Source organism: Artemia franciscana, chromosome 8, assembly GCF_032884065.1.
Source record: "Artemia franciscana chromosome 8, ASM3288406v1, whole genome shotgun sequence".
In the NCBI taxonomy this organism is placed as follows: domain Eukaryota; kingdom Metazoa; phylum Arthropoda; class Branchiopoda; order Anostraca; family Artemiidae; genus Artemia; species Artemia franciscana.
In genome coordinates this window covers 18,127,211-18,199,299 of record NC_088870.1, presented here as the reverse complement: position 1 = coordinate 18,199,299, position 72,089 = coordinate 18,127,211, and the positions used below count along the sequence as shown (strand labels likewise).

Below are 72,089 nucleotides of genomic sequence, written 5' to 3'. Positions count from 1 at the left end.
AGAAAACGAAGTTGGAAATGAATTTCGTCACAGAAACAACAAACAAGTGATAATGAACAATATCTTTAAATCGTTTTGCGAAAAAAAAAATCTTGGCACGAAAAAAAATTGACCTAGTTCTCAATGAAAACTTAACATGTATAACCCAAAACAAAAAAGAAGACAATCAAATTGTAAGGTTATTACTAGTTGAATGAGCTACTCTAAGGATAGAATTAAAAAATAAACCTAACAAATTTTGTCACCGGAATTCTAGTGCTATTGACAGGTAAATTGGTAGACTTTGGTGGGAAGAGTGTCTGGAAAGCATACATTGAGAGCCACTGGAGATTCGCAGTTACTGGACAAAAAAAAGCACAATGAAAGTTTTTCACCTCAATGCTTTTGTGGTTTGAATTCTTATTCTACAGTTTTAGCTTTATGCCAGTCCAGAATATTTTAAAGGGTTTTCTTTGCCGTCCAACCGTTTGCTACAATGTTAGCTAACAGGTATTTATTTTGACGGCGGAAACACAATTGTTAACTAACAGAAATAATTCTCAAACAAGTATCCGATTTGTTAAAGATATTCTCTAACAATGTTAGCTAACAGTTTTTAGTTGCACGGCAGAAACACTATTTTTGGGAAAATTGTTAGCTAACAGTTCCTCATTTGGACGATGGAAAAAAAACCTTAAGTTTGGCTTTCAAATCAAAACCTATGGAAACACATTATTTTACAATAGGCTCTAGTTTTAACGGCCAAAGAAGTTATCACATGACAAAGTACTATCCCTTAGGACGAAAGGTATAACCATTAATGAAATTTTTTAAATAAAGTTGAATTTTGTCACCGGATTCCTAGTGCTATTGACAGGTAAATTGGTGGGCTTGGGGGGAAAAGTGCTTTGAAAGCATATATTCAGAGACTGGAGATTCACAGTTACTGCACAAAGAAAAACACAATGAAACTTTTTATTAATCACTCATACTATGGATGCCGAAACTACAGCTCATGGGTATTGATTCGCCTCTGGATGATAGACGTTCAACTTGAAAGGAGCAACCGGATGAATTAACTCTTGAATCTTGTAGCCTTTCATGAAAAATATTTCAAACGCAATTTCAAATACTCCTCGTAAATTACTATTTCTGTTCGTATTTCAAAAATCCCCTAGAATATATATACAGACTAAAAATATCGTTTTTCACTGCGGAATGCACGGTTTAGCCAATAGGTACGCACAAGAAAAGAGGTGAAGAATACAGTAAAAGACTTCACAGTCCCTACCAGCGATGCTGATCTCCATTTCATGGCGCATTAGTCAGGAAGGGCAACGGAAGGTTGGGGACCAGTTCGTTATCCGTCCCTCTTGCTTTCCAATATTAAAAACATGTCACAAAATATCAACTATCTGGGTTTCTGGTTAAAAATATACTAGTTCTTAGCCGTTCTAATACACTCTCAATTTGATCTCTTTCGAAATAATTTTTTCTAACTTAAAGCAAGATTTTTTCTATGTAAGGTGCGTAATATAATTCTACATCCATCCACGAACTGATAAAAGAGTTTTTTTGCACTTTAATATGGATATAACAGGAACCAAACTCTACTGCCGTCACTGACAGTAAGGAGTCATTTAGTAGCCCTAAAAAAATACAAAATTAGATTAGTTTTCTTTTATTAAAACCTAGATGTCAATTAAGGTTCTGGTTTATTCAGACCAATGACCAAACCGGAAACTCCACAAACCAAGTAGATTATTTGTTTTTAAACTATTTTTTTTCTGGATTTATAAAAAGGTTTGGACTAGGTTGATATAAATGAGATAAAACATATATACAACTAAAGTTTATATGTGTGTCTACAGTGCCCATTTAGCAAAATTGATTCTTTTCATCTTCGACCCGATCTACAGCACAATTAAAAAAATTGAGATAAAAAAACAAACATAACTATTATTTTCATCAAATTTCTATAATTCTGCTGGGTAACATTAAGCAGCACTAGAAACGAACTAGAGCTTCTCTTGTCACTCTTTGCGTCCATCCGGGAGTCAACAGACATGGGAGGACATCAGGCCTGAACTTACCAATAGGCCCGGGCCTAAGCACGCGCAATACCAGGAGGTGCAGTAAATTATCGCTGAGTGAATTTTGTTTTAACAAAAGCTTGACTAATGGGTAATTTATCGTGTTACTGTCAGGTGTACTCTGTCGCCACGCTGCCTATTCACAGAAAAGTGATGTTAGAACAAAATAAGAATTTCGTGGCCACTTATAAACTGTCAAATTTCTTCTAATAATGGCAGCTGAGAGTTCAGTATCACCTCTCCATTTCATTACTTTTGGCTCATCAGTTGCGTTCTATTCAGTGCTTCCATTATCCCCAAATTTTCGGAGAATTCACAAAATCTCACAAAAACGGAGCGGCAAAAACGCTTGAGCCTAGGAGCGTCAGAACTTGGAATCGGGTCCTAGAGGGCGTAAAACATCATTATCACCCGATATTCGCGTCGGATAATATAGACCAAAAATTAGATCTTCAAACTTTGAGTTTTCTATCCTTGTTTAATACGGCTTACTGAATAAAAGAAAATGCATTAATCTGTCAAATGGAGCAGTATTACGATGAGCTTACCCCTGTTTCTCTGATATAGAGCATATCATGAGGGTCCTCTGCCTGATGCTGATAGCGAGGTTGTCCTTTTGTTTCACAATGTCTCTCAGTGAGCGAAAATAATGACGGAAAAAATAATCCAAGAGGAGCAATAATGCATTCGTCGGCCAACTAAAAAAGAAAAACTTCGTTATTTTTCATCATCCTAATGTCCAGGGTTGCCATTTGGACACTATTATAGTCAATATTTCCTTTTTTTAACTTTCAATTTTAGTTCCAGACACGTTTAAACTTATATATTTTAATTTTAATATTAGTTAAAGGCAGGTTTCAATAATGATCTAAGCATTCGTATTGGGGCAAGCGCCATTATTTTCCTCCTCTTAATGTCCAGGAGAGCCTCCTGGACAAATCAGCTTCAATCTGTTTATTTTAATGTTAGCTTAAGGGAGATTTTAGATCTTAGCATTTCTCTTGCCATCAGCAGGATTTCTAAATATCCAATCTCCTCTTCTAAATGCCATCTCCTCTTCTGAATATCCAAAGTTGCCACTTGGACACTACTGCAGCCTGCATCTCTTTTTTTAATTTTAATTTTAACTCTGTACGCATTCAAGTTTAGATATGTTTGTTTGTATTTAAGGCAGGGTTCAAGGAGGATCTAAGCACTCCAACTGGGACGAGCAGGATCAAACCAGTTGATTACATAACTTATCTTGGTCACCCCATGGGCCCATAACAAAGCTCACCCAGCAACTCCTATTGGTACACATCGTGCGTCAAGTCAGTCTATCTGATACAACCTTTGTCACGAATAAGCTACATTTCAACTAATGTTTTCTTTCAGAACTTTTAAACTTCCAACCTACTAAAGGATACTATACAAAGATAGGACCTTCATTAAAGACATTGAAATCAATTCACGACCAATCTTATTAACCGATCAATAATCCCAGAGCGAAGCTTGGTCTTCTGGCATACAAACTGTTACCGTAATTTTTCTGGTGTACTCCGTAGCAGTTAATGTGAAGCAATTAAGAATTCAAGACTCGCTCCACAGCTATCAAACGGGAATATATTTGTCTAAAAGCTTGGAATCGACAGATTCATTGACAAACAAATTGCGTTTTGAAACTCCTCCTACTTACGATCAAGGCTTTCAACCTTTAGTGGTCTCTACTTTCAATCAGCAGATGATTTACGAAAAAATCGAGAAGGCTGGGAGGGGGAGACGAATCTTCACAAATTGTGATAATTCTAGATCGTTTCTTCTCACTAGAAAGCGGTAAAATGCCAAATTTCTCCCCAAAAATATAGTCCCGTCCCTCGACAGAAATATAGTCGCATCACTCAACAGAGTGAGTGTCGTAGTTATCGAGGCATTAGTCTGGTTTCTATAGGTAGCAATCACTTAGTAATATGATATTTTTTTAGACTGATTGATGCTGTAGACAAAGTTTTAAGAGAAGAACAGTGCGGTTTTAGGAAAGGTAGAGGATGTGTCGACCGAATTTTCACTCTTAGGTGAATAATTGAGAAGTGCCTTAGTTGTCAAACACCTTTGGTTCTCAGTTTTACATATTATGAGCAAGTGTTCGATTTTGTTGACAGAAGAGCTTTAGCAAAGGTCTTATACGGTATACCAGACAAATACATTAAAGTGATTACTATGTACGACAATAATATAGCTACGGTTAAGGTACGAAATGAAGTTAGCAGCTGATCAGGAGTTAAGCAGGGTTGTGTTCTATCCCCCTTTATATGGATCATTTTGATGGACTTTGTCTTAAGGAGCACAAGAAAGGCAATGGGAGGCGACGGAATCAAATGGGGTGGAAAAACTCTCCTGGACTTAGATTATGCTGATGATTAAAGCATCATCGATGAAAGTGTGACCAAAGTGAATGAACTTTTACAGGTTTTGCGACTTCAGGGTGCTAGAATAGGTTTTAAAATTAATGTTAAGAAGACTAAGTTACTAAGGCTAGGAATAAGCAAGGATAAAAAGGCAACGCAGGGTAACAAAAAATTGATCAGGTAGGCAGATTCACTTACCTTGGTAGTATTATTAGTAAATACGGTGGGAGCTGTGAAGATATTAAAATTAGAATAGCCAAGGCTCAGGGTGTTTTTTTCACAGTTAAAAAAAAGTTTGGAAGAATAGCAAGATAAGTCTGCAAACCAAGATTACAATATTGGAAGGTAGAGTTATGACAGTGACCAAATATGGCTCTGAAGCATGGGCGCTCCGAAAAGCGGATGAAGATTTACTAGGTGTCTTCCAGAGAAATTGCCTACGGATTGTTCTGGGTACCCGGCTGACTGACAGTATTTCAAACAGTAGGCTTTACGTAAAATGTTGTTCAATCCCGCTTTAATGAAATGTTTTTCAATCCCGCGTCTATAATGAAAGAAAGGTTGAGAGGGCTAGGGCACGTTCTGCGGATGAAGGATGACAGATTGCCGAAAATTACATTTTTGGCCAACAGTCTAGGGCTAAACAGAAAGCAGTTCGTCCTCGTCTGGGTTGGGAGGATGTCATAAGGGAAGAATTAAAGGAAATGGGAACTGCCAGGGACGGTGCAAAGAGGGAGGCGTATCTAAAATCCATCAGTTAAATGGAATTATTCGCAGATCTAAGGATCCATATGTCTGGTTTTTAGGTATTTTTAGGTATTTTTTGAAATACTTTTCCCGGAATCAGTTTTGAAAGGTCATTTTCACTACTTAATCCAATCTTCTGTTTCTTGTAGTCAAATAATATGGGCTTCAAGTTTTCCTTCCCTTTTAAAACCACTTTCTAAGGTTTAAAATAAACCTCATTCAGGAAATTAATCACTCAGGAGTTGTTACTTCACTTAATTTTGAATCACTATATACTCTTCAAGGGTATGTTTTCCTTTTTCTTAGTTTCATGGTGACCTCCCTCAGGTCCTTAAGTCTTAATCCTTAAGTCTCAGATCAAAGTAATTACCATCTCCGTAACAAAAATCACATTAGAATTCTTTTCGCTCCCTCTGTTGGGTAGAATTTTAATCCTGTGTAGGCGAGCTGTACGGAATGCCTGAATCAGCTCAAATGTGCCATTGGTTTAGCTTATTCCAAAAATTGTTAAAAACTTTGGCTTCAGATATTTTTTTTTTGTAGGATTGATTGGAGTCTACTTAATCTTCTTTTTCTTTTACTGACTGATGTTAAAGTCTATAGAACTTATTTTTTTTTCTCTCTCTCTTGAGTTCAGTGCATAAATGACTCTTATGTTTCCCTCTTCTTTACTAGCCTAGGAGCCATTTTGGGGATTTGTACCATAAATTGATGATACATTTAATTAATTATGAATAAATCTTACCGAACCCACATGTTGATTCATTCAAAAGAAGATTAAAGAGGTAATGAATATACAGATGGAACTAGGTAAAGGACTACTGCCATACCTAGAATTTTAGGTGTTCAATTCCATGCATAATACTACAACCCCTGACGCCCGTCCAACCCCTAGGGAAGAGAGAGAGGCAAAAAATTACCGATACATTTTTTTGTCAAAACTAGGCTACAATTTTGTTCGAAGGGGAGGGGTCCTTCAGATGAATCTCAGAGACGAGCTCATATCACTGTTTTCTTCAATATGTTCATAGATAAATAAAATAAGTTATTTGGTACCTTAAACCTGTATCGTCGACACATAGATTCTGGACGGTCAACCGTAACTGATACGTCTCTTATGCCACTAATATCCTGTAAAAATAAGGCCCCTAATTAAAATTTTGTAAAAACTGATATCAATAGCATAAGACATTGCTGATTATAACTGGGCATAGTAATGTAAATCACTGACTCCCCAAACAGTCCCTGACGGCACTCCTGATACCTCTCCCCGCCTCTCCAAATGTGCTGGCAATATTTTTCAGCAATAAGAGGGAAGCCATTATCCCACAGCACCAATATTCAGGTATAATCCAAGCAAAGATGTCTTTTTCTGATTTTTTAGGCTTGTAGTTTCAGATGGGTAACTTAGAACCTGATGAATTTTATATATTAGGCATCACCGTAGAAAACCAATTCTTCTAATGTATGAATTTTTATAAAAACTCCTAATTTAGGAGTTTTGGTGATTATTAAGCCAAGTCGTTCCTTTTACTTCCAGCAAGAAACATTTCTTTCCGAAAGCATAGAGTACCTTGCCCTATTATTATAAGCCAAAAGTTCAGAATTCAGTTCCTTGAAGGTTCAAAATTTCTTTAAAATGTATTTGCGAAGCGAAACCCACTTAAAAGTTATTTTTACATAAAAATAAATGTTTAGCTAGCTTTAAAGTATGCATTAAATCTAGATAGCCGAAGTTGCAATAAGAAAATTTCAATATTATGCTCCGGGGATTAGGTATTCTTAGACGAGGTATTTTAGATTAAGTTTTGTTTAATTTTTTTTTAAGATCTAATATCTATTTAGTCGCGGCTGAATCCAGGGAGGAGATGGGGGTACCAGGTCTGAGTCCCCCAAGTATTTCTTGGATTCGCAAATCCGTCGTAAAATAACGGTAAAACGAAAAAATAGTATCTCACAAAAATTTTTCTTACGACCTCTAAATAAAACTCAAAATTGCAGGATAAAAAAAAAAAAAAAAAAAAAAAAAAAAAAAAAAAAAAAAAAACCTTATTTGAGACCGTTAGACAAAGTCTTTACATAACTTTACAAAACATCTTAGGACAGAAGTGGCAGTGCCCCTATGTTTTAAAACAGAACCTTTTGTATTTTCCTTTAAAAATAAAAAAAATCCCCCCCACTCATGCCTATTTGTAATGGCGTGAGTATTTTCTGAATTTGTGCATACTTTAAATTAGAAGATTTTGTGTCAAACACACTGTACAATGCGCTCCTTACACAAAGAGTTTGAATTCCTTAATGGAGTTAGGAATTTTATTGACAAAGAGTTTATGGCCACCCATAGGGAGAAAATTTTCGCCCAAAATCTTAAGAACCTAGTCATTTTTCAAGCAAAAGTTTTAATTTTAAACTGGTGCCTATCTGTCTGTCAGCTTAAATGGAGCTCCATATGAAAGCAATAACATGGCTCGAAGAAACGACAACGTTTTTGAACAACTTTCGAATAGTCTTCTTGACTACAAAAGTCATCTTCATCTTAGGCAGTTTACCCCGAACTGTTTGAAACTCCATGATTGAAAAAAGACACATACAGAACAATCATTGCAGGTTTTTTTTTTAATTCAATTTAGTTGTGAAAGTCAACTGTTTTATTGTCAGTATAAAAATCGGTACTAGTGACTTAGTGTCCTACAATGTTCAACCGACTTCCGGCTTCATATATTAAGACGTCAATCCCTATCAGCAGAAGCATATAATAGAAACACATCAAACAAATTATAAATTTCATTGCAAAATTTAATTGTGTAGGTTTATTAAAGCGATACAAAATAAATAAATAAGATAATTAAGTAAAAACAATTAAAAAATAAATATAAAATAAAAGAAAATAAAAAAAATAAATCAAAATTGGAATAAACTGCAAAATTGACAATTTGCATATTCTTAGTATTCCTTTTAAAGTTTTGATATTTTCAAGAAACAAGTACACTGCTACGACCACCACCTTCAAACATCATAATTCCTGAGACGTCATAAAACAAAAATCCTTAATAGTCTCAAAATAACCTACGTGTTTTAGGCGAAGACAGGAATTACACCCTGTTACTAGACCTTATTTTGCCATTCAATTTCTGGAAAACATAAACTCCACCAAACAGCAAAAAGTGTGCAGATTAAACAAGATTAAAGGAAGTTAGGAACGAAAAAAAATATTTCAGGAGGCGATGCTGGACATAAGTTTATCAGTTATTACTTACCATATTCAAATGACAGTAATCTTCTTTGAGTTGAGTTAGAATCATGGCATCAACCGGATCACTGGGTTTGCAAGGTTTGACTGGAAACGCTGCCCGTCGTAAGAGCCAGAAAAACGCCTGGGTTATATCACTTCCTCCATATTCCATTTTCATCTAAGAATAAAAATGTTAAGTTAAAAAATAACGTTAAGTTTGGTTAAAACAAGGCATCGATAATATCAAACCCAAATATACGATATTTGTATTATCGCAGATAGCAGTAATACAACCATTTCCATCACTATAGTTGCTTAGATCTTAGTTCCTTTGGGTCGTCTGTCGCAAATACGGCATTGACAAAGCTTCGGTATACATCCCACACGGTTGCTTCGGCTAGGATATACTCCCACTGGGGCTGGAGTGATGAATACGCACATTGGAGGTCACTGTCGTAAGTGCGCCTGAGCGTAGGTCTCGGTCTCCCTCTCCATCAACGCTCACGTGGCTGCTAATACTGCATTTTGGTTTTGGATTCTTGATTCCATAATCTGCAGGACGTGTCAATGATAACTCCTGTCAATACCACAGTTTGTTTTACTTGTAATTATACCAAAAACATTGTTTTACATTTCAAGCAATCTTATTTAATACTAATGGAGTAAATGGAAATCAGCAATCTTATTATTTCTTGTTATTAGCCTTTTCATATAGACCAAAAACCAATCATTGCTAACAATTAAAACAAAAAACGATTTATTAAAACCTTTATTTACTTTTAAGCATAGAATCTAGAATGACGACAGTATTTCTGTATTAGCCCCTTACTCATTGATCCAAAATTTATTCAAAATTTTCCTTGATCATCTTGATTACCTTATTTTACATTCCAAAACAAAATATACAGTTCTGGATCTGTTTGGCTCCGTTGTCTAATGACAGCTAGTTGTCTAACAAAAACAAATATTGGTTTGCCACTGATTATATAGCCCAATGACACGCCTCCTAACTTAAGAGAATGCTGGAGAGATGTCAGCACATGCCTGTATGTGGTCATGGTCGAATTGCAGTGACGTTTTGTAGGCAACACTGAATAATTTTGAGTCGTCGACACAGAGTGTTAGATACTTGTTGGCCTCAAATTTCATAACATTTATATTGATAAGAAACAGTGTAGAAACAGGGACAGTTTCCCGGGAAACGTCATTTAAAGTCTTGAGTTGTGTGGAACAGGTATGTTTGTCTGTAGTGAACAGTCGGACTGTCTCTGAACCAGATTTTCACCATGAAGTCTATTAGCTGGCCTGCTAATTTTTTGTTGATTACTACCGCTATAAGCTTAACAGGAAATACACTAAAAGTTTAGTAAAAATAATATGGGGTAAGAAGCACACTTCAAACTCTGATAATCTAAAGTAATTTTTCTCAGAGCCCATTCCCTCCCTGAACACATTATTAGATTGCGGTGAAGTATTTTTAGCAATCACAATATCTCAATTAGGGTTTTTACTCAAATAGGTCATTTTCAAGCCGGAATGTGCTCCTTTGGGTCTATACTATGGGTAGCATCTATTTAGTTTGGGGATCCAAAGGCATTGAATGTTGGAGACGCAGCTTTTAATTTTCTACAGTTTTAAAACCAATAAACAAAGTAGATGACATGCTAGTGTCTCCCTGTATATAAGGCAAATCATCCATTTATACCTTATGTAATAAAAATACTGAATTCTCATGACTTTATATTTATGGTTCATAGGGGGGAGGGGGGGTTGAATGATGAATGTAATGTAACACAATGATGAATGTAATACAACAATGGACATTTAGGTATCAGTCTAGTGGTTCCAATATCCATAAAGAAACCCTTTAAATACTGGAAACTAATTTAAAACATTCCAATATACTTATATCATTCCTACATTTAAACTGCATCACTCCCCCCCCCAAAAAAAATATAATAAATTATATATAGTCATTGTACTTTCAATTGCGCCGCCCTTTCCTTATTATTAATTTGATAACAACAATAAACTAGCGGTGCGATATTTTAGAAAGTCTTAAGGAAGTTGGCAGAATCTGAGCGTTTCCCTTAAGGAAAGTGGAACCACTAAACTAATACCAATTTATTTCCTATTTTATTTTGTTTCCTATTGACTTCTGATTTCCTATCTTAACGATTTTAGCAAGAAGTGATGCCACTGATACCCTTTATATGCGAAGGCACTGTCATGCCATCTATATTACTTTATTGATTCTCATTACACCGAAACTAGCTATCTGAATCCTGGTTTTAGATATCTTTCAATGTTTCTGTAAGATTAAATAAATGTGGTATTTTTGTTTGCTTCCAGCATATTCCTAGTCATAAAGGACTGATTCATAACGTGACTGCTGATAGGCTAGCAAATGAAGCAGCAAATATTGACCCCCAACCAGAATCAAAATTGGGGAACCTACGAGATATTATGAAACGCCGTGGACAAATAAAGTGTCTACCATTTCGTTCTAGAGAAGACACAGTGTGGTACTATAGACTGAAATCAGGATATCTTTTTCTGAATTCTGTCCGATTTCAATGGAATTTGTATCATTCTCCACTATGCAGGTGGTGTTTAACAACAGAGGAAACTCCCCAACACATATTTTTTGATTACCATATACTTGCACCCGAAACTAGTAAGATTAAGATAATTTGTAAAAAACTAAAGATTGAAGAAATGTTTGACTCCATCATTAGTTTACAACTACCTCCTAATACTGAAAGGCCGATCTATAGGGTGATGATCCAAATTATGAAAAAGACAATGGAAAACGAGCTAATTTATTAATGAAGATCTACTGTGCAGAAGAGAGCGAGAGTGAGTAGGAAGAGCCGTATTGGTACAGGCCAGCCTCTTGGCCTTAAACTGCTTGGGACAGGTAGCTCAAGTACTAGCACTTCCCACAAACCAAACAGAAGAGAAGAGAGGATGAAAAAGAAGGATTGCTAGTGCCATCTTGAAGTCAAAGGGGTGAAAGGACTGTATGCAGTCTGTATACCCTCATACAAATTCTGGAATTGGAATTCAATGTTTCTGTACCAAAGTTAGCATCCTATTGTCTGACTTGAGATCTTAATAAGGCTGAACCAGGTTCCGAACCGACTTTAGTTTTACCGTTCTAAATAGAAAAGCAAAAATTGTTATAACATTGAGTTTAAAAAGTGGTTGTAATCTGAGGGAAACTAAGAAATCAATTCAGTCTGCTGTAATTGAAGTCAAAACTTCTCCTCAAAATTATTAATCTAGTATTTTGACTGCTACTATTCTGTAAGTACATTTTTCTAATATGGATGAAAGGGTAGCAAACTCGACAACTTTACTTTGTGAGTACCTAAAGAAAGTGAGGCATTAGCATGTCTATAACCAATGACTGCTAGGAAATTGCATACCACAATGTGGGATACGAAGAATAATACATTACGTGGTAATTTATCTCATTAAGTGAGCTAAAATATGTTGTTTCAGATACTTGTGATCATCTAATATATTTAACACTAGTCTAACAAATGTGCAGTAGTTTGTGCCTTGGTACCGAAGTTAATCAGTATTTAAAATTATTTTGAAAATTTAACTACAATTCATTCAGTATTGTTTTAAAAAGGAATCTCAACGCAGACGCTTTAGAGTGTTTTAATTCAGAAAATTTTAGCTTCTATACTAACCAATAATTTATTGGAACATGTCTTTATTAGTGATTAAATAAAAGTTAGAACAAGCCAATGGTGAAATTAAGGTTTAAATTTTTCAGCTTAAGCTTGGTCCTTCTTATTGTGTTTATCTTAAAAGTATGTTATTTTGTTAGTTAGCAACCTAATACATAGGTGACAAGCCCATAGTATGTAAAATGACATTCAAGATAAAATAGAATGAATGAAATAACAATTGGTGAGATCTTACAAAAGTGAAAATTGACGGAATATCGGTATTTAAGAAAGTTGATTATGTTTATTTTTATGTTATATTTTCCATTGAAATTACAGAAGCTCCAATATACGGATAAAATACTTGAACTTAATCTACTTGCGTTTGAGATGAGGGTACGCCACAGCGTCACAAGGGTCAGCTACACTGAAAGATTATCCATGAGGACTTTTGAAGATAGTTGAAGTAGCCAAAAACCGAACCAAACGAAATCGATCGTTGACTCGGTAAATCTAAGGAACAGAACCTAACCGTCTACAAAAAATTGCGCATAAAGGAACCATAGATCGATTCCAACCACAAGGAAGACCACGCAAAATGAGAACTGAAATATTTGAACAGTCAAATAGCCTATCCTTTCGGAAACTTTTTCTGGCAGATTATCGTACTGTCAACCGTGTAGCCCAAGGACTTCGAACGAGGAGGGACAGAATGCAAATATATAAGTAGATTACAAAGAATATTCATGGCACTTCTATATTCTTAGCATAGATGCAAAGCCACAAGCACATCACTCAACAGATTGCTAAAGGTTGAGTTACCAGGGATGACTTTTCGCAACAGACTATGCCAAAGAAGAAAGACATATGATACAAAGGTTTCCTCATCATTACATAGAATAACAGCAAAGGCCGACACCCCCTCAGCCTCATACCAGATGATACGCTTGACTAAGCCCAATATAACTCATAATGTTTGCCAAAATAATCTGCCAAAAACTGGCAACTGGCAGATTATCGTACTGTCAAAAGGTGTAGCCCAAGGATGTCAAACCAGGAGGGACAAAATGTAAATATATAAGTAGATTATAAAGAACATTCAGTGCACACCTACGTTCTTAGCATAGACGCAAAGCCACGAGCACATCACTCAACAGAATGCTAAAGGTTGAGTTACCAGGGATGACTTTTAGCAACAGACTATGCCAAAGAAGAAAGACATATGATACAAAGGTTTCCTCATCATTACATAGAAAAACAGCAAAGGCCGACACTCCCACGGCCTCATACCAGACGATACGCTTGACTAAGCCCAATATAACCAATAATGTTCAAACAGAAAGTCCCGCTCATAAGCTTAACCGCTTAGATTACTTTTTAAATAAGCAAAAAATTTACAATCATATGGTGACTTACTCTAGATTGTTTTATGGAAACGCATTCATCAACGCAAGAAACTGATGTTTTCTGGTCACCAATGTCAATAACACACGCCGTTGGTACACCACTACCGGCAGTTGCGCAGACATGATCCTGAAATATGGTGTTTAATGTGGTAAAGCTCGTGATGAAGATATTTAGCAGCTAATACTTTTACCCCTCTGTTCAAATTTTTTTTCTACTTATAAAAGCTTCGATAAAAATGCATGAAAAATCTTCCATTGCAATGTCATCTCAACTAAAATAAAAGCGAGAAAGTTAATAAACACAAAACATTAACGATGGTAACTCGATAGACAAAATAAATAAATAAAAATTGAGCATTATTATAAAATAACCAAAATGATTTTCTACAGCAATACCAACGAAGATCAATCCTAAATTTCGTTCATAGCAAACAAGAGTCAGCAGCAATATTTACCGCCTTCATAATAGATTGTATAATAAAAATAAAAACATTAGCAATGAAAAAAAAAATAATTGAAAAAGAAAGCAAAAAATGTTGACTGTTGAACGTAAAAGAAAAAATGATAATTTGGAACTAAAACTTCACGTACATTTTAAGGCACTGAAATTGTATTGCACCCAATGGACTGCATTTTGAACTCTCAATGAACAAGAGAAAATAGCAATTTCCTATATTCATATTTCAAGCTCAAATAGCGGTGAAGCCTGATTTGGTTGCCACAACATCAATCTTTGCAAGGTTATAAAACTAGTTATTAATTTACTCTCAGATTTTAGAATAGCTTCATTTTTCTGTAAAAGTTTCTCAAGAGACAATGATACTTTAAGAGTCAAAATATGACCAATCATCCTAACCTTAATGAGCAAATATACGCTTTTCCAAAGAAAACTCTAGGATATTATTTTTAAAATGATGCAAATGGTAGAGAATATATCTAATTGATTCATGTTAATTGAAACTGTTAGCAAGGACTATTGACTTTGAAAAAATATTTCAACCTCCTCATAGCTATGTTGATAAGCATTCGTCAAAACAAACTGTTTTTGCACAATAGCTCCAAAAACTGGGATTCTAGTCTCTATTCTGGCAACTCTATTGCTAGCTTTTAAAAGATTGGAATACTGTAAGCCTTAACGAAATAAACTATATATTCCAAAAGTCTCACACGAAAATTTCAACACTATTGAGTGGGGATATATTGACGGCTAATAATCATCACAAAGTCTTGAAATCAAACAGCCATCTTTTTCATAGAAGAACAAAATACAAATATGATATCCTAGCTGAGCGCCACCATAAAAGTAGCCCCCCCCCCCCTCCCCTTCTGCTCCTCGTCATCATCACTGGTTAAACAAATTTTGCTACAAATTCATGGAACCAACATAAATTTTCTTTTCAAAACTACAAAAAATCAATATACATACAAGGACGTATCCAGGATTTTTATTCGTGGGGGGACGTATTTTTTCGGGGGGGGGGACAAAACCCATCAAAATTTATTTCTATGCATTTTTCCTATTTTTTATGAATCCGAGAAAAATTTCGAGGGGGCATACGACCTTGTATACATATAGGTTGCAAACAAAAAAAATTGGTTTTTGGGCTTTGGAACACTTTCAGTAGCCTTTCAGGCGGAATTAGTTTCAAAAGAAAGAAGGTGACGCTATTTGCCATCCATCAACGTCAATATTTTACTGGCGTAAATCAAAGTTGCGGTTATACGAAGTTCAAATGGTCTCAGATTTAGGATGGGAGCGATTCCTATTTTGTTCTTTTCTTCAACAGCTGAAGAGTTCGTCCATTTCTTTGAATTTGTTGTACCATTTTCAGGATTTTCTTTGATTTGCTCTACACATTCATTATTGTACTTTCGCTAAATCGTTTAATTAATTCTGTTTTGTAACTTAGTGCCTTACTCTTAGAATTCCTAACAGCATAGAATTCATTTCGCAACCTTCACTCCGAATATTTACCTTGATCAAATTATTAGTGAAAAGTGGCGTGGCACCACAATAAAAATAAAATAAAGGGACAAATGGAACTAGCAATACACAAATAAACAAACCTGTACTAAGAAGCAGGAAGCAAAACCAAGACGAACTAGCAACAAATTTGTAAGCTCTTTTAAATGCTGACGGTTGTATATGTCGGGGATAACTAACACGGCTTTATAGACCTGAGAAAGAAAAGATTAAGTTTGGTTAATATGTCACATTGAGAATGTAAGAAAAGATATATTCATAAAACAGCATGAAGTACCTATCGTGTTCAAAAGTTTAAGATGCAAATGTTTATAGATACAATCAACAAAAAATTAGTAATTAATCCCCTAAAATAATTAGACCGATTAGATGATTTTTTTGTATTCAAATTTAAATAAGAATAAACGATAAGATTGCGTGTTTAAAACAAGCTTAATCCAGAATAACTTATTTTCTTACTGTTTCTAATTATTTAGAACTGTGTCTCAACTAAAAAAAAAAAAAAAAAAAAAAATTTAACTATTACCACGTGACCTAATAGAAATGAGTTTTGCCATACAACATCCATAATCAAAATTCAAAGAGTAATCCAGAGGACGATAAGAAATGGGGAGGGGGGGGTATCTTTATATCTCTTAATTAATTAATGTTGAGTTGGAGTTCATGCAGAAAATTTTCCAGTTTATATTTACTTCATAACAATAGAATAGTGAACTGTAAACATAAAAGAACCGAAGAAAAAACCCAGGGCTATCACGTATGCCTGGGAGCCCCCCCCCCTCCTAATGATTCATTAACTCAGTAACAAAAAAAAAATAAGTCATTAAATTTGTGAAGCGAAATACCATGATTTTTCCGACACCACTAAGATTCGTTGTTCGGTTAAATAAACACCACGAAAATACTGACTTGTCATCAACGGAAACTTTGAACTTGGTCGGTAAACGCAGCAGTTTTACCGACTCGTGCAGTGATTTTGCGATTTTAAATAAAACTTTTACGCAATAACAATAATAGTAAGAACGAGACATGTGTGCAGAAATTTATTTCGGAGGAAGGATATTTTTGTCAAAAAAGCAAACTTTTTTTAAAGCCTTACAGTTTTCAACTATAAAATTTTTAGTTAAGAACTATAGCGAATTTCTTAAAAAAAAACAAAAAAAACTCTAGGCCTCATGGGTTTCAATTATTTTCTATGTCTATTCTTAAGAATAAACTATTTCTGTCTAAAAAATCATCATCTTATCCTTCCCAGTCCCCACAAAAAAAAATAACCGATAGAAATGATTTTGAACCAGTTCTTTTGATAGCTACTGATTCTGGAAATAGCTTTTCTACCAAAGCAACACAGTTTTGACTTCTTCTGAAACTTTTTATTACTCACCCTTTATATATTTCGATGTTTAGTTTATTTGTTTACGATGTTTTACCTAACCAGTGAGCAATCCGAGAGTAGAACTTGCATTTAATGCTACTCATAATAATCATTTTGTTCTATCTTTTTGCTTAATAAATATTTCCAGGAATTTTAAAGCATATTCAGCAAAAATTTGAAAAAAAATGCCAAAATAGGCGCATTATATACAAAATATAAGGAAATTGTGGGAGAAATACCCTACTTCTAGACAAGCAAAGAAAAGAATAAATCAAGTTCATGAAGAGGGAACGGCGATACTACGTTTAAAAAAACAAAAATATTTTCGACATGGGTAAATTCAATTCAAAGGAAAGATTATATATAGCTAACAGAGGTACAAAATACATCTTACAAATATGAACAAAAATTGAAAAATCTGAAAATCAGTAGGCTATAAGTAATTTTCCCACGATTATACTAGTTTCAAATTTGAGCATGCATATACCAATATTAAACCTTGAAAGCTCGACATAATTTTTATAATAAAAGACAGAGATGGGTATGAAAATAATGCCACCAGAATTCCAGAAAAAGCAGGATAAGTGACATCAAATGTATGCAAACAATTCAATCATTTCACAAATAAAAAAAAAACATAAAGCATTACATAAAAAGAACAAAACGGGGAAGCAATGGTCAAAAGGCGAACCCCTTCAGGGATGTGTACATAAACTATGTTTAGATTTCCGTATACATACTAATTGTTGCTATTTGCTTAGTTGTCCATAAGTGTTTCAGCTAGCATGTGGCCAAATAAGTATTTGTTGTTATCACTTACAGATTACATCCGGGGAAGTTAGAGCTTGCCGGATAAGAGATACTCGAACGCACTCCATAATGAAGTATCACTAGATCAATAAACTTAGGGGATAAATGACCAAAAAGACTGAATAAAGTTATATATTTTTTCAGGCCGGATTTTCAAGCTTATTTGGCTATATTTTTCACTTAAGAAGAAAAAAAAGGAATAAACTCAGCATTTATTAAGCATCAGACACAATAGATTTTTTACATTTTGTCTGTTTTCTAGTATTTTTTCATTTAATTTGCCTCTTATCGTTATAATCTCGATAAACGGAACATCAAACAATTTTAACATTACTTATAAACTTCAGATTTCCATATTTGCCCTCGAATCGCACGGATAAACCAATCCATCTTTTATTATTATCTTGAAAAATGCACAAAGTACTGTCGAATGGTAAGTTCAAACACAATGATACAACGCACCCTCCGCCCATGAAGACAGTTACTTGATCTTAAAAAAAATAACTGTTGATCTTATTTTTTTTCTTCTCTTAAAATAAGGAAAACTATACCTGACTATTTCACAGTCATATTCTTACATGTAAGCCGTTTCTTGAAGATCACTTTTGACTCTTAAAAGGACACTAGAATTTCTGATTTCCAATCGAATAATCCCTCCAAAGTTTATGCGACCACCCCTTCCATAATAACCTTATATTTTATGGGCAACTAGCGTAACTTATAGCCCTTGCCCTGAGGGGTGTTGGGGGGGGCATCACCAAAGACGTGATTAATGGACCTTTCAAATATGCTGAATATAATGGATATCTAAAATTCTTGACTGGATGTGTCTGGGGAAATGATGGGCGTGGGAAGGGGACTAGAACTTTCAATTTCCAATCGAATGAGCCCCTGTCAAAGTTGCTACGACAGCTCCTTCTATACGAAGTGCCTTGGTCAGACAAAAATAATACATTAAGCTTACATCGCTCTTTACTTAGACAGTGCTATTGCGCTGCCTATGAACACATATGAAATTAACAAAAACAAATAAATATTGGAGAGGATAAGAGGGGAGCTCGATGTAAGCCATCCAAGGTTAATAGAGCTTATTTCTTCAGAGCAAAACGCACCTGCCTCTATGACACGTCCCATTCCATTTCACTAAGCCCTATCATTAAGGTGTGAACATTATACCATTTTTCCTTCCTGTTTTAGAGGTTCAGAGGCTTTTTTGCCAGTGTTGTTGAAGCTAAGATTTATTAAATTCATATAGACGGAAAAACAGGCCGTCTATTTCTTGACAAATTGGCCGTTAATTGGTGAGACAAAATTGTATCCTTTCTACCAGCGAAGGATTTCGATGATCGAAAGTAATTACTTCGGTAACGGTAGCCAATTCCACTAACTCTAGTGCGCATGTTTTATAAAGGCAATAACGTAAGAACAAGCACTCAAATACTCTAGTAAAACTTAATACAATTATCTGAAATATTTCTTTTCCGCATGTATTCCCTCTTTGTAGAAATGCATTTAAATTTAAATATATTCTTTAGTGTTACTCTTTCTCTTTCACATTATTATTAGTAGAGGTATAAACTTTCTATTATGGCACATCCATATACAAGAAAAGACGAAATTAATGCCCAAAAACTTTAAATTAAAACAAAAATAAATTAATATTGCGATGGTCTCAACTCAGCGTTAGTTGTTTTATGGCTAAGAAATAAAGCAAACAATACAGGAATACATAAGGTGCAAAATTATACCTGACTAAGTCTATTTATACCAACCTTCTTTAATTATTTATTTGTTCTATCTTGTGCTACGCATAAAGTATTTAACTCAATAATTCTAGGCCATAAATATTTAAACAAATCTATCCATCACATTTACTTGAGATATGCTTTATTTTCTTAGTAATTTTATATTATAATCAGTGGAGGAATGACGAACCTATTATGTTCGTCATTCCGGCCTCATTCCGGTCTGTTCCGGCCTAATTTTATCAGTCCCACCTAGGAGGGGCAGACTATCTAGGGCTAACCTTAATCTTTAACATATAAAATATCTCTTCTCTTACACCAAGCTCCGCCTTTGGTATCCTTAGGAGCTTCTCAATAGCATAGCACCATATGATTTCCACGTCATTAATGACTGACGTTAAAGATCCGCCAACACCAGGATGCACATTCAATTCACCCCGCCGGAAGGGAAAGTGAATGTTATAGGCATCTCTAGGCTCTAAATAAACTACCTAAAAAAGAAACTTGGAGACATTTGTATAAACTCTGGACGGATAGATAGGTAACTTATATAGAACAATAATTGCAATACAAATGAGCACTATAAAAAACTAGGCACAAACTAGAATAACAACAAATAAAAGAAACTATGTAATATTACTTGGCAATATTATGAAGCTTATTGGAATTTACAATAAACGGAACCATAACAGGTAATACAAATTATGCATGAAAAAAAAATGAAATACTGACAATAGTAGCTTTAGTCATTGTCTCTAAGGCTTCAGCGATTTTCGTTCAGCAGCCCCCCTCCCAAAAAAAAGAAATATTATTGATACTTCTTAATTTAAGAATAGAATGAAATAAAGGCTTTTAGTAAATATGAATTTTAATTGTTTTTTTTTTTTAGTTTTTCAGTTCTCGGGATGGCCTTTAAACAATAGTTGTCCTTTGTTTGTTATAATAAATTGCTCTCTCTAAAAAAAACTTGGTCTGATGCTGAGAAATACACTCGAACTCGTAAAAAATACGACCGATGATTGTTATGCCACGTAAACGAACAATAAGGGGGAAAATTAGATCCATTTCTGGTTTCCCCACTTCTAGTAGGTTTTTATCAAAGTGATGGGAGTCAAATTCTAAGGAAAAGTGCGAACTATGAAAAATAATAAAACTCCTGGGTACATTTCAAAACCTTGAGATTTCAGGGAAAAGGGTGGGTCCGAAGACCCCTCAGAGTATGGGTCTGATCAACACTGATAAAAGATAAGAAACATACTCAGAAAGGGGGAAATTGTTTCTCTTTCACGAAATCCTTATTTTACCATTATTCTTACAACGTCCCACATTTTCCACCCTTTTAACCTATTTTTTCAAAGCTACCAGTCCCTTCAAAAAGCTCAAGCATTTCTTGGGAAACAATCTCCAGAACTTTGGGATAATCCCTGATAATAAATTGTACACCTCAATAATTAAAAAAACATCCTTGGATTGCCTTTGAAAATCTTTAAAATATTTCGATTTACTTACCTTGTCTCCTACAACAGCTTGATTCGGATCTACAGTCCTCACATAACTGAGATTCGATTTATCTATGGATTCGGGTTGTTGCTGAGATGATCTGTTCATTGACGCAATTTTTGTGTAAGGGGTCAAACCACGATGCCCGCCATTTGATTGTATACAGGATTGGAGTAGACTACATATTTCTATGCAACAGTCTTCAACCTCAGACAAGAGATGTTTCGTCTTGAAGAGAGAATTGTATATCGTAACTTGTAACTTTCGCATTACAGCTTGTAGAACACCAACATAGGTATAGCTTCAGAGAATAAAATAGGCCTACCATTTTTGAAAAGGTACAAAATCTTAAACACGCTTTTATTTAAACTGTTCTGAAAAAAAAACAGACGACTACAGCTGAATAATAGGCGTCTACAACATAAAAACATCACTGTATCCTCTGTTTTTTGTTGTTGTTTTTTTTTCTTCTTCTTCTTTCAGCATCACGTCATCATCATTATCAGACGTGTAGTTTTTTTCACTGACGGTTCAGTTTATTCCTTTTTCCTCTAAAAACGAGACAGGCAACTAAAGTATACTCCCCTTCAGTTTCCAATTATTATAAAGACTAGGAGCACATAGCTAACGTTTTAGGGGCGGGTCAGGCGAGATATTATATTTTTTCCAGTGTTGGGGTTCGGAAATCCATAGAAAATATAATTCCCGCCACTATTTTCCTATTTGTATGGGAGAGGATCCTTTGCAGCAATCCGTGGGAGAGGCCCCTCACTACCACCACTGTGTTTGGGTAAGTAAAAACTATAAATAGCACTTAATGACAACCGACTTTTCAAGATTAATGCGACAACTTTAACGGGTTAAATGATCAGAAATAAAGTGGAACAGATGAGCGGAGTACCGTAAAAGTGTTTCACGCAGGATAACAGGGCTAAAAATAAAATACAATTACTTGTAAACCTTCCCAAGTTAGTTTATTTTGAAAATGTAGTCAAAAGCAAAATAATGGGACTAAATCGATTGCTAAGCAAGTTTTCTTGTAATAGCTGTGATCTACAAGAGAAACAGGTATTGAAAAAACAAAAAAGTATGGTGCCATTCCAGATTAGCTCCATCGTTTTATTGGGAGGGAGGCAAGAAGGGTCCATATCCGGACAGTCAAGGGGCATGGGCTATTTTCTCCAATTTATTGGGGGGGGGGGCAACTGCCTCCCCTTGCTCCCCCTCCCAACACTGCCCTTTTTTTCTGAAAAGGAAGCATATTAGCAAAATAAAAGTTGTACCATTAGATTGCTTAATTTGTGTTGATTTTGAATATCCTATTCACGTTTGTGATAATACACCCCTTCCCCCCTGATGGTCCCATATATAGGCAAATAATAAATTTCTTCATTTCTTTTTGTTTTGTGATGCGTCCCATAGCGGGTAGTCCCAGTCTATACTCGATAGAATTCAGTTTTGCCTAATGAACACCAATGGAACTGTCGATAATATATTATTTAAAATGACTCAAAATGTGAATAATGATGGATGTAAACATCATAATCCAATTAATAAAAGCATTCTGTATATTTTAAAATAAGAATTTCATTGTTTCAGTGGCTTCTTTAGTTTTTTGCATATCCTAAGGCTATATCTGGGACTATCAGGGGAAGAGAGTTCATTATCAAAAACACGAATATTATATCCGAAAACAGCGCAAAACAAGGGATCTAATTTTACTACTTTCATATTATTAAGATTTTTCTTTCTGAGGAGCCCCTGATCTGAAATGGTACCTAAAATACATTTTTTTTTAAACCTGATGTGTCCTAAAACACCATAAAAAGACTTTCTTCTAATAGATCATGTCAAATGTTACACCATACGTGCACAGGTTCAAAAATACATATATGACGGATCAGCAATTTTTCAAAAACTGGAGGGGAGGGGGTACAAAACTGGAAGTTAAGTGTATTTTATTCTGACAATTAAAAAAGCATTTATTAATTATTAATAGTTGCATTTTTTAGGCCAAAATATTTCAGATATTCATGTATTTTTATTTGATTTTCCTCAAACTATTTTCATTAAGTATGATAAAAGAAAAAAGAACTCACAACTCTGACATCAGGTACAAGAAGAGTATCTTCGTGTCGCTGTGCATCAGGGGAGCGAAGTCGAGCAACAGCCTGAAGCATTGCATAAGGTTTCAAATCAGAGACCCGTCCGATTCTTAAATACTTTGAGCCAGGATGAATAACAATTATGTTTCCTTTTGAAGAGAAAAATTCTCTCTCTTGCACCTGAAAATGTTGAGAAACTGAGGCCATACTAAAACAGTTTAAAGTTCAAAGGGAGTATATGCAATTTTTTATTAATCTACAGGACTTACAAAGAACTTCAATCAGGGGTTCTGAAAATGAAGTTTGTTTAGAATAGTCAAAAGGGCCAATAAGCATGCCTCCAAGGTCGACATGATCCCCGTAGCCCCAAGGGCAATGGCCCGACATTATGTAAATTACCCATTATTCACAGGTAGGTTTTACTAGAAAAGGCAAGCATGTTTAGTATTGGTTGTGAGATCCACATGGAACTCTTAAGAATTCATTTGCTAGGCCAAGATTACCCAGAGTATCCCAAGAACATACTCCTAAAGCCAAAGACATACCTGATTAAATCAAAACACGCTATGTTTGTCCAAGTTTTCAAAAGACATTATCTACAATAGCTTAGGAACGGCTTGAGAAATCGATTTGAAAATTTCAAGAAAGTTTTTTTGAGGGGGGGGGGTAAGTGGACCTTTAATTTTGACTTGGGGGAATAGGGAGAGGTAAATCAAAAGACGGTATGAATAGCTATGTTATTAAAATAAAATATATGCAATGTGTTGGGGAATGGAACTAAAACTTTCAGGTAGCGTTGGGGAGAGGGAGGGGTAAGGGCAAATCAAATCAAGTTTAGGAAGGGATCCAAAATTGTTTTATCTCCAGTCCATATAAATGCTTTTGCACTATAAGCCCCTTGGGACTCATATCAGCAATATAGTGGACCACCTTGAGGGATCAAGTTTGAACTTTCAGGGTCTTGGAGGAAGGTGGGGGGGGGCAATGGGGCTTCATGTTTGCCTTTAGGGGGAGGTGATGAAGGAAGCAAAAAGATTTTTGTTTCGAATCTGCCTAAAAGTTTTGTACTGTTGGCATCAAAAGACAGCATCTGTATCCATGTTATCAAAATCGCGGATAAGGAAAATCACAAATTCGCATAGGGAATCAATGCGAAACTATTAGTGAGCATTAAGGGGCCAAGGAGCCCAAAAATTTGCCTCAGAAGGATGGGGGTGAAGGTATATCAAAACATACGATATGTATCCAAGTTATTTAAAAAGAACATCTGAAATATTTCAAGAATGGCTTTGTGGATCCAGCTGGAGCGTTCAGAGTATTAAGATGAGGGAGGGCAAGCGGATTTCAAATTTTATTTTTAGGGGGGGGGGCGAAAAGATTTTGACTTGATCTGCTTAAATGTGTTTGCATTAAAAGCACCTGTAGAATCTATTCATGGTAAAGTAGCAAGGTAAATCAGAAGACACAAAGGCTATCGAAATAGCGTATCTACAATGTCTCGGGAATGGCTGAAAATTTCAGGGAATGTTGGGGAAGGGGTCAAATTTTCATTTTGGAGAGCAGGAAAACTAATACTACTACTAATAACTCACCGCAACACCAAGCCACTTGAGGCCCACACAGCTATGCAAGCTCCTCCTCCAACCTAATCTATTCAAGGCCTCCCTCTTTACACCCTCTCAGGAAGTTCCCATTTCCTTTCAATCTTTATTTATGACATCCTCCCACCCCAGACGAGGATGAACTGCTTTCCGTGGAGCCCCAGACAGCAAAGGGGGCAAATTTTTCGAATTTGAAATTTTTTTTGTTTAAAAAATCTATTTTGTTTGACGCTTCTAAGCGTTTTGTCCAACGAGCCACTGTAGAACTAAGAATATATACATGGTGAAGTCTCCAGACATATAAAATGACACTATATGTATCCAGTATACCAAAATAACGCGTCTGGAATACCTTGGACACAGCTTTGGAGAATCTTTTGAAACTTTCAGCAACTCCTGGGTTAAAATAAGAGGACTTCAAATTTTGGTTATGTGGTAGAAAGGAGGGGGGGGATATTTGTCTCCGGTCTGCCTAAAAACGTTGGCGATAGTAGCTCCTGAGAAAAAAAGATTCACAGTGAAATAGCAAGATTTGTACGTACCCAGGCTACTAAAATAACCTCTCTGTAAATTGGCTCTTCTTTAGCTCAATTTTCAGACAAGACAATATACATATATATATATATATATATATATATATATATATATATATATATATATATATATATATATATATATATATATATATGTATGTATGTGTGCGTGTGTGTGTTTGTGTGTATGTGTGTGTACACATGTGCGCCTGTGCGTGTGTGTGTGTGTGCGTGCGTTTGCTTGCATGTACGTGCGTGTGTGTGTGTGTGCGTGTATGTGTGTGCGTGTGTTTGTGTATGTGCATGTGTTTGCGTGTGTATGTGTATATGTGTGTGTGTGCGTGTGTTTGATGAATAGTGGTTGCCTTGACCTAAGAAATATCAGATAGAACCTTCAACCCAATCAAAAAAAGTTTTTGATCCATTTTTGGAGGCCCATGCCCTTAGTACAAGTATTTTTGTAGATTAGGTTTCCCTTGGACCAGGAGCTGACGGGGGTTTCAAGTCGTTCGCAAAAGAAGTATCTCGTCCCTTTCCTTGGAGAACAAATTTAGGTCCTTGTGCATTGGGGTTCTCTTGGCTAAACGACTGAAGAACACTAGTTTGTAAATGATCAGAACAAAAGATTTGGTCCTTTTAATTTCCCATCTTCGGAAAGAACATACCCCAAACTATTTTTTTGTTAATTTAGTATTGAATGTTGTATGCCTGCTGCTGTATGTTATTCCATAAAAACTGAATACTTTATATGTTGTATGTATGACGGCACTAAGCCCTCAAGGCGCCAACTACTTAGCCAGGACGGCTTATCTTGTATATATTGGCAGTGTCTTTTTTCTTTTCTCTGATTCCAGAACTCCGCCAAAGGATTTCGGTCCTCCTTGGCTTTGACGTGTGACAAACAAATTCATTAACTGTTTGGTTGATTAGGTTCCTCTTGACAGTGGTGTCAAGTGGAATGCAAAATCGTCCAGTGTGCCAACAAATGCAGACATATAAGCTAATTAAGACGCCAAAGCTACCCAAAGTTCCAAAACATTGCTTCCCTCTCACCTTAGCTGCGCCCCTGCCTCTTGGCCAAGAGATTTGCGGCTGCAAGCTTTAAACTGATCAAAGACAACGAGGGTTCTTGCCTATTTCTGGTCCCCTGACGCCCTCCCCTCTTCAAACAGAAATCTGCGGCTTCCTTAGTACAAGCAACGATCCTTGAAAAATTAAAAAATATCACAAAAAAAGTTTTAAGCGCTTTTTAGGGGTCAATTCTCAGGTAAACCATTTTTTTTCTTCCATTTTTTTGTGAGTCGGGGTTGCCTTGACTCAATGACTTTCATATGCAAATCTTAAGCCAATTGAACAAAATACATTTTCTGGCCCTAGCTTTTGGCCGTTCTTCCAACCAAACTCTTCTTTCTTTTATTTATTGACACATTTCCAGGTTCTCTAATCATCCTTCTATGGCATATGTCTGAAACCATCAATCCAATGGGACACCCAAGACCAAACATTTCCACTGCAAAACCTACAGCTAAACAGTTGGTAATTTCTAAAAATCACAGCCATTGGCCCAGTGGCTATGGTGCTCATGTTACCCCCCAGGACTTTCATTGAACCTTCAACAATTTTGAGAAAAAAAGACTATCCCAGATCTTTGGTTAGATGTCTTGGGGGATTACAGAGGGCTGGACAGCAAAATAATATTGGGGGCTAGTCGCCCTGCATCCACTTGCGACCTGCAAAAAGGGTCACTATAACTTTTAGTTTCCAGTGAAATAAGCCTTCTTCGAAGTTTCTACGATCACACCTCCTGTTCGAAGTTGTTGGAAAAAAAATAATCAAACAGGTTATAGTAAAGAAGTAAGTGAAACCTTAGAAAACGGAATTTTGATAAAAAAAATGAATATATAAAAAAATAGTTTTTTATGCTGATTCGAAATACATAAAATTTATTAAGTTTACCACTACCCATCAAAAGCTACGAGCCTGAGAAAATTTGCATGATTTTGACAAAGGGGGAAACACCCCAAAAAGTAAAGTGATCTTAATGAAAATTAAACCATCAAATTCTGTATATCAGAGAACCCTTACATTAAGCATTTCAAGCTCCTACCTATAAAAATGTGGAATTATTTATTTTCTACCAGAAGAAAGATCACAGAAGTGTTTTTATTTGTTCCGTTTTTTTTTCCCCAGGGGTGATCGCATTATTTAAATCATACAATAAATAACTGAGTCAAACTCAAAACAAGTAAAAATTAACATGAGTAGGGCTGACGACCCTCATGCCTTCTCAAGACCAGAACATAATTTGCACTTTACTGAAAACAAAATATATTTAAAATGTTTTCACTTTGCTTTTACTTGTTTAAAATGTTTTTACTGGATATATCCAGAGGGAAGGCCTCCCCCTTGCATTCCAATTACAGCGCAAGTGTTTGTGCCCTTTTTAAGAGTAACACGAGATTGGAGGACAAGCATTCCTTCTCTCAAGCCCAGGCATTTTCCAAACGCATCCAGTCAAAATCTTGAGACAGCCATTTTGTTCAGCACAGTAGAACAGTACAGAAAACTATATCTTTAGGGATATTTGGCATGTCAACCCCCCATAATTATCCAATTGGCCCATTATACTTTAAAACTAAATGTTGCTCTAAAAATAAATCAAAAGGCATTGTGTTAAATGGTTGCCAATAAGACATCTCAGCGATATATCGAGAGCGACTGGGGGTATTAAGTTGAAACTTTTGGGGATACTACTATTACTACTTCTGTTTTTACAATTTAAATAAATTAAAAGAGTGTAAGTTTATCCAGGTTGTCACAGAGCATAGATAGAATGATTTTATTTTTATTTTAGATAGGGATGATTTTAAGTTTTATTTTTCAGGTCAACTTCAGAAGCTATAACATTAAATTAAAAAATACTGTTTGTGTCAGGATTAAAAATTGTTGAAGAAGTTTCTCCAACATACAAATAGCAACCCATACTATGGATTCTTATTGAAGAAAACTGAAAAGATAAAAATATAAACAATATCTTTTTTCCATGAAAAAGACTATTTCAATAAAAAACGAACAGGGATTATTTTTTAAAAACTTTTTCCATGAGACAAGTTTTTCAAAGAAAAGTAAAGAGCTCCATTAAGCCGAGAATGAGCAATATTTTCTTATAGAAATCACTATCTATAAGACCAGAACACAATTTGCGCTTTACTGAAAACAAAATATACTTGAAATGTTTTCACCTTTCTTACTTTCATAAATGAAAAATTAGACCTACGTTGCCTGAGCAACGTGAAGTGTTGCGGCAACCTTTGTCCGGCTTTGCCGAATAAAGTTTTGCGAGAGCAACACTTTGGTTTTGTTTCTTTGCTATTGGTTAAACGCTGAAGTTGTAAGCCTATCAAAGCTTTTAAAAAGGTATGTTCAAAGAAGAACGCCATCAGTAATCACATGATCAAAGGCTATTTCTCAGCGTTGAAAAAACAACAATAACAAAAGAATATCGAAAGAAGGGACTAAATTGACTTTGCAGCCAGTTGAACTTTATCCTTTTCAATCGCAGACATCGTAACGGATCAAGACTTGGAACAATATCTTATATAATCTAGTTGGTATTATAAAGCTATCCGTAACTTTTGAGGATCCAAATACCAAAGATGACACTCTATTAATTATTACGAAACTGCCTCGTTGTTTTACGTTATCGTTTGTACCCGTTGCGTAAACACTTAATTCTAGGTTACAGTGAGTATGGGTAGGCTACACCAACTAGCAAAAGTTACAAACCCCTCTTCACTAAAGATGATTGTAGCCTAACAGACGATTATTACTTACAAGTCCCCTACATGTCTTACCACTGGAACCAACTCGGTCTTATCATCAAATACACTGGAAATAAATAATAGGTACACAAAATAGCAAAATTTGCAAACCCCTCACTGCCGAAGATGATTATGAGCTAACATCCAACCTTTCCTTACAAGTCCCCTACATGTCTCACAATTGGTATTGGCTTATTTTTGGTTTCAGTGTGTACTCTACTACTGAAGTTGTCAACACCTTGAAACTTTCAAACTAATACATCTCATGAAGGAATTTTTGTATCAAAAAATGGATGACATACACTCTGATCAGCTCATCAAGAGCTACCGATTGCCATCGAAAAAAATAAATTCTATCTGTCTTAGTTCAAAAGTTGATTTTTTTGCCGTAGGGCAACTTTCTAACGTCACCACTTAGAAAGGAGCAAAGGATAAGCTCCAATTTCTTTAGCAATGACATAACTTTTAAAGTTTAAGAAGTACATCTGATAACATTTCTCTACCTCAATCCCAAGTCCGAAAAAACAAATGATAAACCCAGCCAAAATCACGGCAGCACTTTCAGACCCGTGGGAAAATGCTGCATTTTTGCTTCTGTAAATTTTTCTATTCATCACTCAAAGAAGATATATTGGCTGTGGGGCCGGGTAACTGCCGCCTACATTTAACACTTATAGATTTTAGTCTATCTTCAATTTGAAAGTGGTGCCTGCCTGCTTGCCTGCTAGAACGGAGCTTTCCGCTCAAAAGCAGAAACATGGTTTGATGAAACGAAAGCTTGGCTGCACAACTTCAGATACTCCTCTCTGACATAGGCTACATAACTCCACTTCACTTTGCACACCATAGGCTCTGGCTCGTGGACAAGCAAAAACCATCCTTTTTGGCCCCAGGCAAGAGTTCTGCAGAGCTTTCCAAAATGTAATGCCATATTCATCAATCCGGCCTGAGGTCCACACTTTCCGTAAAAACCACACAGGTTAGACCCTTACCAGTTTCCAGGAATAAGCTGACATCGGCAGCATAGGGGAAAAAAAAAAAAAAAAAAAACGGGACAAAACCAAGGTGTTGCTATTGCAACACAATTATCGAAACCTTAACAAAGAAATGTAATATATGTCAATATAAGTGACAATCCACAGTCATTTGTTTTTCTTTTCTTTTTTTTTTTTCAATAAAGTGTAAATTGTGTTCTGGTCTTGAGAAGGCATAGGGGTTATCAGACCAATTCATGTTAATTGTGTTACGAGAGCAACACTTTGGTTTTGTCCCATTTTTTTGAGGGGGGCTATATATTTACACATGGGTTACACAGGGGGAGGGGTTAAAGTAAAGTGTTGGGCTTTCAGAAATGATTTAAATATTTAGAGTAGTTCAAAGTAGCTGTCAGAATTTGGCCAAATTATAAAAGATTCCCTAACTGACATAGGGACATGAGGGAGAAGGGTAAAGTGATGAACTATTAGAAATGAAATAAGTGAGCATTTTAGCATTTTTTTTAAAGTAGTTTACAGAAATTTATAGCATTCCTTCAGTAGAGGCCAACTGCAAAATTTATTGTAAATTTTCCAATTAATGGAATATTGAGAAAACTAAGAAATAGACATACCTTTAGAATCAGAATTTTATCCTGAACCCAAGTATAACATTCGTTTGTGTTGCAAACAAACTTTACTTGTTAAATATTGAGCAGTTCATATTATTGAGCTACAAATAAAGTGAACATACCACTAGATACCATTTTCATGCTGTGTCTGAATATAATAATCACTTTTTGTAAATTCAATTTTAAACTCCTTCATGACCCTTGAAAATAATAATTTCATTCTATATTCCTTGGATAATGGATTATAATATTTGTTTCAAACTTACTGTTTCATGATAAATCCATTTTGTAAAAGTTGCTTAATTCACCAACATTGATTTATCAAGATTAAGTTGAATAAAAATGCAAAACAAATGTGCCATGTTTTCTTCTTATTCTACAAGGCTGCATATAAACTGCTGTTTGACATGTGTTACTGTTCTGCTTTGATATGTGAAAAAATATCAAAGCAGACAGAAGAAAGATGGTGAATAAAAAAAATGGAGAAATTGTTTTGAATTTCTTATACAACTTAATTGTAACAAATCAATGCTTGTGGATTATATATCTCTAATAAAATGGATTTTATAACGAAATAGTAAGTTTGAAACCAATGTTTTTAATCCTTTTTATATCAAAAGTATAGAAACAAATTATCATTTTCAAGGGTCCAAAAAGGATTTAAAACTGAATTTCAAGAAAATCAATTATTGTATTCAGAAAGAACATAAAAAAATGGCAGGTGTGATTTATATTAATAGACTATTCAGGTAGCTAGGAAACAAACATATCTATAGTCAGAATTGTATCCAGAATCAAAATTCAACATGCATTTGCATTGGAAATAAACTATATATATATATATATATATATATATATATATATATATATATATATATATATATATATATATATATATATATATATATATATATATATATATATATATATATATATATATATATATATATATATATATATATATATATATATATATATATATATATATATATATATATGTATATATATATATATATATATAATATATATATATATATATATATATATATACATATATATATATATATATATGTATATATATATATATATATATATATATATATATGTATATATATATATATATAATATATATATATATATATATATATATATATATACATATATATATATATATATATATATATATGTATATATATATATATATATATATATATATATATATATATATATATATATATATATATATATATATATATATATATATATATATATATCAATTCAGGGTATATATTTGCACACTACATGGTGGGTGAGGGGGAAAGTCAAACTTACCTCTATAGTCAGAATTGCATCCTAAATCAAAATTTGACATTCATTTGCATTGAAAATTAACTTTACCCCTACCTTCCTAATGTGAAAATATACACCATGAATTGGTATATATAGGGGTGGGGGTAAAGTCCATAGTAAACATACCACAGTTCATATTATTGACTTACCAATAAAGTGATCATATTACTTGATGCCTTTTTTAATGCTCTTTACAAATGTAATAATTGCTTCTATTGCAAATTCAAATTTAAGCACTTTTAGAGCTCTTAAAAATGGCAAATTTTCAATTAAAGTATGAGTTAGGCCTAATGGTTGTTTTTTACAAAATAATATTATGTTTTCTCAGTGCTGTTTTCTTGGTTGTTTTCAACAAAATAATACTACATTTTCTCAGTGTCAAAATTATTTACAGTAAGATTAGGTTAGGTCAAAAAGTGCTTAACTTTGAACTTGCAATAAAAGCAATTATTATATTCATAGAGAGCATAAAAAAGCATCAAGTTAACAAAGCTCTAATTGAACATCTTGAGGTTAATAACATCCTCTCCACATCACAACATGGATTCATATCTGGTAGATCTGTGGACAGTAACCTCATCCAAACATATGAATTAGTGACTACACTACTTGATAAGGGTCTTCCTGTTGATATAATTCTTCTTGATCTGTCCAAAGCATTTGACAAGGTTTGTCATGAATTCCTCATGATCAAACTGAAGGCTGCAGGTATCAATGAAGGTGTTGTACAGTGGATTATGGGCTTCCTCTCTGAAAGATCACAGATTGTCAGAGTTTTTGATTCACAAGGAACTCCTCATTTCTCTTCTCCCACAACTGTATTAAGTGGCATGCCCCATGGCACTATTCTTGGACCAACACTTTTCAACTTCTATTTCAACATTCTACCCACCCTTCTCTCAAATCTTATTACCCTTTATGCTGATGACTCAAAACTAGTTGGAAAAGTGGCTACTCCCTCTGACCAGCAATCAATTCAAACAGATCTTCACAGTCTAGGAAGATGGGCTAACATGTGGCTCCTTGCTTTTAATATTGACAAGTGCCATGTCATCCATTTTGACAAACACAACAAGCATAATAAGTAATTCCATCAACAATCTACCCACCCTTCTTTCAAATCTTATTACCCTTTTTACTGATGACTCAAAACTAATTGGAAAAGTGGCTACTTTCTCTGACCAGCAATCAATTCAAATAGATCTTGACAATCTAGGCAGATGGGCTAACATGTTGCTCCTTGCTTTTAATGTTGACAAATGCCATGCCATCCATTTTGGCAAACATAACAAGCATCATAAGTATTTCCTTCAAGACAACTTCCTTTCTGATGTTTCTAATGAAAGAGATCTTGGTTTTATTGTTGATCACCAATTAAAGTTAGCAGCCATACTAAGTCTGTTTCATCTTCTACAAATAAATCCCTCAGTTTCATAAAAAGAACCATCCCCAGCTGACACCCAAGAGTTTTTATGAAGTTATATAAGGCACTTGTACAACCATGTCTAGAAGTCAGAATGTCATTGGCAGCCCCTTTTTTTCAAAAAACATAAGAAGTTGCTTGAGGATATCCAGTGTTGTGCCACTAAGATGGTTAGCAGCATGAATAAATCTCTATATAAAGAAAGACAACATCATTTGAGGCTGCCAACACTGACATATCAAAGAAAAAGGGGTGATATGATTTTAACCAAAAAAATCTTTCTAAAAACACCCTTCCTGATCTCTTTGCACAGCCCTTTCATTCTGGTACTAAAGGACATTCAATGAAGCTTCCCATGCAGCATTCCACAAGTAGACATAAAAGTCATTTCTTCAGCCAAAGAGTCATCAATCCATGGAATCAACTGTCTGGGGAAACAGTTCTACAACTTCAACCAACATGTTCAAGTCTCACCTTGATAAGGAATGGCTCTGCCAGGAGTTCCTTTACAATAGAGAAGCTATAGAGTCCTCCACAAGAATCTAGATCAACAACCACAACCTACACCAAATGAAGTTTTTTTCATCACTGGAGCATCACAAGGATGGAAAATCCTTATATTGCTCCAAGCTGTGATTTAAGGTAAGTGGTATGTTCACTTTATTGGTAAGCCAATGATATGAACTATGATATGTTTATCAAACTCATTTCTGACACAAATGAATGTTAAATTTGGATTGAGGATGCAGTTCTAACTAGGCTATAGAGGAAGGTTTGTTTCTTAGCTTCTTGAATCATCTGTTAATACAAACTTTACCCAAAATGGTATTTAGTGGTATAATCACTTTATGTGTAGGTCAAAAATATGAACTTCTCAATATTTACCCTTTACTCAACTACTAATGGTCAAATGCATCACCTGAATTAGCCTATATATATGCATATATATATATATATATATATATATATATATATATATATATATATATATATATATATATATATATATATATATATATATATATATATATATATATATATATAGCCTATAGGCTATGTATTAAATTTTCTATAAGTGATTTTTCTTCCTATTGACTTAATGGTAAGTCAAAATAATGGAAAATTTATTGCACATACACAGTTTGGGTTACATTTTGACCATTAGGAATGGAGGTAAGTTCACTTGCAATGCAAATGAGTGTTATATTTGGATTTGGGATAAGAATTATATTTTATGGACATGTACATTTCTTAGCTATCTCAATATGCCATTAATCGGAAAATTTATCAAATGTACAGTGTGAACTGAATGCTTGCTTAGTAACTCACAACTTGATATTAAAATAGGTAGTAAAGACTAAGACCAGCTTAAAAGACAAGGCTACCTCCCAAGGTCCATGTGCTTCTGGCACTGCAGGCATCGGCATCACAGGTGTATCTCAATTTTTCTGACTTTTATATCTTTGTTAAACGAACAGCCTATACGATTTTCGAGTTCCAAAAATTTTGCACTTGACGTGTCTAAATTTCAAAAATTAGGGCGAGTAAGCGTTACGCTACAGAACAGTTTGTAAAAATTTTGATAGGTGCCGTGAAATGCTGTCATGTTGAATGGATCCTGCCAAGATTTAGAGCTTTCTTTTGCAAAGTTTCTTTTATGTGTACATCTGTAGGCTAGAAGCAAATGTCTAGTCTCAGTCTATAGCATAGGACAAATATTAAACAATAGCGAAACTTCCGATGCTCTCAATTAAAGATTTATTGGACACATCAGTCACACACAGGCCAGGATTACGCATAGGTCCGGGCCTAGGAGCACACGATGTCGAGGGGCACAAAAATGAAACACTGAGATATTTTTTTTCTTAACAAAACTGGAGTGATGTGATTTACCGTCAAAGTACCAGATGCGCTTTGCTGCTGCGGAGCCTATTCACAGAAAAATGATTTTAAAACAACAAAGGAATTCCGTAGCCGTTAATAAACTGTCAGATGTCTCCCAAGAATGGCAGCTGAGAGCTTGGTATCAACTCTCTTGCATTACTTTTGGCTCATCATTCATCAGTTTCAGGGTTTGCACTATCCCCAAATTTTTATGAATTTTCTCGTCAATATCTGTGTCTCCCTAAAAAAAACTTGCTTTGGCCCAGGGGTGCCAAAACACCTGGGCCTAGGAGCACCAAAGATTTGAGTCCGACCTTGATCGCGCACGTTTCTTCATGACTCTGCCTTTGTTATGATCTAATTTAATGCCAATAATGCCACGTGGTAACTGAAGCCATTGCTTTGACGCTTTGGTAACTTACCAAAGCGCGCGCTGTGACGTGTCCCATTTCTGAACCAAATTTTCACTACTGTTTAACATTTATGCTCCGATTTATGGGTTAACTGATCCACCAGTAGCGACTAAGTACAGGGTTGCTATGAAGCCACGTTCCTAAGATTTTCAAAACATTTTGAATAGACGGTTAGTCACAGAAACCAAACGTATGTAATACAGAGTCCAACAAAAGTAATTTTATAGTAAAAATCAATTTGTTGCTTCTGCCCGTCTATCTTCAATTCCTCAGGCTTCTAGAATCCATTAATGTCATCACATATAGCTTAAAGACACCCGTATACCTGACCCGTTTATGATTTGTAAGATAAGGCAAATAGACACCTGTATTCTGGTACATATGCACAGGGGAGCTTTTAGGCCCGGACCCCTCCTGACATCTCACGGTTTTGTGCATAGTTTTCTGATTCTTCTCACAGAATAAGAGATATTGGCTATTTACATAATTTGTTAACTGTTTGCAATTTTTTCATTGTAACTACCTGTATCACAAGCATGGTATTGACAACTTTCTTGTGAAGTTTCTCAATCTCTGTCAAGTTACATTTGCGCTAACTGTTATTCTGAAAGATTATCTGTATGGGGTTCTTCTGTAGCCACTAGGAATAAAGCGGTCATTCTTGCAATCATACCTTGTCAGTTGACAGCCTGAAATCAATTGTTGCCGAAGACAGGACGAGTATGAAAATGTTGAGAAAAACAACATAGCGTTCTCCAAATTTGGGGTATAAAACGACAGATTAGTAAGGTTGACTCAGAAACAGACAAACTTAGTGATCATTGGACCATTATTGTTACGAGAGAAGGTTCGAATTTAGCTTAACAACCAATACCAAATGCTAAGGTAAGAGCAGACAAACATGGCGAAATAAACACTGACAGTGATCGGAACCTTTTTCAAGAAAAGAGATTCAGTTTCGAATGAAACGAAGTACAATTTATTGAAAAGACATTTTAAGCCAAACAAGGAATATCCTTTCCTAGTTCATGTCACAGGCTTAAAAATAAGGAATTTTCAAGCTAGTTAGATAATTAGAGCTAGTTAGATAATTATATATCTATAATTAGATAATTATAATTAGATAATTAGATAATTAGAGCTAGTTAGATAAGTGTGCTTAACTAGCATTTTCTGCAGTGAAAAGGGATGTTTCAGTAAATTATTGTGCTTTAGCAAGATATTATGCTTGGCTTACTTGTGATCAATCTGGAAGTGGGTCTCACCAAAAATTATTGCAAATTGTCATGAAGCTTCATGTGAATAGGGACAACGGCAGGAATAGTTTTCTAAACCTCAGTGAAACTGCTACTATAGAGACACTGCTGTTTGGGGAAAGTTTTTTGGTAACATCGGGCGGGCAAAACCCCATCGTAGTAGAAGTCTAGAATACTCAGAGAAGAGAAGAAATAGAACTAAGCAGAACATAACCCCGTCTCAACACATAAACAACACTGCCGTGGGAACGGCAAGGACTTGCACTGCGTGGAGACGAATATTTGGAGAAATTAACCTTTATAGAGTCAGTAAAAAATTAATTTTAGGACCTTGCTATACCACCGGATGAAAGACAATCCAATAGTGAAAAAGGTGTTCGAGAAAAATGCTGGCAATGACCAGTACTACGATAACTGGTGGATATTTGTGGACAGCTTATTATTGCAAAGATTACTGACCAAGTCAAATCAGATCGTGTTTTTGCCATTCTGGAGAGGAAGACAACCGAAATATCAAGGGAGGAACAAAGGACTCTATGGCTTTTCTTTTTGGACGGCGAAATTTTGGGAAAAGTTTGTTGAGTTTGCTGAAAACTTGTGAGGTGGCCTTGGCCAATTTATTCCAAATCGAATTGAGAAACTTTGTCTAAATATGAAACTATGTAGGGGACAAGGGTTTAATGGGGCTGCAAACATGTAAGGGCATTCTTGAAGAGTTTGGGTTTTATATCAAACAAATATACAATCGCTAAGAATTTTTACTGTATCACCTATTCCTCGAACCTGATTTTGACAGACTCAAGCTAGATTCCGCGAAACAGTAATTTTCTTTACTTTGGTGCCAAGGGAAGCGCAGTCTCAAAGACTTACACTGAAGTCAATCTGAAGGGATTGTGGCGAAAATTGATGTGTTGGAAGACAAGATGCGATACAGATATCAAAGTAATTAGTTGTTCCGACCTTTAAGGCCCTAGAAGACGCAGAAAAAAATGGAGATCCCTTTACGTCATCTAAAGCCAGATGTCTGCTAAATGACATCCTCAGCTTGAATTATACAATGACATTTATTGTGTGTTTTTTTTTTAGCGGAGAAGGGGGGGGGGAACACACTGAATTTTTCTACGCTACTGACGTCAGAAAATATCGATATGACCATGTACATTCAATGTGACTGAAAAGTTTCAAGATATACGAAATAAGGCAGAGGATAAGTTCAGCCAGCTGTTTTCGAAAGTCGCCTGCATATGCCAAAAATTGGAATTCACCGTTACCATGCCACGAAAGAGAAAATACGCCAACAATCCCATGATTTCACGGCAGAACAACATATAGAATTTTAATATCTAGTTCCCTTTTTTCATCCCAATCGTCGGCCAATACATAAAGTCCTCCAAATGTCGATTAACAAAGCGCAAAGTTATTCTGAAAAGCCTAAGCTGTATCCTGCCATCTTTTGCCTAAAAGAGCCCATTGGGCGATGTAAAAGAACTCATGAAATTATATACCTTAGATCTAACAAGCTCGGAGCCCGCTGTGAAGGCTGAGCTTGAACTATGGCGGGCTAAGTGGCTGAAAGTAGATCCCAATCTTTTTGCAAAGACGCAAAGCCTGGCTGAGCGAGCATGAACCATAATTTCCCAACGACTAAACATTTTTGGTGTCATTTCTACTGCTACAGCATGTGCTGAGAGGTCATTGTCTTGAATTAAAATGACAAAAAAATTCTCCAAACCCGAATGAGTTAAAACCGAGTAAATGGCTTGGCACTTTTGAATGCTTATCGAAATGTTTCTGTATCACTGGATGAGATTCTGGAGAATTTTGCTCTTTGTTTCGCTCATTAGTTCCAATTTGCACTATAGGGTGAGTATCTATTTATTGATTTTAGTTCCTATAGACGTTACGTGATATAACAAGTTTTTTATCTGCTGTTTTAAAGGAATTAGCACCCCCCTCCCGAAAAAAAATTATGTCCAAGTGCCTGTCTATATCATATACTTTTAGTCTGGGGTTACTATTGACGTTACGGTCATAAAAACGGCATGTTTATGTTATGCTTTTTAAAAAAATCGACAAGTTTCTCATTTTTAAATCAATATTATTTTTCCCTTGAAATTAAATAATAAAAAACAAGTTTTTTTTCAGCGGAAAGTAAAGAACAACATTAACACTTAAACGAACAGAAATTATTACATATATGATGGGGTTGCCCCGTCTTCAATACCTTGATCTTTACGGTAAAGTTTGTATTTTTGTTCCAATTGTTCTCATTTTTAACTCAATACTATTTTTTCCTTGATCTTAAATAAAAAAATAAAAAAAGTTTTTCAACGGAAATTAAAGAGCAATATTAAAATTTAAAACGAAGAGAAATTGTTATACATCTGATGGGGTTGCTCCCTCCTCAATGCCTAGATTTTTACCCTAAAGTTTGACTTTTTGTTCCAATTATTTAAAAATGACCCCTGATACACAAGGAATGTTTAATTAGAATAATGACTTTAAAAAAATTAAAAACACTTTAGCGAAAAGAGGGAGCAACCCGACCTAATATACTTAATAATTTCAGCTCGTTTTAAGTTTTAATGTTGCTCCGTACTATCAGTTTAAAGAAAATCATTTAATTTCTGATACTTTTTTTAATTAATGTCAGGAAATCCAGCTCTTCTTCCATGGAAAATTCTCCTCCCCAAAAAAACTCCTCCACGGAAAGATCCTCCCACGTAAGCACCCCCACCAGAAAAATACCCCTCCCCCGAAAATATTTTTGTATTTCCCAATAGCCAATACCATATGTAAACAATGGGCAAAGTTCATAGATTGTAGCCCTTCCCCCGGGAGCTGTGCAGGATTAAATCATCCTCAAAGACATAGTAGTTACATCTGTAGTCTATGCTAAACAATACGACTCATTCAAATTTTTCGATAGGACAACTTTGGGAAAAAAGGGGGTGGGAGGCAGCTAGCTACCCTCCAATTAATGGTCACTTATAAAGGGCACTAGAACTTTTGATTTCCAACAAAATGAGCCCTCTCCTGATCTTCTAGGATCACTGGTTCGATACGATAACCCTGGAAAATAAATAAATAAACACACTTCCGTGATCTTTCTTCTGGCGAAAATTCAAAATTCCACTTTTTTTACACAGGAGCTTGAAACCTCTGTAGTAGGGTTCTCTGATATGCTGAACCTGATTATGTGATTTGATTTTCACTAAGGTGACTTGATTTTTCAGGTGTGTTTCCCCCTTTTTTTCAAAAATTTGGCAAATTTTCTCAGACTCGTAACTTTTGATGGGTATCATTACAGTTATCTAGGGTATCATTATATATTTTGAATAACCATCAAAATTCGATTCTTTAGATGTATCTATTTTTATCAAGACTTTGTTTCTTACAGTTTGGTTACCTATTGAGCCGCATGGCTCCTTACTTACAGTTCGTTACCACCAACTGTTTGATATCAACTATTTTAAGTTTAGTCACAAATGAAGTATCTATTTATAAGAACATCTGTTTATGCAACATTCAGAATAATATTCTCATTCAATTTATCTTCGACTTTTGCAATATTTTGTTCAGTCGTATAAGAATACAAGAAAGGAATAAACTGAAGGGGGGGGGGTCAAGGGCAATTCTAGGATGTGCCCAAATTTATATATTTTGAAATATTCAATATTGAATCTAAGAGAATGACAATACCGAACACATGAAAGAAGATAACAAAGCAGAAAAATAAACACGTATATAAATTTGAATATTTATCAAATTCCTTTTTTATCATTCTTCCGTTTTCTATGGCTATTTAACCTGAGTTCAATTTTTATACTTAGGATTAAATCATATTAAATTTGTCTGTTCGAGTATTATGGAATTAATAGAATGGATGGAAAGAAGACAAAAGTATGTGGCAAAACTACAGTTCATAAACTGTTCAAAAACAAGTAACAGACAGGTAAAGAGAGTCGAGGAGGGGGGGGGGGCTCATTCTCTGAAACCCATGATTATGTTTTTATGTCGATTATTCGTTTTTTGTTCATTTATAGAATGTTAATCTACATGTTCCCCATCTATAATCTTCAAAGCATCTTCGTATCTGTTAGCTATATGAAATCCATTGATACATTATCCTGTTGTTTTTTTGTTGTTATTTTTATGAGAGAATCATCCGTTGTTTTATGTCTTTTCTTATATCTCAGATATACAGTTTGCTTTCCTGGTGTCAAGTTAACTTTGAACTAAATATTTCAATATTTCTTTGCCTAGTCGGAAACTGGGTCCGAGTTCCCTTACGTCCTAGTTCATATATTTCGCCTACTTTACTTTATGGTGATAAGATACAACGATTCCTTCATACTGATTTGCTCTACACTTGGGTTCTCAGGAAGGTACTTTTTAAGTTCGAATTTCAATTGAACATAAGAAAAAACTATAGCATATAAGATCATACAACGAATAATTTATTCAAAATACGAGACAAAAGTAAAAAAATTAGTTAGTAATATAGCTTCTGGCACTGGGGGGCCTTAGAGGAAGACTGTCATTATTTCTATTTCTCTCTGTACTCTTAATATGTATAGTTTGTAAAAGAAATTGCTTATCTTTGCTAACCCACATTAGCTGATCCCGCAAGGAATAAATCACTAATTTTTGAGAAGAAATAACTGCCATTAAGTACATAAGTAACAACATACACAGTAGAAGTAAGATAATATAGAAATTCGGTTGTCCAAGAAAGAAAAAGAAATCCTGTGAAACGGGTGAGAGTTTATAAATTTCTAATACGACAGACTGCCAAGCATGGTTAATGCCTCTAAAGGGACCGCAACTGACAGACGATGGAACGTAAATGACAGCGTAGCCAACAACAAGCATGCATGCCATATTCACCATAAGGAGGACATTTAAAAATAAAGATGAAGATTTAACAACACTGACAAACTCTTGAGACTGTACACAATTATATTTACAATCAAACAAATTTATGTAAAATGCTAGAAATGACTTGAGCGTTACAATGAAAACAATAACTGGACAAAAATACAGTCCAATCCAGCACAAGCACTGATTGTATATAAGATCTATCGAATGATCAACGACTGAAAATGTACGCGCTGGCACCACACATTTCTTAAATACATTTCTACCTGTGCATTTTGACCAGCAAAAAAATACAACAAATGTGATGAATAAATTAATAAAGAAATCAAATAATGCCAATTTATAAATTTCCTGACCAAGCTTTGTTTCCCAGCATGTACTCGGTTTTCCCGAATCATTACAGCACTCATAGCTCTGATAGTATCCTCTAGTGAAAACAGTTATTACTAAGATGATTAATGAAGAAACCCTAACTACAATTCTTCTAAAAATTTCGATACTAATTTCTAATTCATTCTGATAACGTTCCCATGTAATAATTTTGCAGAAGACTAGAGGTAGAAAAAGATTCAAAAATGTAATAACGATAGATGGTAAGAAAGAAATCACAAAAATTTCAATATTTTCTAAACTGAATTCCACAGAGGTGTCTTTAACTTGTTCCTGAGAATAAACCACTACACTATAAATAGCATAGCTACTTGCACCAAGTAAGGCAATAACCATAAGCCAACAAAAGAGACGTATAAAAAATAAACCGACATTTTGTTTAGTAGTTCTCGACAATTTCTCTTGTCGGATTTTGTCTTTAAAGAGAGCTGCTTTCAATTCTTGTGTCATGATTCGATGCTTCAATTTCCGAGTTTGAAAGTCTGCAATGAAATAATTCCAACTCGAAAAAATTAACCGCAAATAAGGAAATTCTCTATTATCTGAATACGCCTTTAATTTCAAACCACGACGAATCGTATTACAAATTGTAAAGAAACATAGCAAGGCTAATGAAACCATGACTAATACATAACATACAGGAAGATTATAATAAACAGAACTGCTCCAATGAAAAATTACTGGTTTGTAGTAGCCATAAAATGAAAGAGTTACTTCCATCCACCCCGTTCCTTGAATGAAATCCTGAACAGAGGATGAAACATCATCAAAGACGTTGACACTATCTACATAGGATTTCCAGCAATTTTTTGTTGATCCTAAGCTTGTGTTAGTCCAGTCATTCATTCCGCAGACAGCGGTACCTTCGTTTTCAAAGCACTTATTATCCATATTTTCACGGTATTCTAGAGCGAGTACACCTGATTCAACAAGAGAGCCAACAATTAAACCTGAAGATCGAGTTTGTGATGCACCACTTTCATTGAATGTTTTGCTACAATGCTCCGAGAGATGGCTCAGCTCTGACGGCAAAATTATGAACAGACCTAAAAGCAAAGAAACGCATAAGCTAATGAATGTACTTGCTATATTATAACGAATTCACTCCCCATTATTCTATTCTCGGGGGAGGGGGGTAGAGGGGGTCAGCGGTAGGGAAAAAAGCGCTGATTTTTGTAGAAACTATGAATCTGAATCAGGCTGATGAGCTTTTTTATAATTAATTTACATGCTTAGAGGTAGAAAACTTCGTTCGAAAATATTATTTTTAAAAAGTTTTATTCACCCCTCTCCCCTACACAGCCCATTAAGATACAGACCTATGTATTAAGGGTTAACATCCTTCCCACTCGAGTTTTAAAGGAATATAGCGGTCGTTACAGAGCTATCTGCAAATTGGAACAATCATTTTTTTTAATTGTATCTCCCCTCCCTATTGTTACTACTGAATATAAAGGGAAACTTGAACTAAGAGTTTCAGGGGAGCCTCCCAGGAGAAATTTGGCATGAAAGACAGTGTTCCATAAGCAAAGCAACAAAAATTTCTATGTGACACACACTCAACCACAACGTCAGAACTTTGTGCACTCATGTCGAAAAACAAGTGCTACGACGAGTTTCTAGTAGTAGTAACTTTAGTACTAATTTGTTACCCGTGCAACTGAGCATCAGATGAAGTTTTTGATAAATAATTACTGTCTACAAGTTACCTGATTAAGTTCACTAGCGTAAGCAAAATTAGAACAAATATTTCAAATCAAAAAAAAAAATTATAAAGCTTACCCGAGGCTAAAAACCTAAAACTTTTATTTTAATTTAACCTAAAGTTTAATAGCCTTTCAAATATTTAGAGAAACTTTTATTTGCTTTTCACCATTTCAAACAACAGAACAATAAGAAGTCTAAAAATAAAACATGGAAAGAGATAAATCTAAAAGAAGCAGGAATCTCTCACGCAGACACTTGCCGTGAGTATTCTTGTACCAGTAGAACATAGATGGCAGCGTGTTGCTTTTTTCTGGTCTATTTAAACCACAGTCTACGTGTAGTAAAGTAAAATGTTGTTGGGGTAACACAATGGTTGTTAACCTTGCCCTTGGAGGGAGTATCGGTACGGCCCTGAGGTGATTAAAACTTGGTAACATTTCCTTAGGATCGGCCTGACTAATTATCTGAAACGTACGTACTGGGGAAATCAAGAAGCTTAAATAATGTTGTAGAGAGGTTTGGTATAATATGCTTATCTTTATTAAACTCAAGAACAATACATGGCTCTGGCTATATCTATATGCCACGGGGACTACTTGTCCCATGGATTAAACGAATACAATAATACAATTACAAATGATAAGACATTAAGACACTTACGACTTTCTAAAGTATTCCTAAGTAAAAAGGACCAGAGGTCAGCCCGGCAATTATAATAGATCATATGCTTGATCCCATAAAATGGATCGAAGCGGTTGTTTTGCAGTTAATTTCTAAACCTTTATCTTAATAAAAAGCGGTGTTTCAAAACTTCACATTTTGTGTTTTGAGTCTTAATATTTTTACAAAAATCAAATTCTGACTTTATTAGGCAGCTTTACTACATACGTTTTATGTTATGAGACAATTCAAATGATGATTGTCAGCCATGTTGTAGAATTATTTATTACTATATTCGTTCCAAAATGCAGATAATATAGAGAAAATTCGTCAATTCTTTGAATTATAAGCTAAAATATACAACAATTTTTTTTTGTCTTTTACTTATTGTGAACACAAAAAGGGATGAGTCTGTAGTTATGATCCATTTCAGGATAAAGTAATTAACTGTATTCAATGATAATTGAATTCTAGAATACATCATATGAATGGACCGAATTTAGCCCGCAGTATAGGTGTTTTTCCTAAGATATAATCTTTATTCGCCATCTTTACCTTCAATCCTTGCGAATCCTGTAGCCTTTTTAGAGCTGTGAAGAAGAGGTCACTGAGGTTTTAGAACAACTCCCTGCGAAGAAATACTTGCAATTTGTTCGGCTGATAGATTACATAACACCCACATCAGGTTTCTCACTAAGCAGCCTCAAGTAACCAACGAATTCCATCTTGGAAGACGGCAATACTGGGGTCAAATGACTTTTGGTGCTGGACTCCTCCGGGCCTCCAGAGGAGCGGTAGACAAAGGGCCAGTATTTGTCTTTCACTAGAAGATAAGGCAAGAGTTCTGGGGTCATCCTTCAATGAGCTATAGTCCCTGGCACAGGATTGTCCGACACGTCAAGATCAACCACTGCTGCCCTATACGCCACTAGGCCTCGGAAGTTCTAAGTTTAAGTAAGTCTACAGTTGGCCACCCTACACTACTCCTTTACGAAAAAAAAGAAAGAAATGATAGGTGACTAGAAAGAATTACATGAAAGAAAAAAGTTTATAGGCTGTAAAATAATCTCGAGAAGCAGAAGTCTTATTAGGCTGAACGTGCTTCAAGGGATGTGTTTTTATATAAGTTACTCCTTTAGTACTTGTTTTTGAGCAATCTTATGATCCTAACCCAATATAAACATAGAAAATTTAATTAAACCATTTAGTAAAATAAATAAAAATGCACATAATAGATGACAAAAAGCTTACCAACGATCATACTCATTGCCAGGTTGAGAAAGAACAACCATCGAATAAACATGAAAAATGCAACATGGGCTGATCCATACTTTCCTTCAATGCTCTTTAGCTGTTCATTCCATGGAACTAAGGATGCCATACCATTCTTCAAACTGATCAAAAGGCTGTGATAGAATTTTCTCTGCTTCAAACGTAGAGCTGCTACCCCTCGAACACGAAATGTAGGCATATGCTATAGAACAAAAGAGTAAATACTTTATTTTATGACCTCACTACAAATTACGTAACTAAAAAGAACTCCACTTTATTTAATATGTGGAAGGATATGCATAAAAAATACCCCGTTCAGACAATGGAGCCTTTCCGTGGGGTGGTGTATTATATTTATTTGAAGATTTTTGTAGTTTTGTAGCAAAATATGTCATATATCTTAACTTAAATACACACTTGAAGTGCACAGGTTAGCTTCCCTTATTGACACTGTTCTTTAAAGGGTCGCATAAGCACAAATTCAATAATCGGTGTTCCTATCCAAGTCTAGCTAGACAAGGAACGCGGAATCAAAGATGGCAGGCATGGCACATGTTCCGGAAGTGTAACCAGAGATAGGTATGAATAACACTTAACGAAGAGTTCTGGAACTAGGACTATAATTTGTTTCAGTGAAGCACCTAATTTTATGAATGAAGAAAAGCCATCTAGTTAGCAAGGGGAAGCTAAATGCTAAAAAAAATGGTAAGTCAAGGGCTGGGAGCAGATACGTCATGTCTAAGGAGGGATTTCCCCCCATTATTTTTGACCAATCCATACAAAAAATGATCGGTAAAATCGCAAGTAACATCGAACACCGCCCAAATTGGCTCAGCTAGACAACTAACTAGTTGTACAAATGCTTTTTGCAGCAAAACAATAGAAAGAAGAGTTCTTTTCTAGGTTATACAGTATGAGAGTAACTGAAGACTAAAATCAGTCGGTAAAATAGCACACAAGTTAACAAAAGTAAAACAGTTCAAAATAGGGATGATACCTTTTTATTGACAGTGAATAGATATAAAATTATTTAACTGGATATTTCGAACACATATACAGTGTTCATCACCAGCTTTAAAATTAGTAGTTTATAAAATTTTATATCTATTCACTGTCAATAAAAAGGTATCATCCCTATTTTGAACTGTTTTACTTTAGTCATGGAAAGGCAGTGTGGTCTTCGAAGTTATCTACAAGTTAACAAAGTTATGTGACAAATTCGTCGGTAAGCTGAGGAAAAACGAGTTAAATAAAATGACCAGTAAATCTGTAAAAATGTCTAACAAGTCAATAAAATACCTTCCCCTCCCAGTATTTTGGCTACTAACACCCTTGACTGGGGGATCGGAATCTGGATAGAAGGTATTTTATATAGGCAAAGTTTTCTGAATTAGCATCTATAATTTATACATAAATACACAAACCAAGTTGAATCTCTAGCGGAATCTAAGGATAAGCTTATCAATGAAAAAAAAAAAAATAAAATAATATACCACTTCTACAGCCTGTGCAACTTTTGCAAAATTATAGCAAAGCCCAAAGAAAATGGAAAACTTACAAAAGTAAAAATCTGGTCTAAGTGTCAAAAAGACAATCACCACTGACGTCCTGTGTTTGGCCCTAAACTCCTACATGCTTGTCTTTTCAGGTACTTTTAAATGTAAAGAAGGGTAAAAAATTACATTTCTTTTCCCTGTAGGTTTACCAGCTTAGATTCAATTAGCTTACTTAACTTGAAAATAACCTGCCAAAGGTTATACTAAGCTAACCAATGCCTATTTTGTATGGCCTGAATTTTGATTTGAAATAATCCCTGAAGATAAAAAGGCTGAATAATTGTCACTTCCAGGGAAACATAGTTTAGTACTACTGCATTGTAGATTAATCAAGGAGGCACACTCGTGCCTCTATAAAGAGGCGACACACGACAATGTTAAGCGATCTTCGGTTCCAGTGGTCGCAGACGGATGGGGAGGGATGCATTTCGTAGCCCGAGCTCCAACTAAGAAACCTGCAAAATTTCATCCCCCTCCAACTTTTTCTTCATGGGGAAAATCTGGCCGAAAGTTTCGACCTGTCAACCCAAGCCCCCCTTTAACGTTGTCCGATCGGGCTGAAATTCACAAGTTAAGGTCCCCTAGGGCCCAGGAGCTTATCCGCGAAATTTCAGCTTGATCCGATAACTCCTTCCCTGTTTTCCAGAAACCACGCATAGCCACTTAAAATTCATTTACTTTTTTTTCCTAGACGCCTACAGGTCACATCCGACATCGGATCTGGGTGTACGAAGACTCATTCGATGCGGAATTCTCCGAGTAAGTGCCCATGAAAGTTTCGTAGGAAAATCTTAACCCCCCGAAAGTTTCGACCCTCCAACCCCCCCCCCCCCCCACCCCTTTTAACGTTGTCCGATCGGGCTGAAATTCACAAGTTAAGGTCCCCTACGGCCCAGGAGCTTATCCGCGAAATTTCAGCTCGATCCGATAACTCCTTCCCTGTTTTCCAGAAACCACCCATTAGCTATTTAATTAACGGATTTCTCTCCATAAGAGCCCATGTTAATTTGAAATTTTTAAAAGCTATTGAGAAGTTATATTTACACACATGCAAGTTATTAGCTCAGTTGGTAGAGCGTGAGACTTTTAATCCTCGGGTCAAGGGTTCAAGTCCCTTACGGGAGGTTTTTTTTCACAACATCAAAAAAATTTTGATAACACCTGGACAGCTTATCATTTGAGAGATAACAGAATATTAGCTTCTTATGAGCAAAAGAAACATTTCGGTCATTCTATCTATTTTTTTTCTATTTTATACAATGATTTAAAAGCGGGGGGGGGGGTTCCTCTCCTAACTCCTGTACGAGGAGTACAGGAATTATTAAATTACATCCACCATGGATTGTAGAAAAACGTACAGAATTAATATGAAAATAAATTAAACCTGTACAAAAGAGTCTTTAAAAGCGGGGGGTTTGCCTCTCCTAATAGTCTTCTTATAGTCCTAATAGTCTAATAGTCCCATGTTAATTTTAGAAATTCTTAAAAGTTACGAATATCAACATTCAAGTACATCAAAATAATCAGCTCGGCACGGCGAGAATGACAGCAAGCATCATAAAAATCCAGCTCCATTCCAGATGTCCGAAATAAGTGTGATATAAATGTGCTTTAAGTATATATTTTATAGCCTTTAAGTGCTCATTGCCAATTTTTAGGCGAAGTTTCAAATGTTTTGAAGAAGTTTAAGTTTTTCTCGATTTAATGAAACGTGGATATTTACTTATTTTATATAAATAGTTGCTAAATAAGATAAATAATATATAATTTACTATAATTACCTAAAGATGTTTCCTATATGAGAAGGCATTTTTAGAATAAATTCTTTATTATAGGCTTTTGGACGTAGCGATCAAAATAAAAGTGTATACTTTTGTTAACACCTGGACTGCTTATCATTTGAGAGATAACAGAATATTAGCTTCTTATGAGCAAAAGAAACATTTCGGTCATTCTATCTATTTTTTTTTCCATTTTATACAATGATTTAAAAGTGGGGGGGTTGGGGGACGGCAGCCACCCAACTTCCTCTCCTAATTCCTCTACGAGGAGTACAGGAATTATTAAATTACATCCACCATGGATTGTAGAAAAACGTACAGAAATAATATGAAAAAAACTTCGTTTTCTTAAAGAGTTAAAGAGGCTGCGTCCCAAAGTCGAACCTTAAAACGTACAGGAATTAGAAGAGGCAGTTGGGGGGCTACCGCCCCCCAAACCCCCAGCTTTTAAAGACTCTTTTGTACAGGTTTTTTGTTTTTTTGCTAACCCCCCGCTCTTGGCTTCGGAAAGGCCCTCTTTTAATTAACAAAAAATTGAAATGAATGAATAATGGAATAACTTCGAAAAATGTTAAACACAAGAGGACAGGAGAACCATTGCGCCGAAACTAGTAATTAGTAACAATGAAGTCCCCCCACAAAAAAAAACTGTACAAAAGAGTCTTTAAAAGCTGGGGGTTTGGGGGGCGGCAGCCCCCCAACTGCCTCTTCTAATTCCTGTACGTTTTAAGGTTCGACTTTGGGACGCAGCCTCTTTAACTCTTTAAGAAAACGAAGTTTTTTTCATATTATCATACCAAAAGGTCCGATTTTCATTGATATTATTTACTTTTTAATGAAGTCGCCAGATGTTACACTCTAAGTAGCGCTAGTAGTTTTTAATCTCTATCTTCCCATGTCAAATTACCAAAGCCTATAGAATAATTAATAATTACACAGCTTTCAAAACAACAGAACCTAGCGATTCCAGTATAATTCAAACTCAACATTTGTATAATGAAAATTACTCTGAAGCTGACTTGGTTATTAGGTATATCACTGGAAGAACTAGATATCACTGTTTTGCGAGCTTTTATTCATGCTTTTTGATACTTTTACTGCTTAGGGTGACATCTTTTCTTCTCAAGTGTTCACATTGATTCCTGTATTTAGTAAACTAGTCTATTCGTGCAGCACAGAATAATAATGACAACAGATGAATCGAGACACAACGCTGTTTGCTAGCCGCTTATCAAATTCACCTACCGTAATAAGGAAGGAGATATATACCGTACCTGATTTGATACAGAATTGATGAGACCTGGTTTGCAATATCGATTGGTGTGGTCAACTTCATCATAGCGTTTATTGTCAAAGAGACAAATTAGAGTTTTTTTTGTTTCTATGCAAAAATGTACATGGAAACTCATTTTCGTTTTTTCATTCTCCAAGTAATTAGGAAAATAAGCCAATATGAAAAGCCACTACAATACGAAAAACCAAGGTCACCCATTCACCCTGTGGGTTCGGGCGACTTGTTGGCCATAAGTTTTCAACCTAGAATTTATGTCATTGACCCTCACATAACTCCAATGGGCTTTTCCATTAAGTAAAACTTGGAGTATTTGAAAAAAGACTCAGTCGCCCACTTGCGTACAAGTCCAGTAAACATTGTCAGTGATGAGTCAAACTAAGAATCTTGGCTAACCCGCTGCGAACCTACTCGGCTTTCCCAGTAAGAAAAACTCAGTGTTTGAAAATACCTCAGTACCCCGTTTTGCCTACAAGTCAAGAGGACACTGTCTGTGATGAATCAATCCAAAAATCTCGAGTCACCTCCACTACAATTCCGGGCAATTCCACACCGCACTTACTGAAACTGTTACATAATAGTCATAGAAAATAGTGATAAAAATGTATGTCAGTACTAATGCATATACTCTAAGAAAATCTTGTTATTTTTTTAATGTATCTTTTTTGCTAATTTCTCAACAACTGTTCAAAAAATGAGTATCTTTAATTTCATTACGTTGCTCACATTTAATTAAAGATGCTGCCAACGTCACAGTACTACGAATACTATAAATTTTTATACACATTTGAACTTTCAACACAGTCTCACTGGAAAAAAGTTAGCACCTTATAAATGTATTCCACATTAAATGCATCGAAACCTGAAGGTACAATCTTCGCGGGGTTGATATGGGAAGTAAAATATATTTTAACCAACACAATGAGAATCAAGTATTAGATTTAAACCCTGTTGACAGCTAGGACCTATCCATTTGAATAGAGAACACAATTTTATAGCTTAAATTTTTTTTTTAGCTTACTTAAATCTATATTTTAGTTGAATTACGTATATTTTTAGAGACAATTTTATGTAAGATATACCGACTGCTAGAAGCATAAAAATTTTTTAGCTTCATATATACACTATTAATTACCAGTAATTTGTTTTTCATCTCAAGCTTCTCGGCAATTGATATTGGAAGATTTCGTATTTCTTGCATTTCTTCCCACGAACGTACCTCATCATGAGATTCTGAAAAAAAAAAAAAAATGCAATAGAAACTAGCGAACTTTCAATTTTCGTTTATTTCTTTATTTTCTGTTTGGGAAGTATATTCCTGAAAATCCTTCCTTAAAAAGAATTAATTTATAACCAATAAACAAGTTTAGCCACAAACCTTGGTCTTGGTAATAAAATACCTTTTTTACAATATTTGAGCCAGCTTTGGTTATCTTCTATTTAAAAAGTTTTTTTCTTCATAATCCTTCTTAGACGGAATTAAAAATTAGGAAGATAAGAACTTTTTTTCACCTCAACATTAAATGCTTCGAAAAGTGAAGGTACAAAATTTTGCAATATGTACAAACAAAAAGGTACGGACAAAAAATGTGAGATCCATGGGAAGAATTTGCTCTTTATATTTTTAATTATTCAACTTGTTCATTTTCACAATAGCTTCCAAAAATTTTTTGTGATTTAAATCACATTTTGTGATTTTCATTTGTGAATCACTTTCTTTGGGATTCTTTTGCATAAATATGCATATTAATATAGACTAGTTTACCTATACCGCACTGCTGTGATTTCAAAAGAAAGGAGATCTAAAAAAAATTTTCCCCCAATCCCTGAGGAGAACTCCTCTACGCCTATTAATAAACACGGTATTTCTAATTTCAAAGTAATTAAAAATTCTACCGCGGACAATCCTTTCCCTCCCCCGACGTAAAATAATTATTTACTGATAAAACATTTTTTAAACAAATTTGGATAAAACAAACTATTTCTATTATGATTAAACCATAAAATTAAACATTAATAAATAAAGCGATAAAGCACTATTAAGACGCATTCATCGGATTGAATACCAACATTACTACTTTCGCAGCTTTTGGGATGGAGATGGTGAGGACAGACCATTTACTGAAATAAGCTTGTGCCATGTGAACCTTTAGGTTTGTTTAATCCCTTGGTCAAATTATGGTCCTCACATCTGTAAACAGACTTTTATATGGACTGTCCAAAATCACAGATATCATTGAAGGCTATCACAAAGGTAGTCAAACAGAAGCTATGTGGATGCAGAGATCCCTGAAATGCAATCCTCAGTATATCGGTTTCATTGTTGCATCGAACACAAGAAACTTTCTTGAGTTTCTTTCTTGAGAACTTTCTTGAGAAACATTATGAAGTTTCTTCAATTCCCTGGAAAACGCCAGATGATAAAAATGAAATTAAAAGCGAAAGTTTTTACGCTAGAGACATAGTCAAAATTGATACTAAACAGCCGTGGCCCATCAGTCACAGTTGACGTAGTATTTCACAATGCCTTGGCACTGGGAGTCTAATTAGAAATGACGTGCCAAATTACAAACTAAGGATCCCCATGTGCATTTTTCGAATAACTATTTTTGAGCTTTCTCTTCAAAAATTTTTCTGTTACACAGCAAAAACTTCATCTTCTTACATTTATGTTTTAGATTAATTTTGCTGAACGAAAGCAATTTCTAATTTGACTCATTCAACGACATATTTTTATGTCTCGTTGTTCAAGATGGCCTGAGCAATATTGTAAATACTCTTTTTACTAGAAACACTAACTTTTCTCTACCGTATTTATGTATATTAAAGAAGCATAGGCCATGTATCTGAAAACAAAACTTTTCTTTTGCACCTTTCGTAATCAATAGTGCTATACGCAAGCTTGAGCTTATTTAGAAGAATCCTTTATATTAAAATTAAACACCAAACATAAGTGTTAAAAAAAAGCAAACACAAATTTTTACCATAGGTATTTTCGAAGACCACACTGCCTTTCCACGACGATAAATACCTGTTCAAATAGGGATAAATTCTTTTTTAGACAGTGAAAAAACATTCACTGTATGTGTGATCGAAATATCCAGTAATTTTCGAATGTTTTTTCACTGTCTAATAAAAGGATTTATCCCCATCTCAACTGTTATTTATCGAATTTTCACAACAAAAAGTAGAACAAGAACAAGGACCAACTAAGACACTTAAGAAGTAAAACTTAAACCGACCAAAAATTACTATGAAGGATGAAATCAATTCAAAACGGAAAGAAAGCAAAATGAACTAGGATTACGTCGCTACAGCAACGTGTCTGGTGTCTTAAGGAAAATACCTACAACATCTTACCACTGTTTGATATTACAGTAATTTTAAACAAAGCAGGAACCAACAATTCATATTAGAATTTTTAGCTGAAATCTCATGTTGAAGATGAATGAATGTGATTTCAACAAGAACAGCTAGACTGCTAGCATCAATCACCCTTAGAAAAGAAATAACAAAGTTTACCCTACTATCTTTTTTAACTTAAGAACAGAAGTCGAAAACATATATGCAAACAAAGAGGATTTCATAAGAAAAATTTTGATTCTAATATTTTCTTACACATTACTACTCCTACTACTAACAACTCACTGCAGCACTAATCCACCTGTAGAGGCCAACACGGCTATGTACGCTCCTCCTACATTCCAATCTATCCAAAGCCTCCCTCTTTCAGCCCTTCCAAGAAGTTCCAATACATTCCTGAATGTTTAATACGTTTTACAAGTACATAATTAGAAAGAACCAAAAAAAGTAATTCCCTGCAACCTTTTGGAAGAACTGAAATCCTTAAAACAAATCAGCGTAAATTTCTTTTACAAGAGATGGAATTTTCAAGGGACGAGAGGTTTAAGGGCGTACGTGTGCGAATCATAAGAAAGGCGGAAACTTCTTGGCGAATATTTTTAATTTGTAAAATGTTGATATTCAGCCAAAAAATGTGTTAGGAAAGCTTAAAATGAGAGAAGATGGCCTTAAAATTCGACAGCAAGTAGTCCCTATATTACAGAATTTTCAAAGGAATTTTCTGAGGATAATGTTACGTCACTTTTTTGAACGATTCTATGCCAAACAATAAACTGTATACAAAATATTGTTTACTCCAATGTCTAAGGTTATAATATAAAAAATAAGACAGTTAGGCCACGTTTCATAAATGAAATGAAGTATTGCCAAAAACTGCACTTTGTGACAATCCAGTAGGGGCAAAATAAGAACAATGTTATTCTCACCCAGTGGCGTCAATTCATGAAAACTTAGAGGGGGTATAATACATAATTTTCCAATCTAGAGGGAGGGGGGCAAACTTGTCTTTCTTTACAGTTTTTCCATGAAAAGATCAAAAAGGTTTTTATAATGAAAATGCCACCATAAAAGGTTACTTTGAAAATATAAGAGGGAGAGGCCATAAGCGGAGGGAGGGGGGATGCCCTCCCTTGCATTTTCTTGAATCTTACTCCTAAGCTAAGTCAGTGTAAAAAATATGAGCATTAATCTAGAGAATTTCCTTGTGTCAAAAGCTGACAGAAGATACGCCCGTACTGCCGTAATGCAGCCGTGTTTAGCTTAACGAACACTACATCTGTCCAGTCCTTCATATTGGTTCCTTATTGAGAATATTTACCAGATAAATCAGGCAAAAGAATCTCGTTGGTCCCTCTGGCAGTATATGTAGTATGGCGCATTTGGCTATTACTCATGGTCTTCCCCAGTCTACGGCCAACTGAAAAAAAAAAAATTAATAAAACGTTTACCCAAGAGGCTTGAACTTACTTTAACTCGAATCAGCTTTCCTCGAGTAAACTAGACGCACACAGATAAAATAAAATTGTACAAAAAAAGCCCAAATTAAAACTTCTTACGAATATTATTTTTTTCAACCAGGCAAATGATGCAATCAACCAACTAAACCAAGGAAATCACTAGTTCTAGGATTTCAGTGATAAAAAACTAAGATTCAGATTCATTTCAGCTACGAAAATTTTACTTTTATAATATTGGAAAAAGTGTCACAATTAGTAATTGTTAATTGCTGCAGACTTAATCCTGGAAAAAGCTACCTTAGTTTTCATCATAAAAAAAAACAACCAACTTTTTATTTGAACTTGGCATATTATGGTCTCACATCGGTCTGGCCTTTGGGGAAGGGGGAGGATTAGAGCACTTTGGAGGGGGATTAGAGCACTTTTGGGGAGGAGGAGGATTGAAGCACTTTTGGGGAGGAGGGGGATTAGAGCACTTTTGGGGAGGAGGAGGATTGAAGCACTTTTGGGGAGGGGAGGATAAAACACTTTTCCTATGGGAAGAGGGGTAAAAATAAAAAAAAAGGTTATAAGGTCATTATTTTTCATTGTTGCCCGAGGAAGTTCTTCAGAGACAAAGCTTGCGGATGCGATATCTTTATCCTTCCCCTGTGTGCGGGTAAGATTTGAGCCACCCACTTGCCAAAGCAGTAAAGTCTATAAGACGAACAACATGGAAAAGTCACAAGAAACATATGCTACCAATTTGACTACATTCTACAGCTCATCAAGTGAAAAAGATGTTTCTATTTGCTACAGTGTTTAACTACTAAAAACCGTTTACAGATATTTTACTGCTTATGCAATGATAGACCAACTGGCTTCTAAAAAAAATATTTGTTATTCAATGATCCAAGTCTATTTGTCATCGTTATGCATTAACCCTTATTGTTATGGAAGTTTCTTTAGTAAATGATTTATTATCACGATCGTAAGTAAAGAGTAGCCCTTGTCAAACGCAATAAAATCTCTAAAAGACAGAAAATTAATGATAAAAAAAGAAATATAAGCACCAAAAGAATCTACCCAGATGCTGATTCCAAATATGTAAAATTCCTTGAGTTTAAAGTTATACATCAAAAGTTATCACCAAAAGACCATTTGTATAATCTTATAAATGGGGAAAACACCCCAAAAAGAGGGGGAGGCGATATTGATTAAAATTGTAACATCAAATTCAGTATGTCTTAGAGCCTTACAGCAGCGGTATCAAGCCTCTGTCTACAAAAGTACAGAGTTAATTTTTTTTTAAGGGTCATGGATGCATGTTCAGTTTTTTTTTTTTTTTTTTTTTTTTTTTTTACCAGGGTGATCTTGTGGAGCCAGTGGACATAAAAATTCAGGAGAGCACTAACTCAGAAAGACATTTAAAGTTCTAATGATCTTTCTAAATCAAACTAAAAAAAAGAAACCACGCATCAGCAAAGTGTGGATTTTGGGAATTTTGGACCAAAAAATGCTACTGAGCGAAATTTCTGAGGCAGCCAATCGTTTTAGGACAGTCGAATACCTCTCACAGTTCGAGAGGCAATACCACCGTGTAATGGCATATTTGTCCCTAAACATACCTGCAGTCGATTTAAATAATGGTTATCAACAACTATTTGTAGAGTATGACTAATAGTAATACAGTATTGCATAGTTCACTGAAGGGAGAGGTCACTGAAGCCTTTTGGGGAGAAGGAAGTAGACGACTGAAGTCTCAGAAAGTGCATTCTTACGTTAAAGTTTTTAAAAATTCGAATCATTATGAAAAAAAAAATTGAGTCTAAGAATAATTAAAAGAGGCTGATGAAGGCGGCAGCGTTTTTCATATTTTTGACAATGCTGAAAACGATATTAAAAGTGGCCAAAAAAATTAAAAACTTCTCATCTTCTCTTCGTACTTTATTTTGGTTTTTTATCTCAATGCTTAAAGAATAAGTGCTCTAAAACGTAGCATTAGAACAAAAGAACACATACAAGAGTACCTGCAAAAACTGCAACTTATACAAGTACACAATACCAGCTTATATTTTCTTAAAGACAGCCGCTGAATGAAATTTTTGCAGTAACCAAATGCCTATATTTGGTGTATTCTATAACCCCATTAGCAAAGCACCAGTCAAACTGAAGCACAAATATTTTTTTTTTTGGGGGGGGGCAGCCGCCCATCCCTGTCAAGAATATTGGATGATTTTCAAGTTTTAATGTAGGTCTTACTATCCTTTGTGAAAATTAATTTACAGTTTGAGGAAAACTTTAAGTTATAAGTCAATTAGACGATCAGACCAAGCAAAACCAGCAACTTTGAGAAGCGAATCTTTGGTTCTTAAACATGAATTGAATAAAAACTAAAAACTACAAGCAACACTGATTGCACAGAATGCTTAGCATAAACAGAAAAGTTAAAGAAGGGTCAAATTAATCTTTATTTCAAGACATTTTAACTCTTTATTGAAATTAATAAAAAATTAAACCAAAGTACAAAGCATAACTCGAAAAAGGGATAAAATGTAAAAAAAATGTCACCTGTTCACCACTGGCCAAGGAGAACCTTTTATGTTCAAACCAGTGTACAGCATACGGTAAAAAATAGACGAATAAATATTTTTTTTTTTGGTTTTCATAGGATTTCGTTGAGCAAAGCTATAAGAAACTGGTCATTATTATTTTTGTAGACAAATTTTGAGTTTCTCATATCAGTTTCGAGTGCTTTTTAGACACCAAAGCCTAAAATATTTTAACGAGAGCAATAACTAACTTCATTTGTGAATGTCTCGTATCATAGAGCAAATAAAGAAATAAAGAAATAAAATAAAAATGAACTAACCTGTTGCCATATTACTAGGCAAAAACGTGTCATAACTGCGGGGGTTAGTATTTGATCCACTATGGCGCCCGCTATTAAAATCTTCCTGATAAAATTCACCACCAGCTTCTTCCCAGCCTGGATCTTTTCCCTTGATCCTCTTCATTTCACCCATGAAAATGACTGGAGTAGATTAAAAATGAACCATCACAGTTTAGAAGCAATATCTTTAAAAAAGTGTGTGATAAGGATTTTTCATCTTTTTTGATTGGTTGATAACGAATTTAGCAAACATGATAAAGATTACGGGAAAAAATATGAACTAAACTATACAGACACAGAATAAGAATGAACCAGCAATATCTTTAAAAAAGTGTTTGATAAAGAGTTTTTCATCTTTTTTTATTGGCTGATAACAAACTCAATAAACATCATAAAGATAACAGAGGAAAAATTAACTACAATTGTTGAATTTAGATGCACATAGGCATGGGCCTAAGAGATGAGGAGTCTCAAAAAAAATTTCTTAGGCTGAAATTCCCCATGTGCATCCAGCTTCAGGTATCCAACAGTAAGATTAGTTAGGCAGATTTTCTCAAGTTTATGAATTACTTACCGATAGAACTTTAGGGTTATGACTAAGACAAAATATGATTGCACAACTTCATAAATAACACAATTAAAGTGAAGTAATAGTAATATATCTAGATTAAGCAGAACTATTAAAAATTGCCTTGATAAAAAGCATTTGACATTATATGTGCTGATAAAGAAGCTTATAAAATGATATATGGTGCAATCCAGATGCCAAAGGTGCAATCCTGAGTAATAATCAGATAAATCTATTGCGATTTCTGCGCAAAAAGAGAAGACAGGAAGGAACCGCTCTTACAATATTGGTCCAGTGAACACCCCTAGGAAAATTCATGGCCTAATTTTTTTTTACCCCCCCCCCCCCCGGGAAAAGCTTCCTTCTAAGACTTGGAGGTGTTTTTTTAGAGCTATAGTCGACAATCTGATCATGTACTAGTGTGATCGGATGATATCTGGTCTGTGCTCAAAAAAGTTGAATAGTCCAGTAATCTTGATAATGATCTTATACATTTGAATCATTTACCATATAATTATTCTGCTCTGTTTGTTCGTTTGCGACTGCAATTGCAAGCGTCCCTAGCTCAATCCATTGTCCAAGACAGATTTTTAATCAGTCATATTTAACTCTATTCTAAAACATAGAAAAAATACTGAAAATTTCAGTAGCAACTGACCTATCACTGTGTCAGATTCTTTTAGCAAATTACTTGAACATTTATTACCACCAAAAATTAATTCTTAGCGCCATTTCACGTCTATACAGGTTGGTTTCCGTAGTGGCTTTGGCTGTTCCGAGGGTTCACCACCTCATCATGTGCCTTATGAAAGACATGGTTAAAACAAAAGATCCATTTTACTCCCCAAAAGTGGATGTGTCTGAAGTGTTTGATAAAATCGATCAATCTAATGCCCTAAATGGCCAAGCTTCATCTGGAATAAATAAATCGCTTCGGACAGTTTGCAGTATTGATATTGTTCTAAAATGTGCTTAAAATGGAAAGGATAGCTTTCAAAACCAATTCCCTTTTTAGAGGAGTTCCTCCATTGTTTATTTAATTCCTGTTCGTTTTGGGCTTCATTTGTTCTTGAATAGTAATTTCTGGTCATTTTGAGTTTGATTTATTGTATTTTTCTATTTCTTATGACCTTAGGTTTAATAGAGCCTTTACTTAAAAAAAAACTTCTTATAAGTTTTTTTTTTAAATAAATTCCTGTTCGTTTTTGATTGCCAAAGTTTCAAGTTTTCAAAATTTCCCATTTCAAAATATTTTTTCTCAAAATAAATTAACAGTCATGGCAAGGATTAATAAAATTAAACTGAATATTTGATATATAATAATATTAATTGCTGAAAGCTCATCAGTTCAAGATATTGTTTTTTTCAGGGACAGATTTAAAGCTTTGACGCTTCGGGGATAGTGAAAGCAGCAGGGCCACGTGGGCCTATTGTTAAATCCTAGCATGTGTTCACTGCAATTTTCATTTTATTTTCAATGTTATAATAAGTACAAAAGAAAATATTTTTAATATGATTCGTTATAGTAAAGCGCCAAATACGCAGTGCCAGGGATCAGCTCCCCTCATTTTCGGAACAAAATGTCGTTATTTAGTTGTTCGTTTGTTGTTGTTTTTTTCTTTCTGTTCTTTTTTTAGGGGGAGGAGGTAAGGCCATTGAGGGAGGGCCAGGGGTCAGTTCCCATGATTTTTGGAATAAAGTATCCTTAATAAGTTTTTATTTTGTGTTGCGGGGGAGGGGGGTCCATGGAGGGAGGGTCAGAGGTCAGCTTCCAGGAGTTTTGAAATAAAATATTGTTAATAGGTTTTTTCTGGGACAGGGAGGTCAGACCATGGAGGGATGGCCGGAGGTCAGCTCCCATGATCTTTGAAATAAAATATCGGTTAATATTTTTTTCGGGGGGGGAGGTCGGGCCAGGGGTCAATTCCCTTGATTTTTGAAATAAAATATTCTTAATAATTTTTTTCGGGGACGGGAGAGGGGGACATGAATGGAGGTCCAGGGGTCAGTTCCAATGATTTTTGGAATAAAATATCGTTAATAAGTTGTTATTTTTTGTGAGGGGATCAGGCCATGAACCAAGGGCCAGGAGTCAGTTTCCATTATTTTTGGAATTAAATATCGTTAATAAATTAGTTTTTTGCAGGGGGAGGATGCATGGAGGGAGGGCCAGGGGTTAGCTATCATGATTTATCGTTGATAAGTTTTTTTCGGGGGAAGCGGATCAGGCCATGGAGGACCAGGGGTCAGCTCCCATAAGTTTTAGAATAAAATATCAACAATAAGTTGTTGCTGTTTTATTCTTTTGTTTGTGTTTTTTTAGGGGGTGTCGGTCTATGGAGGGCCAGGGGCGAGTTCCCATAGGTTTTAGAATAAAATACAGTTAATGACTTTTTTGTGGAAGGGATCTGACCATGCAGGGAGGGCCAGGAGTCAGCTCCCTTAAGTTTTGGAATAAAATATTGTTAATAAGTTTTTTAGTGAGGGATGGAATCGGGCTTATATGATCTTTGAACTATTTTAAAAACCCTTGCATAAAAACCATATAGGCTCCCGGGCATAAAATACATTTGCCCCCAGGCTCTGGGGAATTGTGTTGACCCTGGAGTTTTGTTATCTGATCTTTGGACTTATTTTAGTAAAAAGGCTATCTCCAAAATTCGATTAAATAGATTTGGGGTGAAGAGGGTATAGGGGCTTGTGGCCCTCTCATCCCTTTTGACTCTCGAAAAGGAAATTAGGACTTTTCAATTTCCAATAGAATTTCATAGAAAAAAACTTCAGATGGGTTTGGGGAAAATAGGGCATGGGGGATAGATGCCCTCCGATTTCTTTGACTCTTAAAAGTGAACTAATTTGAATTTCCAATCGAATGAGCACCCTCCGAAGTTTGTACGACCGCCTCTTCCATATGTAGTTCCTCTGGAAAAAAAAATAATAAACGTAGGACCTTATGGCCTTTACTATAGGCAAAGCTAGAGCGTTGTGTCTGAAAGAAACTACTTGATAGAAATATTTACATTCACTACGTTCAAATTAATTTTTCTATTGTAAAATGAACTTTAATTGGAAATATCTGAAGCAATCTATCACTTCAAAGATTGAATTTTTAAAAGATCAAATATTCCTAAAGAAACAGGTTAAATATCTGGTGGTGGTTAAAGGTAATAAATCTGGCTGGAGAGCAAATTGTAGAGAAAAGCAGTAAAAAAAAACTTGTCAGGTTTTCAGGAAAAGAAATTATTTGATTGAAATATTTACATTTACAACATTCAAATTAATTTTACTATTGTGAAATCATGCTTGCTTTCATCAATAATTTCCACCTTTAAAATCCTTGTCATTCAAATATATGGAAAATTAATAACTAAATAAAGCTTTTCAAAAAACTTTAATTGGCAGTATTTGAAGCAACTTATCACTTCAAAAATTGAATTTTTTAAAGAGTTTTCAGTAAAGTGCAAGTGACACTGGCTTTATAGGGGGTTTGAGGGGCGAGAGCCCTTTAACAAGATGCAATATGATTACATGTTATAACAAGGTACAAGCTGCTAGAATAATTATTTCATCATAATCAAATCCAATCATAAATTAAATGTACAATTTATAATAAAATAGATTTAATATGCGACGATTTAAATTGACCAAGTGGTAAGAAATTGACTGATTTACCAATCATGGTTGAAGCAGTAGATGCAACCTAGTTCAATTAAGGCATGGTTCCAGCATGATGCTGATTCAAAAGACGTGCACCATGTCCATATGTAGGCTATGAGGTTGGGTGAAGGAGAGGGGGACTTACGAAGCCATTTATAGACTCTCAGATTTGAAAATTATCAATTCTTGCACAACAACATGGGTCACAAATGGAAATTTCTCCCAAAATTTTTCCTAATAGTAGGAATTTTGTGTTTTTTTTTACTTTAAACAATACAAAAAAATATTTCATTTTGTAAATATTAAAATATCAACATCAGAAACACCAAAAACCAAAACACTTATCAAATTTCCAAAATAAACAAAGTTAATGAGGAATTTCCTAAAGACAGTGATTAAATTATAACCTAAGCAAATATTTTGGCTACATAGCTGTGAATAACGAATGAAAAAGCAACTTATTTAAAAATTGACCATGTCTCTGTTGTTATAATCAATTTTTATGAATAGCCCAGTGTTTATAATGGGTCTCAGCCATTTTCTTGCAAGGCTTTCGAAATGTTATTCATTTCTTGGGGTAATTGATAACAACATGGAGAAGAAAGGCAGAATAGGAAGTTTTAAAGTTAAGAGCATAATGATTTGAATTTAGTGCCAAAACCCACCTCGCTAGAAACCTTCCACTAGCAGGCTGGATTTACTTTTTAAGTCTAGCCAACTTTTGTCTTTTTGTGAATATCAGCCAGGCAGCTTTCTGCTAGCTGTAAATAATGGTAATAAATTACTAAAATCTAAGTGGTCCTCGCTTTCCAGTTCACAAAAAGGCCTAAAAACTCTTTGATAAGACAATGAACCAATACCCTAAAAAATATAAGAATTTGAACAAATCCTTAGCTTAAGATGAAACTTAAAACGAACAAAAATTATTGCTTTGCAGTTTTTGCAACATATACCTGCAATATTGGTAGAAATATACTGACTCGTAATATTTCCTTAAATTTGCACAATTCTGAAAACTGACCTTACTTGAAATTTTGACAGAATTAAAATTGCATAGTAAAACTTGCTGATTTCATAGCTGGCAGTAGACCATAGAGAGCCTTATAAATAGTTTTTCATTTTCTGCAAAGTACTTATTTTCTACTCCAAATCGTATATGTTGTGTCAATTTTGTGTTTTCAGTAAAGCACTAGTTTTTCCGAAATCTACAAACTTAGGAAAATGTTATAAGTAAGTTTATTTGTACCAATATTGCAGATATAAGTTGCATACATTGTAAAGCAAGCATTTTTGTTTGTTAAGTTTCATCTTAAACTCTTTATTTTCATCAGAAAAAAAATTCAATGATTTTGTTCGTTTTAGATTTTAAAAATATACACAATAAACCTTTCACAAAGGTTTTTGTTTCAATTCAATAAAAATTAACAAGCCACTTGAGTTTTTCTTAAAATGAGACATTGTACATATATAGATTTTTCCTCGCATTCCCTTTAAGATTTCCCTACAAAACCCTGAAATTTAGTATAAAAAAAAAAAAAAAAAAAAAAAAAAAAAAAAAAAAAAAAAAAAAAAAAAAAAGTTCAAAGGACATGTTATCCTTGGTGTCTTTGAGAATTTGAAAATAAAATTAGCATTGATCATGAAATACTGCCCAACATGAAACATGTAGTTATTTTAAAAAATTGAAGGATATTAAAGAAATTTTCGACGTGAAGATAATATAATTTATGAAAATTTATGTCATTAGTATTGCAATTTATCTTCTACATTATTCAAAATTTGGAGCTTCTCAGAAGAAACTACACTTCTGTTATTTTTGATTTTTAGACAGCAACATCTGAGGAGACCTAAAATTATTTAAAAAAGGGTTTAAAAACGACAGTGACCAAATAAGTCAACATTTGATAATGGCAAGCTACAACTTAAGCTGGAAAGGGAAGTCCAAAGATGATATAAACCTGTCTTATCTTTGCACAACCAAATCAGTTTAAATTTTACCCTAATGGGGTCTATAGGTATGTTGAACAGCAGATATGTTGAACAAAAGCTCAAGGTAAAAGCATTTTCGAGGGATTTTAGGCCCTTTTTTTTATTCTTATAAATTTCTTTGCACAATAAACTTTTACTATTAAGATTAACTGATATAATATTTACCGTTTCCGAATCAACAACAAATGACACTAGACATTTTTTTTTTCGAAGCATTGTTTTTGAACTTTTGGCTACTATGTGCTGTGGTTTGCTCTTTGCTAGATTGCTAAAGGGACTGGTAGGGGTAACACTTTAAAAAGGGATTATAATCCTCTGATAGTTGGTTTTTGACACGCATATTTGTACTGTATCCTATTGATGCTTCCCAGCAGTTCTACTTCAGGAATCCCACTAAAAAACAGCAACTTTTCGTGGTGTATGGGACTTTTTGATGGAGTTATCATGACAAATCAAACAGTTCGTGGTAACAAACTGTAAGTAAGGAGCGTCCCGGCTCAATAGTAACCGAAACTCTAAAACAGAATTTTGATACCAATAAATATATCAAAAGAACCAAATTTTTATACTGATTTTAAATATACAAGTTTCATTAAGTTTAGTCTTACCTGAGCCAGAGGAAATTTGCCTTATTTTCGAAAAAGGGGGAAAATATCCCCTGAGTCATAGAATCTTAATGAAAATCACACCATCAGATTCAGCATATCAGAGAACCCTACTGTAGAGGTTTCAAGAACCTATCTGCAAAAATGTGGAATTTTGTATTTTTGCAAGAAGAAAGATCATGGATGCGTGTTTATTTGTTTTTTTTCCCAGGGGTGATCGTATCGACCGAGTAGTCCTAGAATGTCGGGAGAGAGCTCATTCTAGCGGAAATTAAAAGTTCGAGTGCCCTTTTTAGGTGAACAAAAAAATTGGAGGGCAACTAGGCCCTCTCCCACGCTCATTTTTCCCCAAAGGCACCAGACCAAAATGTTGAGATAGCCATTTTGTTCAGCTTAGTCGAAAAACTTGAGGACGACTTTATCCCCCACAGTCACCTGGGGAAGGACTGCAAATTATGAACTATGCCTGTTGTTTACATTTAGCACTGGTTATTGGGAAGTATACAGACGTTTTCAGGGGAAATTCTTTCTGGTGGGGGGAAACATTAAAACTCAAAACAAACAAAAATTATTCTGTATATGAAAGGGGCTATCCCCTTCTCAAAGCCCCGCTCTTTACGCTAAAATTTGACTCTTTCTCACAACTTTACTTTTTAAAACAACAAACAAACTTTAGTTTGAAGAGCAGGGCGTTGAGATGGGGACAGCCCCTTTCATATCCAGAATGATTTCTGTTTGTTTCAAGTTTTAACTTCGATCCTTACTTTCAGTTAAAAAAGACTTGTTTTTTTATTTAATTTTACAAAAAGCACATACATATGATCACGAGCTTTAAAATGAGTTATTTAATAACTCTCGACAATGCTGCAGTGGGCTTCTACTTCTGCTGGTCGCCTCAAAATTTATGAAACCTACTAGGGGAAGGGAAAGAAAGTATGCAAGAGGGAGGGTTGCAAGCCCAGGTTTAATGTTTTCAAACTATGGAGATTATGATTACCTTAATTTGCACTTGCCAGCAGTGAAGCAGTGATAGGACGATCCTATAGTTGCCAGTCAGTGAAGATTGTGAGCTGACTGATCAGGTGAGTCCCAAAATAATCTTAGGTCATTAAACTCTAGCTTAGGTCATTAAATCCTTATCGAGCTTTGAAACAGCTGAGGTTGAATGACTACTGAAAGTTCTCATAAATATACCAAGAGCCTGATTAGCCTTTGCTGCCACAGTCTGGGCATGCAAACTAAACCTTAGCTGTTCATGAACTAATAGATCCACAATATCTTACCTTTTTTGTCCTTACTAGTATTTCATTCTTGATATGGCACCAAAAAGTACCATTTTTTAGTGTCATTCAGTCACCATTCCTGAACCAGCAACAAATAGCAAGTTTCTCTCACTGGACGGTTTTTTTTACATGCCTTTTTAAGTTTTAGTTACTCCAGATTTGGCACCGAGAATTTCCATTTTTGGTACCATAAGGCACTTTATGATGGTGTTATACACACTTTATGATGGTGTAAACAATAAGGTAGCCAAAAACCTCAAAATTTTATCACAATTTGATGTGTCTTTTTGATGCTCTTTTCAACTACAAATCTACGAAAAGTATATCTAAATGATCAACTGCTTTGAATTGAGCCTTTAAATGTCACTCTATGATGTTTCCTGTGTACTAGTTCTAGTGACGGCAATTGAGAGAGGAGGTATGCCAGTGCTCCCTAGTTTCTTGCCCTATCTAGATTTTAACAAATGCTTTATTTTGGAGTCATTTTAATTGAAGAGACCCTTTTTTGGTATTTCATCAGAAAACTGGAAAACTACCCAAAATATACTTTTTCCATATTACACTATGATGATGTTATCAAATCAAATTGATAAAAAAAAGCGATTAAATGTAAAAATTAGCTTTTAAATGAGCCCAGCGTCTTTCTACAATATTGCCAGCTTGATGGTTCTAGTGGCAGCAATTGAGGGTGAGAGGTGTACCAATGCCCCCTACTCTCTTGCCCCTGCCTAGATTTTGGAAAATACCTTTATTGATGTTTTTTTATTGGAAAAGACCATTTTTTGCTACCCATGCAAAAAAAGATGATTTTCCTTGTTGTTGAAGCTAGAGGATTGTATGTTTCCTATAATGATTACACATGTTTATAGCAACCTCTGGCATTTCCCTCCTATTTTGCTTTAAGAGTTTACTTTTGCATTGCAATGACAGAGTTGTAATAGGCAGGGATGAGGCTTCAATGGTTGTTTGCTATCAGACAAATTAGGTAGACTACACCTAGGTAGGTTCTGCTCTTAATAATTTTAAGAGTCTCCCAGGGGGCACCAATTCTGAAAATGTAGGCAGGCAAAGATTTTTTTTTTTTTTTTTGATTACCTTAAAACCTTAAATCGTATTGTCCAGCAAAATAAGGAAATAATCCTGTAGAGTTGCTGATTAGTGATAAAGGGGAGCCATTGACTAAATGGTATCCCATTTTGTCTTCCATGGCTTAATGTACCAACTCTTTTCAATAGCAATCTTAAAGGTGTCAACAGAGGGAGCAGTGAGAGCACTATCAGGAAGATTGTTCCAATGGGTTATCACTCTATTGGAGAATTAGTGGTTGCAGACTCTGGTATCTGCCCTCTTCCAGGACAAATTCTTACTAAGCCCCCTTGGCCTGGAGGATTTGTCAAACTGAAATAGATTTTGACAGGAGGAGCCAGCATTCAGAAGCTTATAAGTCATTATGACATTCCCTCTTCAACGCCTGTAAACAAGTATTGGAAGCTTCAGTTTATTCAATCGAGATGGATAGTCAAGATTCTTGAATCCATCAACAACTTTTGTTGCCTGTCTTTGAACATATTCTATTTTTTGCCGATCACCCTTGCTCAGGGGTGTTGCAAGACACATCCCAAATTCTAGCAAGTTCAAGACCTTTGTACAGTTTGGTCATAACTTTGGATGATCTGCTATGTACAGTATACTTGATTTTGCCAAGAGTCAGAGATGCTTTGACGATTGCTGTTTGAGCATGCTTGTTAAATTTTAGTTCCTCATCAACAACAATTCCCAAATCTCTCCCCTCTGCCAAAGGGTCAATCAATTGCCTTGAATCATCCCCTCCTATCATATGGTACTGCCACCTTATGTTTTTTGTCCCAAAGTGCATCAACTTGCACTTCTTAATGTTAAATTCAAGTTTCCACTCACAGGCCCATAATGCAATCAAATTCAGGTCTTCTAGTTTGGAAGCTCTTGTAACTAATGACTCTGCAGAGCCAATAAGCTTTGTATCATCAGCATAAAGGCTCGTCTTGTTTCTTACAGCTTTTGGAGCATCAATAATGAAAATGTTGGAGCTAGGATTGTTCCCTGAGGAACAATCCTTTTTGTCCATAAGTGCATCAACTTGCACTTCTTAATGTTAAATTCAAGTTTCCACTCCCAGGCCCATAATGCAATCAAATTCAGGTCTTCTAGTTTGGAAGCTCTTGTAACTAATGACTCTGCAGAGCCAATAAGCTTTGTATCATCAGCATAAAGGCTCGTCTTGTTTCTTACAGCTTCTGGAGCATCAATAATGAAAATGTTGGAGCTAGGATTGTTCCCTGAGGCACAACAAAGTCAACTTCTGCAACTCTGAGAAGAATTCTTGCCCATTGTCTCTAAATACCTTGACTCTCTGCTTTCTTCCTGAAAGGAACTGTATCACCTATTCTACAACCTCCAGATGGATACCAATAGCTATTGGTCTTATCTTCAGCCAGTGATGATAGATCTTACTGTTTGTGAGCAATTTGTTGTCAAATAAATGTTTTGTGATTGGGATATTAACAATTCCTTCGAGAATTTCACCAACTGTCAAGGTAATGCAAATGAGTCATTAATTGGTGACATTATCCCAACTTCCACCCTTGTGGACAGGTGTAATATTTGCATTTCGCAAATCTTGAGGAACTACTTTGGTAGGCAGAGACCTTTGGAACAGTTTTTTTAAGGGAGGGGCAAGCTCAAAATGGGCCTCTTTTAAGGTTTGGGGATGAACTCCATCAGGGCCAACAGACTTATTTGGATTTAATCTTTTGAGCCTCAGTTCTATATTCACAGGTTTGATGGTCATAACTTGCATAGGCTTCTCAATATTGTAATCCAGCATTTCTTGCAAGGAACATTATCTGGAGGTGTGAAAACTGACCAAAACTGCTTATTCAGGACTTCAGCAATACCTTAAGGATTGGTTATATTATTCTTATTAACTGAGAGTTCTGTTAAGGAATCCTCATACTTGCTTGTAAGTTCTATTGTAAGGCGCTGGACTTTATTTTGCATCAGTTTAAAATCGTTATAATTTGCCTGTGTTGGAATGTCCTTGTACTTTCTCCAGTCTCTTTTTCTTTTGGATTGATTACCTAATTTCTCATGTCAAGTAGGGGAGCGTTCTTAGTCTTTGTTTCCAATGGGTTTTTGTATATTTTGCAGTTGTCAGCACAAGCATCCTTTATTTTCAACAAAGGACCAACCTTGGTTTGCTAAACTTGACTAACCTTGTTGTAATTTGTAAACAGATGCTTTCTAAAACTGTCTGTTTTTGGGTACAGCTGTAATTGGCAAGGAATGACTATATGGTCACTTGCCCTGAAAGGCAACTCTGAGTCAAAACTTTTAATTGCTTCCTTGTCGTCAACAAACAGGAGATACAGCAGAGTTGGGTTCTGACCCCCTTAGCACCTAGTTAGAAAATTGACAGCCTGGTATAATGAATGCTCATATAGGCACTCAAGAAATGGATCAATCTAACTTATCACTGAATTTATAGCATTTACAGTTGCAAGATGGGACTTTTCTGACAGGGGGAGCTTGGGCTTCTATAAATACATCCTATAATTAAAGGATATCCCTTTTGCTCAATCTTTATCCATACCTGCTCACCCCATGGCCAATACTGAGGGTCAAGTTTAAGAGTTCCTACCTTCAGGGTTGATGTGATGTACAAGAAAATTCCCCTTCCTTTAGGATTCACAAGGGTGGAAACCATTGTAAGCCCAGGGATCCGGATTTGATTCAATCTACATTACTATAAAGCACTACCAGTTCATATTTGTGCTCAATAGCTATCATTAATACCACTTAGCTCTGACTGACAAGATTGGAAAGAAGAACTACTTGAAGATTTTCTGCTACTAACACTTGACATGACACTGGCAAATGACTCATCATCTGTTGGCCAAGAAGGCAGGGCTCTTGTTACTACCCTCACATTGCAGCTGTAGTAAAATGGGGGTGGTCCAAAAATCCATTGCTTTTTTCCAAAATGCCAAATAAAAGCAGTGTTTCCCAAAAAGAGATTTTTTACCCTACTCAAATAACAGGACTTGCATTTTAAGAACTAAAACCAGAGAAGAAGAAACTGGTCACCGACCAGTTTCAAACTTTTAGAAAAAAGGTTTGTCAAAATTTCAATAGGTATAGACCCGTCAAGTAGCCTATTTAAATTTCTAACACTTAGAAATCAAAAGCAGGTAAACATAGAAGCTTGGCAATATCTTCCAAGAGTATGTTTTGGTAAATATATGACTGTTCATATTATTGACTTGGCAATAAAGTGAACATACAACTCAATGCCTTTTTTTATACTCTTTACAAATATAATAATCACTTCTATCACAAATACAAACTTAAGCACTTTTTAACCTAACCTTACCATAAATAATTTTGGTACTGAGAAAATGTAGTATTATTTTGTTGGAGAATGACTGATAACTCATACTTTAATTGAAAATTCATCATTTTTCAGAGCTTAAAAAGTGCTTAAAAATGAATTTTGCAATAGAAGTTATAATTATATTCATAAAGAGCATAAAAAAAGGTATTGAGTGGTATGTTCACTTTATTGGTAAGTCAATAATATGAGCAGTCATATATTTACCTATGTTTTTGATCCTGGATTCATTATTTAAAGTGGTAAATTTTAAAGTAATTTATAATAACAAGTAATTTAAAATTAAAGCAATATAAAAGTAATTTAAAAAGCCCTAAAATTTGCCTACATGACAGGTCTATACCTATTGAAATTTTGACAAAACAACATTTTACCTTAATTTTCAGTTACCAGTTGCTTTTTCTCTGCCTTTAGTTCAGAAAATGCAATTCCTGTTATTTGAGTAGAATTCTGAGCCATATCAATGTTTTTTTTTCAAAATTTAGGAAATGTTTTTGCATATTTTTAAAACCTTATAAATTGGGATTGAGCAAAGTTGTAAAGCTGAAAACAATTTTGTTGTACTTCATTCATTCAAGCAGAAGATCTGTGTTGCAAGGTTTCCCTTTTATAACACACATATTTTTAAAGGTCATCAAAGGTCACAACCCTCTAGAGGGAGAAGGAGTGGAGGTAGGTACTTCAAAATACCTTCCTGGGTCATACTTTAGCCTGTAGACCCATCCCTGAAAGTTTCATTTTTCCTAACCTAACCCCTTTTCTGAGATAGCAAGAAGTCACTTAACAAGAATTTTACCAAAAGCAGTTAAACTAGAATTCCACCAAAAATATGATGGTAGACTAGCCTATAATCCTATATTCTTATGTATCTGACTTCTGCTCTATACTGCACTGTCACCCAATTTTACCAGAAATATAATACCCTTTGGAAAGTAAGAACAATAGCAAGCAGACCAATCTTGTCTTGAACTAGGTCTTGGCTATGCACTTCTATAAGCCTATCTTTGGCTGAATTGTCCCATTCAATTTATTTCCATTCTCTATATACTTAAAAATCAGTAGAATCTTGAATTTATAAACTAGGGAGCGCTGTTACTTGACCTAAGAAATCTACAATGCTAAATTTTCGTGAAGGCATTTTGGAATCTTAAAGGATTAAATAAAAAAAAACAAGTTTTTTTAACTGAAAGTAAGGAGCGACATTAAAACTTAAAACGAACAGAAATTACTTCGTATATGAAAGAGGCTGCTTCCTCATCAACGCCCCGCTCTTTACGCTAAAGTTTGACTCTGTCTATCAATTCCTCTTTTTAAAACAGTAAAAAACTTTAGCGTAAAGAGTGGGGCGTTGATGAGGAAGCAGCCTCTTTCATATACGAAGTAATTTCTGTTCGTTTTAAG

The 72,089-nt window shown here is 35.0% G+C and overlaps 2 protein-coding genes across 7 annotated transcripts in view; both read right to left on the bottom strand.

The window, feature by feature from the left end:
* The window catches only part of LOC136030081 (actin-related protein 8-like), a 43,566-nt gene extending 8,640 nt beyond the window's left edge, over positions 1–34,926 (bottom strand). The window contains exons 1-9 of one of the 4 annotated variants that reach the window (XM_065708732.1): positions 34,763–34,926; positions 23,038–23,223; positions 20,948–21,166; positions 19,756–19,929; positions 15,592–15,702; positions 13,535–13,651; positions 8,461–8,613; positions 6,260–6,334; positions 2,621–2,770 (exon numbers count right to left, since the gene is read on the bottom strand). In XM_065708732.1, coding sequence (XP_065564804.1) covers positions 2,621–2,770; positions 6,260–6,334; positions 8,461–8,613; positions 13,535–13,651; positions 15,592–15,702; positions 19,756–19,929; positions 20,948–21,166; positions 23,038–23,223; positions 34,763–34,804 — 1,227 coding nt within the window. In that variant the 5' untranslated portion in view covers positions 34,805–34,926. The remainder of the gene's footprint in view (positions 1–2,620; positions 2,771–6,259; positions 6,335–8,460; positions 8,614–13,534; positions 13,652–15,591; positions 15,703–19,755; positions 19,930–20,947; positions 21,167–23,037; positions 23,224–34,762) is intronic. The other 3 variants (XM_065708734.1, XM_065708735.1, XM_065708736.1) reach the window with 3 other exon arrangements.
* A 6,443-nt stretch (positions 34,927–41,369) lies between these two features.
* LOC136030080 (transmembrane channel-like protein 7) lies at positions 41,370–71,770 on the bottom strand. 3 transcript variants are annotated; one of them, XM_065708729.1, is made up of 6 exons: positions 71,643–71,770; positions 58,140–58,345; positions 55,150–55,248; positions 51,604–51,701; positions 45,820–46,042; positions 41,370–43,247 (listed from the first exon to the last, which is right to left on the bottom strand). In XM_065708729.1, exons 2-6 carry the CDS (start codon positions 58,291–58,293, stop codon positions 41,422–41,424), a joined length of 2,400 nt encoding a protein of 799 aa, XP_065564801.1. In that variant the 5' UTR covers positions 58,294–58,345; positions 71,643–71,770; the 3' UTR covers positions 41,370–41,421. The 3 variants fall into 3 exon arrangements, with proteins under 3 accessions (XP_065564801.1, XP_065564803.1, XP_065564802.1); XM_065708731.1 differs by having other exon boundaries at positions 71,597–71,742; XM_065708730.1 differs by lacking the exon at positions 71,643–71,770 and having other exon boundaries at positions 58,140–58,472.
* Positions 71,771–72,089: the final 319 nt, after the last annotated feature.

Bases quoted from the DNA above. Each gene is read 5' to 3' on its own strand.
- LOC136030080 (XM_065708729.1), bottom strand. From the start codon at position 58,293: ATGGGTGAAATGAAGAGGATCAAGGGAAAAGATCCAGGCTGGGAAGAA. The intron at 46,043-51,603 runs GTAATTAATAGT...TTTGTTCTATAG, and splicing joins AGATGAAAAACAAATTACTG to CATATGCCTACATTTCGTGT. The intron at 43,248-45,819 runs GTAAGCTTTTTG...CTTTGCTTTTAG, and splicing joins GGCAATGAGTATGATCGTTG to GTCTGTTCATAATTTTGCCG.